This window comes from Argentina silus, assembly GCF_951799395.1.
Source record: "Argentina silus genome assembly, chromosome: 9".
In the NCBI taxonomy this organism is placed as follows: domain Eukaryota; kingdom Metazoa; phylum Chordata; class Actinopteri; order Argentiniformes; family Argentinidae; genus Argentina; species Argentina silus.
The window spans coordinates 365,108-436,792 of record NC_139663.1 but is presented as its reverse complement, the minus strand read 5'-3'; positions in this window follow the sequence as shown (position 1 = coordinate 436,792).

The window sequence follows — 71,685 nt, the reverse complement described above, 5'->3', positions numbered from 1 at the left end:
GCAGCAGGAGAGACAAATCTATGTTTTCGCGCCTTTTTTGCCATTCTCAGGTCGAAAAACACACAGAACCCAAAAATAAAGAAACGGCTGTCCAGCCAAAACTGAGGCTTCAAACTTGATGAAAACAGTCTCTCCCACAATAACTCAAGGGCCGCTTGTGTTTTTTAGGCCTTCGCAAGCTATCAGAAGTGTGTGCACGGCAGGAGAGACAAATCCATGTTTTTGCGCATTTTTTGCGATTTCAAGGTCGAGAAACACATAGGCCCCAAAATGAAAGAAACGGCTGCCGCGCCAAAACTATGGCTTCAAACTTGATGAAAACAGTCTCTCCCATATTAACTCACGGGCTGATTGTGTTTTTTAGGCCTTCGCAAGCTATCGGAAGTGTGTGCGCAGCAGGAGAGACAAATCTATGTTTTCGCGCCTTTTTTGCCATTTCCAGGTCGAAAAACACACAGAACCCAAAAATAAAGCAACGGCTGTCCAGCCAAAACTGAGGCTTCAAACTTGATGAAAACAGTCTCTCCCACAATAACTCAAGGGCCGCTTGTGTTTTTTAGGCCTTCGCAAGCTATCGGAAGTGTGTGCGCGGCAGGAGAGACAAATCCATGTTTTCGCGCATTTTTTGCGATTTCAAGGTCGAAAAACATATAGGCCCCAAAATGAAAGAAACGGCTGCCGCGCCAAAACTATGGCTTCAAACTTGATGAAAACAGTCTCTCCCATAATAACTCACAGGCTGCTTGTGTTTTTTAGGCCTTTGCAAGCTATCGGAAGTGTGTGCGCGGCAGGAGAGACAAATCCATGTTTTCGCGCCTTTTTTGCGATTTCAAGGTCGAAAAACACATAGGCCCCAAAATGAAAGAAACGGCTGGCGCGCCAAAACTATGGCTTCAAACTTGATGAAAACAGTCTCTCCCATATTAACTCACGGGCTGATTGTGTTTTTTAGGCCTTCGCAAGCTATCGGAAGTGTGTGCGCAGCAGGAGAGACAAATCTATGTTTTCGCGCCTGTTTTGCCATTTCCAGGTCGAAAAACACACAGACCCCAAAAATAAAGAAACGGCTGTCCAGCCAAAACTGAGGCTTCAAACTTGATGAAAACAGTCTCTCCCACAATAACTCAAGGGCCGCTTGTGTTTTTTAGGCCTTTGCAAGCTATCGGAAGTGTGTGCGCGGCAGTAGAGACAAATCCATGTTTTCGCGCCTTTTTTGCGATTTCAAGGTCGAAAAACACATAGGCCCCAAAATGAAAGAAACGGCTGGCGCGCCAAAACTATGGCTTCAAACTTGATGAAAACAGTCTCTCCCATAATAACTCACGGGCTGCTTGTGTTTTTTAGTCCTTTGCAAGCTATCGGAAGTGTGTGCGCGGCAGGAGAGACAAATCCATGTTTTCGCGCCTTTTTTGCGATTTCAAGGTCGAAAAACACATAGGCCCCAAAATGAAAGAAACGGCTGGCGCGCCAAAACTATGGCTTCAAACTTGATGAAAACAGTCTCTCCCATAATAACTCACGGGCTGCTTGTGTTTTTTAGGCCTTTGCAAGCTATCGGAAGTGTGTGCGCGGCAGGAGAGACAAATCCATGTTTTCGCGCCTTTTTTGCGATTTCAAGGTCGAAAAACACATAGGCCCCAAAATGAAAGAAACGGCTGGCGCGCCAAAACTATGGCTTCAAACTTGATGAAAACAGTCTCTCCCATAATAACTCACGGGCTGCTTGTGTTTTTTAGGCCTTTGCAAGCTATCGGAAGTGTGTGCGCGGCAGGAGAGACAAATCCATGTTTTCGCGCCTTTTTTGCGATTTCAAGGTCCAAAAACACATAGGCCCCAAAATGAAAGAAACGGCTGGCGCGCCAAAACTATGGCTTCAAACTTGATGAAAACAGTCTCTCCCATAATAACTCACGGGCTACTTGTGTTTTTTAGGCCTTTGCAAGCTATCGGAAGTGTGTGCGCGGCAGGAGAGACAAATCCATGTTTTCGCGCCTTTTTTGCGATTTCAAGGTCGAAAAACACATAGGCCCCAAAATGAAAGAAACGGCTGGCGCGCCAAAACTATGGCTTCAAACTTGATGAAAACAGTCTCTCCCATAATAACTCACGGGCTGCTTGTGTTTTTTAGGCCTTTGCAAGCTATCGGAAGTGTGTGCGCGGCAGGAGAGACAAATCCATGTTTTCGCGCCTTTTTTGCGATTTCAAGGTCGAAAAACACATAGGCCCCAAAATGAAAGAAACGGCTGGCGCGCCAAAACTATGGCTTCAAACTTGATGAAAACAGTCTCTCCCATAATAACTCACGGGCTGCTTGTGTTTTTTAGGCCTTTGCAAGCTATCGGAAGTGTGTGCGCGGCAGGAGAGACAAATCCATGTTTTCGCGCCTTTTTTGCGATTTCAAGGTCCAAAAACACATAGGCCCCAAAATGAAAGAAACGGCTGGCGCGCCAAAACTATGGCTTCAAACTTGATGAAAACAGTCTCTCCCATAATAACTCACGGGCTGCTTGTGTTTTTTAGGCCTTTGCAAGCTATCGGAAGTGTGTGCGCGGCAGGAGAGACAAATCCATGTTTTCGCGCCTTTTTTGCGATTTCAAGGTCGAAAAACACACAGACCCCAAAAATAAAGAAACGGCTGTCCAGCCAAAACTGAGGCTTCAAACTTGATGAAAACAGTCTCTCCCACAATAACTCAAGGGCCGCTTGTGTTTTTTAGGCCTTCGCAAGCTATCGGAAGTGTGTGCGCGGCAGGAGAGAAAAATCCATGTTTTTTCGCGCATTTTTTGCGATTTCAAGGTCGAAAAACACATAGGCCCCAAAATGAAAGAAACGGCTGGCGCGCCAAAACTATGGCTTCAAACTTGATGAAAACAGTCTCTCCCATAATAACTCACGGGCTGCTTGTGTTTTTTAGGCCTTTGCAAGCTATCGGAAGTGTGTGCGCGGCAGGAGAGACAAATCCATGTTTTCGCGCCTTTTTTGCGATTTCAAGGTCGAAAAACACATAGGCCCCAAAATGAAAGAAACGGCTGCCGCGCCAAAACTATGGCTTCAAACTTGATGAAAACAGTCTCTCCCATAATAACTCACAGGCTGCTTGTGTTTTTTAGGCCTTTGCAAGCTATCAGAAGTGTGTGCGCGGCAGGAGAGACAAATCCATGTTTTCGCGCCTTTTTTGCGATTTCAAGGTTGAAAAACACATAGGCCCCAAAATGAAAGAAACGGCTGGCGCGCCAAAACTATGGCTTCAAACTTGATGAAAACAGTCTCTCCCACAATAACTCAATGGCCGCTTGTGTTTTTTAGGCCTTCGCAAGCTATCGGAAGTGTGTGCGCGGCAGGAGAGACAAATCCATGTTTTCGCGCATTTTTTGCGATTTCAAGGTCGAAAAACACATAGGCCCCAAAATGAAAGAAACGGCTGCCGCGCCAAAACTATGGCTTCAAACTTGATGAAAACAGTCTCTCCCATATTAACTCACGGGCTGATTGTGTTTTTTAGGCCTTCGCAAGCTATCGGAAGTGTGTGCGCAGCAGGAGAGACAAATCTATGTTTTCGCGCCTGTTTTGCCATTTCCAGGTCGAAAAACACACAGACCCCAAAAATAAAGAAACGGCTGTCCAGCCAAAACTGAGGCTTCAAACTTGATGAAAACAGTCTCTCCCACAATAACTCAAGGGCCGCTTGTGTTTTTTAGGCCTTTGCAAGCTATCGGAAGTGTGTGCGCGGCAGTAGAGACAAATCCATGTTTTCGCGCCTTTTTTGCGATTTCAAGGTCGAAAAACACATAGGCCCCAAAATGAAAGAAACGGCTGGCGCGCCAAAACTATGGCTTCAAACTTTATGAAAACAGTCTCTCCCATAATAACTCACGGGCTGCTTGTGTTTTTTAGGCCTTTGCAAGCTATCGGAAGTGTGTGCGCGGCAGGAGAGACAAATCCATGTTTTCGCGCCTTTTTTGCGATTTCAAGGTCGAAAAACACATAGGCCCCAAAATGAAAGAAACGGCTGGCGCGCCAAAACTATGGCTTCAAACTTGATGAAAACAGTCTCTCCCATAATAACTCACGGGCTGCTTGTGTTTTTTAGGCCTTTGCAAGCTATCGGAAGTGTGTGCGCGGCAGGAGAGACAAATCCATGTTTTCGCGCCTTTTTTGCGATTTCAAGGTCGAAAAACACATAGGCCCCAAAATGAAAGAAACGGCTGGCGCGCCAAAACTATGGCTTCAAACTTGATGAAAACAGTCTCTCCCATAATAACTCACGGGCTGCTTGTGTTTTTTAGGCCTTTGCAAGCTATCGGAAGTGTGTGCGCGGCAGGAGAGACAAATCCATGTTTTCGCGCCTTTTTTGCGATTTCAAGGTCGAAAAACACATAGGCCCCAAAATGAAAGAAACGGCTGGCGCGCCAAAACTATGGCTTCAAACTTGATGAAAACAGTCTCTCCCATATTAACTCACGGGCTGCTTGTGTTTTTTAGGCCTTTGCAAGCTATCGGAAGTGTGTGCGCGGCAGGAGAGACAAATCCATGTTTTCGCGCCTTTTTTGCGATTTCAAGGTCGAAAAACACACAGACCCCAAAAATAAAGAAACGGCTGTCCAGCCAAAACTGAGGCTTCAAACTTGATGAAAACAGTCTCTCCCACAATAACTCAATGGCCGCTTGTGTTTTTTAGGCCTTCGCAAGCTATCGGAAGTGTGTGCGCGGCAGGAGAGACAAATCCATGTTTTTGCGCATTTTTTGCGATTTCAAGGTCGAAAAACACATAGGCCCCAAAATGAAAGAAACGGCTGCCGCGCCAAAACTATGGCTTCAAATTGATGAAAACAGTCTCTCCCATAATAACTCACGGACTGCTTGTGTTTTTTAGGCCTTTGCAAGCTATCGGAAGTGTGTGCGCGGCAGGAGAGACAAATCCATGTTTTCGCGCCTTTTTTGCGATTTCCAGGTCGAAAAACACACAGACCCCAAAAATAAAGAAACGGCTGTCCAGCCAAAACTGAGGCTTCAAACTTGATGAAAACAGTCTCTCCCACAATAACTCAAGGGCCGCTTGTGTTTTTTAGGCCTTCGCAAGCTATCGGAAGTGTGTGCGCGGCAGGAGAGACATATCCATGTTTTCGCGCATTTTTTGCGATTTCAAGGTCGAAAAACACATAGGCCCCAAAATGAAAGAAACGGCTGCCGCGCCAAAACTATGGCTTCAAACTTGATGAAAACAGTCTCTCCCATAATAACTCACAGGCTGCTTGTGTTTTTTAGGCCTTTGCAAGCTATCGGAAGTGTGTGCGCGGCAGGAGAGACAAATCCATGTTTTCGCGCCTTTTTTGCGATTTCAAGGTCGAAAAACACATAGGCCCCAAAATGAAAGAAACGGCTGGCGCGCCAAAACTATGGCTTCAAACTTGATGAAAACAGTCTCTCCCACAATAACTCAATGGCCGCTTGTGTTTTTTAGGCCTTCGCAAGCTATCGGAAGTGTGTGCGCGGCAGGAGAGACAAATCCATGTTTTCGCGCATTTTTTGCGATTTCAAGGTCGAAAAACACATAGGCCCCAAAATGAAAGAAACGGCTGCCGCGCCAAAACTATGGCTTCAAACTTGATGAAAACAGTCTCTCCCATATTAACTCACGGGCTGATTGTGTTTTTTAGGCCTTCGCAAGCTATCGGAAGTGTGTGCGCAGCAGGAGAGACAAATCTATGTTTTCGCGCCTGTTTTGCCATTTCCAGGTCGAAAAACACACAGACCCCAAAAATAAAGAAACGGCTGTCCAGCCAAAACTGAGGCTTCAAACTTGATGAAAACAGTCTCTCCCACAATAACTCAAGGGCCGCTTGTGTTTTTTAGGCCTTCGCAAGCTATCGGAAGTGTGTGCGCGGCAGTAGAGACAAATCCATGTTTTCGCGCCTTTTTTGCGATTTCAAGGTCGAAAAACACATAGGCCTCAAAATGAAAGAAACGGCTGGCGCGCCAAAACTATGGCTTCAAACTTGATGAAAACAGTCTCTCCCATAATAACTCACGGGCTGCTTGTGTTTTTTAGGCCTTTGCAAGCTATCGGAAGTGTGTGCGCGGCAGGAGAGACAAATCCATGTTTTCGCGCCTTTTTTGCGATTTCAAGGTCGAAAAACACATAGGCCCCAAAATGAAAGAAACGGCTGGCACGCCAAAACTATGGCTTCAAACTTGATGAAAACAGTCTCTCCCATAATAACTCACGGACTGCTTGTGTTTTTTAGGTCTTTGCAAGCTATCGGAAGTGTGTGCGCGGCAGGAGAGACAAATCCATGTTTTCGCGCCTTTTTTGCGATTTCCAGGTCGAAAAACACACAGACCCCAAAAATAAAGAAACGGCTGTGCAGCCAAAACTGAGGCTTCAAACTTGATGAAAACAGTCTCTCCCACAATAACTCAAGGGCCGCTTGTGTTTTTTAGGCCTTCGCAAGCTATCGGAAGTGTGTGCGCGGCAGGAGAGACAAATCCATGTTTTCGCGCATTTTTTGCGATTTCAAGGTCGAAAAACACATAGGCCCCAAAATGAAAGAAACGGCTGCCGCGCCAAAACTATGGCTTCAAACTTGAGGAAAACAGTCTCTCCCATATTAACTCACGGGCTGCTTGTGTTTTTTAGGCCTTTGCAAGCTATCGGAAGTGTGTGCGCGGCAGGAGAGACAAATCCATGTTTTCGCGCCTTTTTTGCGATTTCAAGGTCGAAAAACACACAGACCCCAAAAATAAAGAAACGGCTGTCCAGCCAAAACTGAGGCTTCAAACTTGATGAAAACAGTCTCTCCCACAATAACTCAATGGCCGCTTGTGTTTTTTAGGCCTTCGCAAGCTATCGGAAGTGTGTGCGCGGCAGGAGAGACAAATCCATGTTTTCGCGCATTTTTTGCGATTTCAAGGTCGAAAAACACATAGGCCCCAAAATGAAAGAAACGGCTGCCGCGCCAAAACTATGGCTTCAAACTTGATGAAAACAGTCTCTCCCATATTAACTCATGGGCTGATTGTGTTTTTTAGGCCTTCGCAAGCTATCGGAAGTGTGTGCGCAGCAGGAGAGACAAATCTATGTTTTCGCGCCTTTTTTGCGATTTCAAGGTCGAAAAACACATAGGCCCCAAAATGAAAGAAACGGCTGGCGCGCCAAAACTATGGCTTCAAACTTGATGAAAACAGTCTCTCCCATAATAACTCACGGGCTGCTTGTGTTTTTTAGGCCTTTGCAAGCTATTGGAAGTGTGTGCGCGGCAGGAGAGACAAATCCATGTTTTCGCGCCTTTTTTGCGATTTCAAGGTCGAAAAACACATAGGCCCCAAAATGAAAGAAACGGCTGGCACGCCAAAACTATGGCTTCAAACTTGATGAAAACAGTCTCTCCCATAATAACTCACGGACTGCTTGTGTTTTTTAGGCCTTTGCAAGCTATCGGAAGTGTGTGCGCGGCAGGAGAGACAAATCCATGTTTTCGCGCCTTTTTTGCGATTTCCAGGTCGAAAAACACACAGACCCCAAAAATAAAGAAACGGCTGTCCAGCCAAAACTGAGGCTTCAAACTTGATGAAAACAGTCTCTCCCACAATAACTCAAGGGCCGCTTGTGTTTTTTAGGCCTTCGCAAGCTATCGGAAGTGTGTGCGCGGCAGGAGAGACAAATCCATGTTTTCGCGCCTTTTTTGCGATTTCAAGGTCGAAAAACACATAGGCCCCAAAATGAAAGAAACGGCTGCCGCGCCAAAACTATGGCTTCAAACTTGATGAAAACAGTAACTCCCATAATAACTCATAGGCTGCTTGTGTTTTTTAGGCCTTTGCAAGCTATCGGAAGTGTGTGCGCGGCAGGAGAGACAAATCCATGTTTTCGCGCCTTTTTTGCGATTTCAAGGTCGAAAAACACATAGGCCCCAAAATGAAAGAAACGGCTGGCGCACCAAAACTATGGCTTCAAACTTGATGAAAACAGTCTCTCCCATATTAACTCACGGGCTGATTGTGTTTTTTAGGCCTTCGCAAGCTATCGGAAGTGTGTGCGCAGCAGGAGAGACAAATCCATGTTTTCGCGAATTTTTTGCGATTTCAAGGTCGAAAAACACATAGGCCCCAAAATGAAAGCAACGGCTGTCCAGCCAAAACTGAGGCTTCAAACTTGATGAAAACAGTCTCTCCCACAATAACTCAAGGGCTGCTTGTGTTTTTTAGGCCTTTGCAAGCTATCGGAAGTGTGTGCGCGGCAGGAGAGACAAATCCATTTTTTCGCGCCTTTTTTGCGATTTCAAGGTCGAAAAACACATAGGCCCCAAAATGAAAGAAACGGCTGGCGCGCCAAAACTATGGCTTCAAACTTGATGAAAACAGTCTTTCCCATAATAACTCACGGGCTGCTTGTGTTTTTTAGGCCTTTGCAAGCTATCGGAAGTGTGTGCGCGGCAGGAGAGACAAATCCATGTTTTCGCGCATTTTTTGCGATTTCAAGGTCGAAAAACACACAGACCCCAAAAATAAAGAAACGGCTGTCCAGCCAAAACTGAGGCTTCAAACTTGATGAAAACAGTCTCTCCCACAATAACTCAAGGGCCGCTTGTGTTTTTTAGGCCTTCGCAAGCTATCGGAAGTGTGTGCGCGGCAGGAGAGACAAATCCATGTTTTCGCGAATTTTTTGCGATTTCAAGGTCGAAAAACACATAGGCCCCAAAATGAAAGCAACGGCTGTCCAGCCAAAACTGAGGTTTCAAACTTGATGAAAACAGTCTCTCCCACAATAACTCAAGGGCCGCTTGTGTTTTTTAGGCCTTTGCAAGCTATCGGAAGTGTGTGCGCGGCAGGAGAGACAAATCCATGTTTTCGCGCCTTTTTTGCGATTTCAAGGTCGAAAAACACATAGGCCCCAAAATGAAAGAAACGGCTGGCGCGCCAAAACTATGGCTTCAAACTTGATGAAAACAGTCTTTCCCATAATAACTCACGGGCTGCTTGTGTTTTTTAGGCCTTTGCAAGCTATCGGAAGTGTGTGCGCGGCAGGAGAGACAAATCCATGTTTTCGCGCATTTTTTGCGATTTCAAGGTCGAAAAACACACAGACCCCAAAAATAAAGAAACGGCTGTCCAGCCAAAACTGAGGCTTCAAACTTGATGAAAACAGTCTCTCCCACAATAACTCAAGGGCCGCTTGTGTTTTTTAGGCCTTCGCAAGCTATCGGAAGTGTGTGCGCGGCAGGAGAGACAAATCCATGTTTTCGCGAATTTTTTGCGATTTCAAGGTCGAAAAACACATAGGCCCCAAAATGAAAGCAACGGCTGTCCAGCCAAAACTGAGGCTTCAAACTTGATGAAAACAGTCTCTCCCACAATAACTCACGGGCTGCTTGTGTTTTTTAGGCCTTTGCACGCTATCGGAAGTGTGTGCGCGGCAGGAGAGACAAATCCATGTTTTCGCGCCTTTTTTGCGATTTCAAGGTCGAAAAACACATAGGCCCCAAAATGAAAGAAACGGCTGCCGCGCCAAAACTATGGCTTCAAACTTGATGAAAACAGTCTCTCCCATATTAACTCACGGGCTGATTGTGTTTTTTAGGCCTTCGCAAGCTATCGGAAGTGTGTGCGCAGCAGGAGAGACAAATCTATGTTTTCGCGCCTTTTTTGCCATTTCCAGGTCGAAAAACACACAGAACCCAAAAATAAAGCAACGGCTGTCCAGCCAAAACTGAGGCTTCAAACTTGATGAAAACAGTCTCTCCCACAATAACTCAAGGGCCGCTTGTGTTTTTTAGGCCTTCGCAAGCTATCGGAAGTGTGTGCGCGGCAGGAGAGACAAATCCATGTTTTCGCGCCTTTTTTGCGATTTCAAGGTCGAAAAACACATAGGCCCCAAAATGAAAGAAACGGCTGGCGCGCCAAAACTATGGCTTCAAACTTGATGAAAACAGTCTTTCCCATAATAACTCACGGGCTGCTTGTGTTTTTTAGGCCTTTGCAAGCTATCGGAAGTGTGTGCGCGGCAGGAGAGACAAATCCATGTTTTCGCGCCTTTTTTGCGATTTCAAGGTCGAAAAACACATAGGCCCCAAAATGAAAGAAACGGCTGCCGCGCCAAAACTATGGCTTCAAACTTGATGAAAACAGTCTCTCCCATAATAACTCACGGGCTGCTTGTGTTTTTTAGGCCTTTGCAAGCTATCGGAAGTGTGTGCGCGGCAGGAGAGACAAATCCATGTTTTCGTGCATTTTTTGCGATTTCAATGTCGAAAAACACATAGGCCCCAAAATGAAAGAAACGGCTGCCGCGCCAAAACTATGGCTTCAAACTTGATGAAAACAGTCTCTCCCATAATAACTCACGGGCTGCTTGTGTTTTTTAGGCCTTTGCAAGCTATCGGAAGTGTGTGCGCAGCAGGAGAGACAAATCTATGTTTTCGCGCGTGTTTTGCCATTTTCAGGTCGAAAAACACACAGACCCCAAAAATAAAGAAACGGCTGTCCAGCCAAAACTGAGGCTTCAAACTTGATGAAAACAGTCTCTCCCACAATAACTCAATGGCCGCTTGTGTTTTTTAGGCCTTCGCAAGCTATCGGAAGTGTGTGCGCGGCAGGAGAGACAAATCCATGTTTTCGCGCATTTTTTGCGATTTCAAGGTCGAAAAACACATAGGCCCCAAAATGAAAGAAACGGCTGCCGCGCCAAAACTATGGCTTCAAACTTGATGAAAACAGTCTCTCCCATATTAACTCACGGGCTGATTGTGTTTTTTAGGCCTTCGCAAGCTATCGGAAGTGTGTGCGCAGCAGGAGAGACAAATCTATGTTTTCGCGCGTGTTTTGCCATTTCCAGGTCGAAAAACACACAGACCCCAAAAATAAAGAAACGGCTGTCCAGCCAAAACTGAGGCTTCAAACTTGATGAAAACAGTCTCTCCCACAATAACTCAAGGGCCGCTTGTGTTTTTTAGGCCTTCGCAAGCTATCAGAAGTGTGTGCGCGGCAGGAGAGACAAATCCATGTTTTCGCGCATTTTTTGCGATTTCAAGGTCGAAAAACACATAGGCCCCAAAATGAAAGAAACGGCTGGCGCGCCAAAACTATGGCTTCAAACTTGATGAAAACAGTCTCTCCCATATTAACTCACGGGCTGATTGTGTTTTTTAGGCCTTCGCAAGCTATCGGAAGTGTGTGCGCAGCAGGAGAGACAAATCTATGTTTTCGCGCCTTTTTTGCCATTTCCAGGTCGAAAAACACACAGAACCCAAAAATAAAGAAACGGCTGGCGCGCCAAAACTATGGCTTCAAACTTGATGAAAACAGTCTTTCCCATAATAACTCACGGGCTGCTTGTGTTTTTTAGGCCTTTGCACGCTATCGGAAGTGTGTGCGCGACAGGAGAGACAAATCCATGTTTTCGCGCCTTTTTTGCGATTTCAAGGTCGAAAAACACATAGGCCCCAAAATGAAAGAAACGGCTGCCGCGCCAAAACTATGGCTTCAAACTTGATGAAAACAGTCTCTCCCATATTAACTCACGGGCTGATTGTGTTTTTTAGGCCTTCGCAAGCTATCGGAAGTGTGTGCGCGGCAGGAGAGACAAATCCATGTTTTCGCGCCTTTTTTGCGATTTCAAGGTCGAAAAACACACAGACCCCAAAAATAAAGAAACGGCTGTCCAGCCAAAACTGAGGCTTCAAACTTGATGAAAACAGTCTCTCCCACAATAACTCAAGGGCCGCTTGTGTTTTTTAGGCCTTTGCAAGCTATCGGAAGTGTGTGCGCGGCAGGAGAGACAAATCCATGTTTTCGCGCCTTTTTTGCGATTTCAAGGTCGAAAAACACATAGGCCCCAAAATGAAAGAAACGGCTGGCGCGCCAAAACTATGGCTTCAAACTTGATGAAAACAGTCTTTCCCATAATAACTCACGGGCTGCTTGTGTTTTTTAGGCCTTTGCAAGCTATCGGAAGTGTGTGCGCGGCAGGAGAGACAAATCCATGTTTTCGCACATTTTTTGCGATTTCAAGGTCGAAAAACACACAGACCCCAAAAATAAAGAAACGGCTGTCCAGCCAAAACTGAGGCTTCAAACTTGATGAAAACAGTCTCTCCCACAATAACTCAAGGGCCGCTTGTGTTTTTTAGGCCTTCGCAAGCTATCAGAAGTGTGTGCGCGGCAGGAGAGACAAATCCATGTTTTTGCGCATTTTTTGCGATTTCAAGGTCGAAAAACACATAGGCCCCAAAATGAAAGAAACGGCTGCCGCGCCAAAACTATGGCTTCAAACTTGATGAAAACAGTCTCTCCCATATTAACTCACGGGCTGATTGTGTTTTTTAGGCCTTCGCAAGCTATCGGAAGTGTGTGCGCAGCAGGAGAGACAAATCTATGTTTTCGCGCCTTTTTTGCCATTTCCAGGTCGAAAAACACACAGAACCCAAAAATAAAGAAACGGCTGGCGCGCCAAAACTATGGCTTCAAACTTGATGAAAACAGTCTTTCCCATAATAACTCACGGGCTGCTTGTGTTTTTTAGGCCTTTGCACGCTATCGGAAGTGTGTGCGCGGCAGGAGAGACAAATCCATGTTTTCGCGCCTTTTTTGCGATTTCAAGGTCGAAAAACACATAGGCCCCAAAATGAAAGAAACGGCTGGCGCGCCAAAACTATGGCTTCAAACTTGATGAAAACAGTCTTTCCCATAATAACTCACGGGCTGCTTGTGTTTTTTAGGCCTTTGCAAGCTATCGGAAGTGTGTGCGCGGCAGGAGAGACAAATCCATGTTTTCGCGCATTTTTTGCGATTTCAAGGTCGAAAAACACACAGACCCCAAAAATAAAGCAACGGCTGTCCAGCCAAAACTGAGGCTTCAAACTTGATGAAAACAGTCTCTCCCACAATAACTCAAGGGCCGCTTGTGTTTTTTAGGCCTTTGCAAGCTATCGGAAGTGTGTGCGCGGCAGGAGAGACAAATCCATGTTTTCGCGCCTTTTTTGCGATTTCAAGGTCGAAAAACACATAGGCCCCAAAATGAAAGAAACGGCTGCCGCGCCAAAACTATGGCTTCAAACTTGATGAAAACAGTCTCTCCCATAATAACTCACGGGCTGCTTGTGTTTTTTAGGCCTTTGCAAGCTATCGGAAGTGTGTGCGCGGCAGGAGAGACAAATCCATGTTTTCGCGCATTTTTTGCGATTTCAAGGTCGAAAAACACATAGGCCCCAAAATGAAAGAAACGGCTGCCGCGCCAAAACTATGGCTTCAAACTTGATGAAAACAGTCTCTCCCATAATAACTCACGGGCTGCTTGTGTTTTTTAGGCCTTTGCAAGCTATCGGAAGTGTGTGCGCGGCAGGAGAGACAAATCCATGTTTTCGCGCATTTTTTGCGATTTCAAGGTCGAAAAACACATAGGCCCCAAAATGAAAGAAACGGCTGGCGCGCCAAAACTATGGCTTCAAACTTGATGAAAACAGTCTCTCCCATATTACCTCACGGGCTGATTGTGTTTTTTAGGCCTTCGCAAGCTATCGGAAGTGTGTGCGCAGCAGGAGAGACAAATCTATGTTTTCGCGCCTGTTTTGCCATTTCCAGGTCGAAAAACACACAGACCCCAAAAATAAAGAAACGGCTGTCCAGCCAAAACTGAGGCTTCAAACTTGATGAAAACAGTCTCTCCCACAATAACTCAAGGGCCGCTTGTGTTTTTTAGGCCTTCGCAAGCTATCGGAAGTGTGTGCGCGGCAGGAGAGACAAATCCATGTTTTTGCGCATTTTTTGCGATTTCAAGGTCGAAAAACACATAGGCCCCAAAATGAAAGAAACGGCTGGCGCGCCAAAACTATGGCTTCAAACTTGATGAAAACAGTCTTTCCCATAATAACTCACGGGCTGCTTGTGTTTTTTAGGCCTTTGCAAGCTATCGGAAGTGTGTGCGCGGCAGGAGAGACAAATCCATGTTTTCGCGCCTTTTTTGCGATTTCCAGGTCGAAAAACACATAGGCCCCAAAATGAAAGAAACGGCTGCCGCGCCAAAACTATGGCTTCAAACTTGATGAAAACAGTCTCTCCCACAATAACTCAATGGCCGCTTGTGTTTTTTAGGCCTTCGCAAGCTATCGGAAGTGTGTGCGCGGCAGGAGAGACAAATCCATGTTTTCGCGCATTTTTTGCGATTTCAAGGTCGAAAAACACATAGGCCCCAAAATGAAAGAAACGGCTGGCGCGCCAAAACTATGGCTTCAAACTTGATGAAAACAGTCTCTCCCATATTAACTCACGGGCTGATTGTGTTTTTTAGGCCTTCGCAAGCTATCGGAAGTGTGTGCGCAGCAGGAGAGACAAATCTATGTTTTCGTGCGTGTTTTGCCATTTCCAGGTCGAAAAACACACAGACCCCAAAAATAAAGAAACGGCTGTCCAGCCAAAACTGAGGCTTCAAACTTGATGAAAACAGTCTCTCCCACAATAACTCAAGGGCCGCTTGTGTTTTTTAGGCCTTCGCAAGCTATCAGAAGTGTGTGCGCGGCAGGAGAGACAAATCCATGTTTTCGCGCATTTTTTGCGATTTCAAGGTCGAAAAACACATAGGCCCCAAAATGAAAGAAACGGCTGGCGCGCCAAAACTATGGCTTCAAACTTGATGAAAACAGTCTCTCCCATATTAACTCACGGGCTGATTGTGTTTTTTAGGCCTTCGCAAGCTATCGGAAGTGTGTGCGCAGCAGGAGAGACAAATCTATGTTTTCGCGCCTTTTTTGCCATTTCCAGGTCGAAAAACACACAGAACCCAAAAATAAAGAAACGGCTGGCGCGCCAAAACTATGGCTTCAAACTTGATGAAAACAGTCTTTCCCATAATAACTCACGGGCTGCTTGTGTTTTTTAGGCCTTTGCACGCTATCGGAAGTGTGTGCGCGGCAGGAGAGACAAATCCATGTTTTCGCGCCTTTTTTGCGATTTCAAGGTCGAAAAACACATAGGCCCCAAAATGAAAGAAACGGCTGCCGCGCCAAAACTATGGCTTCAAACTTGATGAAAACAGTCTCTCCCATATTAACTCACGGGCTGATTGTGTTTTTTAGGCCTTCGCAAGCTATCGGAAGTGTGTGCGCAGCAGGAGAGACAAATCTATGTTTTCGCGCCTTTTTTGCCATTTCCAGGTCGAAAAACACACAGAACCCAAAAATAAAGCAACGGCTGTCCAGCCAAAACTGAGGCTTCAAACTTGATGAAAACAGTCTCTCCCACAATAACTCAAGGGCCGCTTGTGTTTTTTAGGCCTTTGCAAGCTATCGGAAGTGTGTGCGCGGCAGGAGAGACAAATCCATGTTTTCGCGCCTTTTTTGCGATTTCAAGGTCGAAAAACACATAGGCCCCAAAATGAAAGAAACGGCTGGCGCGCCAAAACTATGGCTTCAAACTTGATGAAAACAGTCTCTCCCATATTAACTCAAGGGCTGCTTGTGTTTTTTAGGCCTTTGCAAGCTATCGGAAGTGTGTGCGCGGCAGGAGAGATAAATCCATGTTTTCGCGCCTTTTTTGCGATTTCAAGGTCGAAAAACACACAGACCCCAAAAATAAAGAAACGGCTGTCCAGCCAAAACTGAGGCTTCAAACTTGATGAAAACAGTCTCTCCCACAATAACTCAATGGCCGCTTGTGTTTTTTAGGCCTTCGCAAGCTATCGGAAGTGTGTGCGCGGCAGGAGAGACAAATCCATGTTTTCGCGCCTTTTTTGCGATTTCAAGGTCGAAAAACACATAGGCCCCAAAATGAAAGAAACGGCTGGCGCGCCAAAACTATGGCTTCAAACTTGATGAAAACAGTCTTTCCCATAATAACTCACGGGCTGCTTGTGTTTTTTAGGCCTTTGCAAGCTATCGGAAGTGTGTGCGCGGCAGGAGAGACAAATCCATGTTTTCGCGCCTTTTTTGCGATTTCGAGGTCGAAAAACACATAGGCCCCAAAATGAAAGAAACGGCTGCCGCGCCAAAACTATGGCTTCAAACTTGATGAAAACAGTCTCTCCCATAATAACTCACGGGCTGCTTGTGTTTTTTAGGCCTTTGCAAGCTATCGGAAGTGTGTGCGCGGCAGGAGAGACAAATCCATGTTTTCGCGCATTTTTTGCGATTTCAATGTCGAAAAACACATAGGCCCCAAAATGAAAGAAACGGCTGCCGCGCCAAAACTATGGCTTCAAACTTGATGAAAACAGTCTCTCCCATAATAACTCACGGGCTGCTTGTGTTTTTTAGGCCTTTGCAAGCTATCGGAAGTGTGTGCGCAGCAGGAGAGACAAATCTATGTTTTCGCGCGTGTTTTGCCATTTTCAGGTCGAAAAACACACAGACCCCAAAAATAAAGAAACGGCTGTCCAGCCAAAACTGAGGCTTCAAACTTGATGAAAACAGTCTCTCCCACAATAACTCAATGGCCGCTTGTGTTTTTTAGGCCTTCGCAAGCTATCGGAAGTGTGTGCGCGGCAGGAGAGACAAATCCATGTTTTCGCGCATTTTTTGCGATTTCAAGGTCGAAAAACACATAGGCCCCAAAATGAAAGAAAGGGCTGCCGCGCCAAAACTATGGCTTCAAACTTGATGAAAACAGTCTCTCCCATATTAACTCACGGGCTGATTGTGTTTTTTAGGCCTTCGCAAGCTATCGGAAGTGTGTGCGCAGCAGGAGAGACAAATCTATGTTTTCGCGCGTGTTTTGCCATTTCCAGGTCGAAAAACACACAGACCCCAAAAATAAAGAAACGGCTGTCCAGCCAAAACTGAGGCTTCAAACTTGAAGAAAACAGTCTCTCCCACAATAACTCAAGGGCCGCTTGTGTTTTTTAGGCCTTCGCAAGCTATCAGAAGTGTGTGCGCGGCAGGAGAGACAAATCCATGTTTTCGCGCATTTTTTGCGATTTCAAGGTCGAAAAACACATAGGCCCCAAAATGAAAGAAACGGCTGGCGCGCCAAAACTATGGCTTCAAACTTGATGAAAACAGTCTCTCCCATATTAACTCACGGGCTGATTGTGTTTTTTAGGCCTTCGCAAGCTATCGGAAGTGTGTGCGCAGCAGGAGAGACAAATCTATGTTTTCGCGCCTTTTTTGCCATTTCCAGGTCGAAAAACACACAGAACCCAAAAATAAAGAAACGGCTGTCCAGCCAAAACTGAGGCTTCAAACTTGATGAAAACAGTCTCTCCCACAATAACTCAAGGGCCGCTTGTGTTTTTTAGGCCTTCGCAAGCTATCAGAAGTGTGTGCGCGGCAGGAGAGACAAATCCATGTTTTTGCGCATTTTTTGCGATTTCAAGGTCGAAAAACACATAGGCCCCAAAATGAAAGAAACGGCTGCCGCGCCAAAACTATGGCTTCAAACTTGATGAAAACAGTCTCTCCCATATTAACTCACGGGCTGATTGTGTTTTTTAGGCCTTCGCAAGCTATCGGAAGTGTGTGCGCAGCAGGAGAGACAAATCTATGTTTTCGCGCCTTTTTTGCCATTTCCAGGTCGAAAAACACACAGAACCCAAAAATAAAGAAACGGCTGGCGCGCCAAAACTATGGCTTCAAACTTGATGAAAACAGTCTTTCCCATAATAACTCACGGGCTGCTTGTGTTTTTTAGGCCTTTGCACGCTATCGGAAGTGTGTGCGCGGCAGGAGAGACAAATCCATGTTTTCGCGCCTTTTTTGCGATTTCAAGGTCGAAAAACACATAGGCCCCAAAATGAAAGAAACGGCTGCCGCGCCAAAACTATGGCTTCAAACTTGATGAAAACAGTCTCTCCCATATTAACTCACGGGCTGATTGTGTTTTTTAGGCCTTCGCAAGCTATCGGAAGTGTGTGCGCGGCAGGAGAGACAAATCCATGTTTTCGCGCCTTTTTTGCGATTTCAAGGTCGAAAAACACACAGACCCCAAAAATAAAGAAACGGCTGTCCAGCCAAAACTGAGGCTTCAAACTTGATGAAAACAGTCTCTCCCACAATAACTCAATGGCCGCTTGTGTTTTTTAGGCCTTCGCAAGCTATCGGAAGTGTGTGCGCGGCAGGAGAGACAAATCCATGTTTTCGCGCCTTTTTTGCGATTTCAAGGTCGAAAAACACATAGGCCCCAAAATGAAAGAAACGGCTGGCGCGCCAAAACTATGGCTTCAAACTTGATGAAAACAGTCTTTCCCATAATAACTCACGGGCTGCTTGTGTTTTTTAGGCCTTTGCAAGCTATCGGAAGTGTGTGCGCGGCAGGAGAGACAAATCCATGTTTTCGCGCATTTTTTGCGATTTCAAGGTCGAAAAACACATAGGCCCCAAAATGAAAGAAACGGCTGGCGCGCCAAAACTATGGCTTCAAACTTGATGAAAACAGTCTCTCCCATATTAACTCACGGGCTGATTGTGTTTTTTAGGCCTTCGCAAGCTATCGGAAGTGTGTGCGCAGCAGGAGAGACAAATCTATGTTTTCGCGCCTTTTTTGCCATTTCCAGGTCGAAAAACACACAGAACCCAAAAATAAAGAAACGGCTGTCCAGCCAAAACTGAGGCTTCAAACTTGATGAAAACAGTCTCTCCCACAATAACTCAAGGGCCGCTTGTGTTTTTTAGGCCTTCGCAAGCTATCAGAAGTGTGTGCGCGGCAGGAGAGACAAATCCATGTTTTTGCGCATTTTTTGCGATTTCAAGGTCGAAAAACACATAGGCCCCAAAATGAAAGAAACGGCTGCCGCGCCAAAACTATGGCTTCAAACTTGATGAAAACAGTCTCTCCCATATTAACTCACGGGCTGATTGTGTTTTTTAGGCCTTCGCAAGCTATCGGAAGTGTGTGCGCAGCAGGAGAGACAAATCTATGTTTTCGCGCCTTTTTTGCCATTTCCAGGTCGAAAAACACACAGAACCCAAAAATAAAGAAACGGCTGGCGCGCCAAAACTATGGCTTCAAACTTGATGAAAACAGTCTTTCCCATAATAACTCACGGGCTGCTTGTGTTTTTTAGGCCTTTGCACGCTATCGGAAGTGTGTGCGCGGCAGGAGAGACAAATCCATGTTTTCGCGCCTTTTTTGCGATTTCAAGGTCGAAAAACACATAGGCCCCAAAATGAAAGAAACGGCTGCCGCGCCAAAACTATGGCTTCAAACTTGATGAAAACAGTCTCTCCCATATTAACTCACGGGCTGATTGTGTTTTTTAGGCCTTCGCAAGCTATCGGAAGTGTGTGCGCGGCAGGAGAGACAAATCCATGTTTTCGCGCCTTTTTTACGATTTCAAGGTCGAAAAACACACAGACCCCAAAAATAAAGAAACGGCTGTCCAGCCAAAACTGAGGCTTCAAACTTGATGAAAACAGTCTCTCCCACAATAACTCAATGGCCGCTTGTGTTTTTTAGGCCTTCGCAAGCTATCGGAAGTGTGTGCGCGGCAGGAGAGACAAATCCATGTTTTCGCGCCTTTTTTGCGATTTCAAGGTCGAAAAACACATAGGCCCCAAAATGAAAGAAACGGCTGGCGCGCCAAAACTATGGCTTCAAACTTGATGAAAACAGTCTTTCCCATAATAACTCACGGGCTGCTTGTGTTTTTTAGGCCTTTGCAAGCTATCGGAAGTGTGTGCGCGGCAGGAGAGACAAATCCATGTTTTCGCGCATTTTTTGCGATTTCAATGTCGAAAAACACATAGGCCCCAAAATGAAAGAAACGGCTGCCGCGCCAAAACTATGGCTTCAAACTTGATGAAAACAGTCTCTCCCATAATAACTCACGGGCTGCTTGTGTTTTTTAGGCCTTTGCAAGCTATCGGAAGTGTGTGCGCAGCAGGAGAGACAAATCTATGTTTTCGCGCGTGTTTTGCCATTTTCAGGTCGAAAAACACACAGACCCCAAAAATAAAGAAACGGCTGTCCAGCCAAAACTGAGGCTTCAAACTTGATGAAAACAGTCTCTCCCACAATAACTCAATGGCCGCTTGTGTTTTTTAGGCCTTCGCAAGCTATCGGAAGTGTGTGCGCGGCAGGAGAGACAAATCCATGTTTTCGCGCATTTTTTGCGATTTCAAGGTCGAAAAACACATAGGCCCCAAAATGAAAGAAACGGCTGCCGCGCCAAAACTATGGCTTCAAACTTGATGAAAACAGTCTCTCCCATATTAACTCACGGGCTGATTGTGTTTTTTAGGCCTTCGCAAGCTATCGGAAGTGTGTGCGCAGCAGGAGAGACAAATCTATGTTTTCGCGCGTGTTTTGCCATTTCCAGGTCGAAAAACACACAGACCCCAAAAATAAAGAAACGGCTGTCCAGCCAAAACTGAGGCTTCAAACTTGATGAAAACAGTCTCTCCCACAATAACTCAAGGGCCGCTTGTGTTTTTTAGGCCTTCGCAAGCTATCAGAAGTGTGTGCGCGGCAGGAGAGACAAATCCATGTTTTCGCGCATTTTTTGCGATTTCAAGGTCGAAAAACACATAGGCCCCAAAATGAAAGAAACGGCTGGCGCGCCAAAACTATGGCTTCAAACTTGATGAAAACAGTCTCTCCCATATTAACTCACGGGCTGATTGTGTTTTTTAGGCCTTCGCAAGCTATCGGAAGTGTGTGCGCAGCAGAAGAGACAAATCTATGTTTTCGCGCCTTTTTTGCCATTTCCAGGTCGAAAAACACACAGAACCCAAAAATAAAGAAACGGCTGTCCAGCCAAAACTGAGGCTTCAAACTTGATGAAAACAGTCTCTCCCACAATAACTCAAGGGCCGCTTGTGTTTTTTAGGCCTTCGCAAGCTATCAGAAGTGTGTGCGCGGCAGGAGAGACAAATCCATGTTTTTGCGCATTTTTTGCGATTTCAAGGTCGAAAAACACATAGGCCCCAAAATGAAAGAAACGGCTGCCGCGCCAAAACTATGGCTTCAAACTTGATGAAAACAGTCTCTCCCATATTAACTCACGGGCTGATTGTGTTTTTTAGTCCTTCGCAAGCTATCGGAAGTGTGTGCGCAGCAGGAGAGACAAATCTATGTTTTCGCGCCTTTTTTGCCATTTCCAGGTCGAAAAACACACAGAACCCAAAAATAAAGAAACGGCTGGCGCGCCAAAACTATGGCTTCAAACTTGATGAAAACAGTCTTTCCCATAATAACTCACGGGCTGCTTGTGTTTTTTAGGCCTTTGCACGCTATCGGAAGTGTGTGCGCGGCAGGAGAGACAAATCCATGTTTTCGCGCCTTTTTTGCGATTTCAAGGTCGAAAAACACATAGGCCCCAAAATGAAAGAAACGGCTGCCGCGCCAAAACTATGGCTTCAAACTTGATGAAAACAGTCTCTCCCATATTAACTCACGGGCTGATTGTTTTTTTTAGGCCTTCGCAAGCTATCGGAAGTGTGTGCGCGGCAGGAGAGACAAATCCATGTTTTCGCGCCTTTTTTGCGATTTCAAGGTCGAAAAACACACAGACCCCAAAAATAAAGAAACGGCTGTCCAGCCAAAACTGAGGCTTCAAACTTGATGAAAACAGTCTCTCCCACAATAACTCAATGGCCGCTTGTGTTTTTTAGGCCTTCGCAAGCTATCGGAAGTGTGTGCGCGGCAGGAGAGACAAATCCATGTTTTCGCGCCTTTTTTGCGATTTCAAGGTCGAAAAACACATAGGCCCCAAAATGAAAGAAACGGCTGGCGCGCCAAAACTATGGCTTCAAACTTGATGAAAACAGTCTTTCCCATAATAACTCACGGGCTGCTTGTGTTTTTTAGGCCTTTGCAACCTATCGGAAGTGTGTGCGCGGCAGGAGAGACAAATCCATGTTTTCGCGCATTTTTTGCGATTTCAAGGTCGAAAAACACATAGGCCCCAAAATGAAAGAAACGGCTGGCGCGCCAAAACTATGGCTTCAAACTTGATGAAAACAGTCTCTCCCATATTAACTCACGGGCTGATTGTGTTTTTTAGGCCTTCGCAAGCTATCGGAAGTGTGTGCGCAGCAGGAGAGACAAATCTATGTTTTCGCGCCTTTTTTGCCATTTCCAGGTCGAAAAACACACAGAACCCAAAAATAAAGAAACGGCTGTCCAGCCAAAACTGAGGCTTCAAACTTGATGAAAACAGTCTCTCCCACAATAACTCAAGGGCCGCTTGTGTTTTTTAGGCCTTCGCAAGCTATCAGAAGTGTGTGCGCGGCAGGAGAGACAAATCCATGTTTTTGCGCATTTTTTGCGATTTCAAGGTCGAAAAACACATAGGCCCCAAAATGAAAGAAACGGCTGCCGCGCCAAAACTATGGCTTCAAACTTGATGAAAACAGTCTCTCCCATATTAACTCACGGGCTGATTGTGTTTTTTAGGCCTTCGCAAGCTATCGGAAGTGTGTGCGCAGCAGGAGAGACAAATCTATGTTTTCGCGCCTTTTTTGCCATTTCCAGGTCGAAAAACACACAGAACCCAAAAATAAAGAAACGGCTGGCGCGCCAAAACTATGGCTTCAAACTTGATGAAAACAGTCTTTCCCATAATAACTCACGGGCTGCTTGTGTTTTTTAGGCCTTTGCACGCTATCGGAAGTGTGTGCGCGGCAGGAGAGACAAATCCATGTTTTCGCGCCTTTTTTGCGATTTCAAGGTCGAAAAACACATAGGCCCCAAAATGAAAGAAACGGCTGCCGCGCCAAAACTATGGCTTCAAACTTGATGAAAACAGTCTCTCCCATATTAACTCACGGGCTGATTGTGTTTTTTAGGCCTTCGCAAGCTATCGGAAGTGTGTGCGCGGCAGGAGAGACAAATCCATGTTTTCGCGCCTTTTTTGCGATTTCAAGGTCGAAAAACACACAGACCCCAAAAATAAAGAAACGGCTGTCCAGCCAAAACTGAGGCTTCAAACTTGATGAAAACAGTCTCTCCCACAATAACTCAATGGCCGCTTGTGTTTTTTAGGCCTTCGCAAGCTATCGGAAGTGTGTGCGCGGCAGGAGAGACAAATCCATGTTTTCGCGCATTTTTTGCGATTTCAAGGTCGAAAAACACATAGGCCCCAAAATGAAAGAAACGGCTGCCGCGCCAAAACTATGGCTTCAAACTTGATGAAAACAGTCTCTCCCATATTAACTCACGGGCTGATTGTGTTTTTTAGGCCTTCGCAAGCTATCGGAAGTGTGTGCGCAGCAGGAGAGACAAATCTATGTTTTCGCGCGTGTTTTGCCATTTCCAGGTCGAAAAACACACAGACCCCAAAAATAAAGAAACGGCTGTCCAGCCAAAACTGAGGCTTCAGACTTGATGAAAACAGTCTCTCCCACAATAACTCAAGGGCCGCTTGTGTTTTTTAGGCCTTCGCAAGCTATCAGAAGTGTGTGCGCGGCAGGAGAGACAAATCCATGTTTTCGCGCATTTTTTGCGATTTCAAGGTCGAAAAACACATAGGCCCCAAAATGAAAGAAACGGCTGGCGCGCCAAAACTATGGCTTCAAACTTGATGAAAACAGTCTCTCCCATATTAACTCACGGGCTGATTGTGTTTTTTAGGCCTTCGCAAGCTATCGGAAGTGTGTGCGCAGCAGAAGAGACAAATCTATGTTTTCGCGCCTTTTTTGCCATTTCCAGGTCGAAAAACACACAGAACCCAAAAATAAAGAAACGGCTGTCCAGCCAAAACTGAGGCTTCAAACTTGATGAAAACAGTCTCTCCCACAATAACTCAAGGGCCGCTTGTGTTTTTTAGGCCTTCGCAAGCTATCAGAAGTGTGTGCGCGGCAGGAGAGACAAATCCATGTTTTTGCGCATTTTTTGCGATTTCAAGGTCGAAAAACACATAGGCCCCAAAATGAAAGAAACGGCTGCCGCGCCAAAACTATGGCTTCAAACTTGATGAAAACAGTCTCTCCCATATTAACTCACGGGCTGATTGTGTTTTTTAGTCCTTCGCAAGCTATCGGAAGTGTGTGCGCAGCAGGAGAGACAAATCTATGTTTTCGCGCCTTTTTTGCCATTTCCAGGTCGAAAAACACACAGAACCCAAAAATAAAGAAACGGCTGGCGCGCCAAAACTATGGCTTCAAACTTGATGAAAACAGTCTTTCCCATAATAACTCACGGGCTGCTTGTGTTTTTTAGGCCTTTGCACGCTATCGGAAGTGTGTGCGCGGCAGGAGAGACAAATCCATGTTTTCGCGCCTTTTTTGCGATTTCAAGGTCGAAAAACACATAGGCCCCAAAATGAAAGAAACGGCTGCCGCGCCAAAACTATGGCTTCAAACTTGATGAAAACAGTCTCTCCCATATTAACTCACGGGCTGATTGTTTTTTTTAGGCCTTCGCAAGCTATCGGAAGTGTGTGCGCGGCAGGAGAGACAAATCCATGTTTTCGCGCCTTTTTTGCGATTTCAAGGTCGAAAAACACACAGACCCCAAAAATAAAGAAACGGCTGTCCAGCCAAAACTGAGGCTTCAAACTTGATGAAAACAGTCTCTCCCACAATAACTCAATGGCCGCTTGTGTTTTTTAGGCCTTCGCAAGCTATCGGAAGTGTGTGCGCGGCAGGAGAGACAAATCCATGTTTTCGCGCCTTTTTTGCGATTTCAAGGTCGAAAAACACATAGGCCCCAAAATGAAAGAAACGGCTGGCGCGCCAAAACTATGGCTTCAAACTTGATGAAAACAGTCTTTCCCATAATAACTCACGGGCTGCTTGTGTTTTTTAGGCCTTTGCAAGCTATCGGAAGTGTGTGCGCGGCAGGAGAGACAAATCCATGTTTTCAAGCCTTTTTTGCGATTTCAAGGTCGAAAAACACATAGGCCCCAAAATGAAAGAAACGGCTGCCGCGCCAAAACTATGGCTTCAAACTTGATGAAAACAGTCTCTCCCATAATAACTCACGGGCTGCTTGTGTTTTTTAGGCCTTTGCAAGCTATCGGAAGTGTGTGCGCGGCAGGAGAGACAAATCCATGTTTTCGCGCATTTTTTGCGATTTCAATGTCGAAAAACACATAGGCCCCAAAATGAAAGAAACGGCTGCCGCGCCAAAACTATGGCTTCAAACTTGATGAAAATAGTCTCTCCCATAATAACTCACGGGCTGCTTGTGTTTTTTAGGCCTTTGCAAGCTATCGGAAGTGTGTGCGCAGCAGGAGAGACAAATCTATGTTTTCGCGCGTGTTTTGCCATTTTCAGGTCGAAAAACACACAGACCCCAAAAATAAAGAAACGGCTGTCCAGCCAAAACTGAGGCTTCAAACTTGATGAAAACAGTCTCTCCCACAATAACTCACGGGCTGCTTGTGTTTTTTAGGCCTTTGCAAGCTATCGGAAGTGTGTGCGCGGCAGGAGAGACAAATCCATGTTTTCGCGCCTTTTTTGCGATTTCAAGGTCGAAAAACACATAGGCCCCAAAATGAAAGAAACGGCTGTCCAGCCAAAACTGAGGCTTCAAACTTGATGAAAACAGTCTCTCCCACAATAACTCAAGGGCCGCTTGTGTTTTTTAGGCCTTCGCAAGCTATCAGAAGTGTGTGCGCGGCAGGAGAGACAAATCCATGTTTTCGCGCATTTTTTGCGATTTCAAGGTCGAAAAACACATAGGCCCCAAAATGAAAGAAACGGCTGGCGCGCCAAAACTATGGCTTCAAACTTGATGAAAACAGTCTCTCCCATATTAACTCACGGGCTGATTGTGTTTTTTAGGCCTTCGCAAGCTATCGGAAGTGTGTGCGCAGCAGGAGAGACAAATCTATGTTTTCGCGCCTTTTTTGCCATTTCCAGGTCGAAAAACACACAGAACCCAAAAATAAAGCAACGGCTGTCCAGCCAAAACTGAGGCTTCAAACTTGATGAAAACAGTCTCTCCCACAATAACTCAAGGGCCGCTTGTGTTTTTTAGGCCTTCGCAAGCTATCAGAAGTGTGTGCGCGGCAGGAGAGACAAATCCATGTTTTTGCGCATTTTTTGCGATTTCAAGGTCGAAAAACACATAGGCCCCAAAATGAAAGAAACGGCTGCCGCGCCAAAACTATGGCTTCAAACTTGATGAAAACAGTCTCTCCCATATTAACTCACGGGCTGATTGTGTTTTTTAGGCCTTCGCAAGCTATCGGAAGTGTGTGCGCAGCAGGAGAGACAAATCTATGTTTTCGCGCCTTTTTTGCCATTTCCAGGTCGAAAAACACACAGAACCCAAAAATAAAGAAACGGCTGGCGCGCCAAAACTATGGCTTCAAACTTGATGAAAACAGTCTTTCCCATAATAACTCACGGGCTGCTTGTGTTTTTTAGGCCTTTGCAAGCTATCGGAAGTGTGTGCGCGGCAGGAGAGACAAATCCATGTTTTCGCGCCTTTTTTGCGATTTCAAGGTCGAAAAACACATAGGCCCCAAAATGAAAGAAACGGCTGCCGCGCCAAAACTATGGCTTCAAACTTGATGAAAACAGTCTCTCCCATAATAACTCACGGGCTGCTTGTGTTTTTTAGGCCTTTGCAAGCTATCGGAAGTGTGTGCGCGGCAGGAGAGACAAATCAATGTTTTCGCGCCTTTTTTGCGATTACCAGGTCGAAAAACACACAGACCCCAAAAATAAAGAAACGGCTGTCCAGCCAAAACTGAGGCTTCAAACTTGATGAAAACAGTCTCTCCCACAATAACTCAATGGCCGCTTGTGTTTTTTAGGCCTTCGCAAGCTATCGGAAGTGTGTGCGCGGCAGGAGAGACAAATCCATGTTTTCGCGCCTTTTTTGCGATTTCAAGGTCGAAAAACACATAGGTCCCAAAATGAAAGAAACGGCTGGCGCGCCAAAACTATGGCTTCAAACTTGATGAAAACAGTCTTTCCCATAATAACTCACGGGCTGCTTGTGTTTTTTAGGCCTTTGCAAGCTATCGGAAGTGTGTGCGCGGCAGGAGAGACAAATCCATGTTTTCAAGCCTTTTTTGCGATTTCAAGGTCGAAAAACACATAGGCCCCAAAATGAAAGAAACGGCTGCCGCGCCAAAACTATGGCTTCAAACTTGATGAAAACAGTCTCTCCCATAATAACTCACGGGCTGCTTGTGTTTTTTAGGCCTTTGCAAGCTATCGGAAGTGTGTGCGCGGCAGGAGAGACAAATCCATGTTTTCGCGCATTTTTTGCGATTTCAATGTCGAAAAACACATAGGCCCCAAAATGAAAGAAACGGCTGCCGCGCCAAAACTATGGCTTCAAACTTGATGAAAACAGTCTCTCCCATAATAACTCACGGGCTGCTTGTGTTTTTTAGGCCTTTGCAAGCTATCGGAAGTGTGTGCGCAGCAGGAGAGACAAATCTATGTTTTCGCGCTTGTTTTGCCATTTTCAGGTCGAAAAACACACAGACCCCAAAAATAAAGAAACGGCTGTCCAGCCAAAACTGAGGCTTCAAACTTGATGAAAACAGTCTCTCCCACAATAACTCAAGGGCCGCTTGTGTTTTTTAGGCCTTCGCAAGCTATCAGAAGTGTGTGCGCGGCAGGAGAGACAAATCCATGTTTTCGCGCATTTTTTGCGATTTCAAGGTCGAAAAACACATAGGCCCCAAAATGAAAGAAACGGCTGCCGCGCCAAAACTATGGCTTCAAACTTGATGAAAACAGTCTCTCCCATAATAACTCACGGGCTGCTTGTGTTTTTTAGGCCTTTGCAAGCTATCGGAAGTGTGTGCGCGGCAGGAGAGACAAATCCATGTTTTCGCGCCTTTTTTGCGATTTCAAGGTCGAAAAACACATAGGCCCCAAAATGAAAGAAACGGCTGTCCAGCCAAAACTGAGGCTTCAAACTTGATGAAAACAGTCTCTCCCACAATAACTCAAGGGCCGCTTGTGTTTTTTAGGCCTTCGCAAGCTATCAGAAGTGTGTGCGCGGCAGGAGAGACAAATCCATGTTTTCGCGCATTTTTTGCGATTTCAAGGTCGAAAAACACATAGGCCCCAAAATGAAAGAAACGGCTGGCGCGCCAAAACTATGGCTTCAAACTTGATGAAAACAGTCTCTCCCATATTAACTCACGGGCTGATTGTGTTTTTTAGGCCTTCGCAAGCTATCGGAAGTGTGTGCGCAGCAGGAGCGACAAATCTATGTTTTCGCGCCTTTTTTGCCATTTCCAGGTCGAAAAACACACAGAACCCAAAAATAAAGCAACGGCTGTCCAGCCAAAACTGAGGCTTCAAACTTGATGAAAACAGTCTCTCCCACAATAACTCAAGGGCCGCTTGTGTTTTTTAGGCCTTCGCAAGCTATCAGAAGTGTGTGCGCGGCAGGAGAGACAAATCCATGTTTTTGCGCATTTTTTGCGATTTCAAGGTCGAAAAACACATAGGCCCCAAAATGAAAGAAACGGCTGCCGCGCCAAAACTATGGCTTCAAACTTGATGAAAACAGTCTCTCCCATATTAACTCACGGGCTGATTGTGTTTTTTAGGCCTTCGCAAGCTATCGGAAGTGTGTGCGCAGCAGGAGAGACAAATCTATGTTTTCGCGCCTTTTTTGCCATTTCCAGGTCGAAAAACACACAGAACCCAAAAATAAAGAAACGGCTGGCGCGCCAAAACTATGGCTTCAAACTTGATGAAAACAGTCTTTCCCATAATAACTCACGGGCTGCTTGTGTTTTTTAGGCCTTTGCACGCTATCGGAAGTGTGTGCGCGGCAGGAGAGACAAATCCATGTTTTCGCGCCTTTTTTGCGATTTCAAGGTCGAAAAACACATAGGCCCCAAAATGAAAGAAACGGCTGGCGCGCCAAAACTATGGCTTCAAACTTGATGAAAACAGTCTTTCCCATAATAACTCACGGGCTGCTTGTGTTTTTTAGGCCTTTGCAAGCTATCGGAAGTGTGTGCGCGGCAGGAGAGACAAATCCATGTTTTCGCGCCTTTTTTGCGATTTCAAGGTCGAAAAACACATAGGCCCCAAAATGAAAGAAACGGCTGCCGCGCCAAAACTATGGCTTCAAACTTGATGAAAACAGTCTCTCCCATAATAACTCACGGGCTGCTTGTGTTTTTTAGGCCTTTGCAAGCTATCGGAAGTGTGTGCGCGGCAGGAGAGACAAATCCATGTTTTCGCGCCTTTTTTGCGATTACCAGGTCGAAAAACACACAGACCCCAAAAATAAAGAAACGGCTGTCCAGCCAAAACTGAGGCTTCAAACTTGATGAAAACAGTCTCTCCCACAATAACTCAATGGCCGCTTGTGTTTTTTAGGCCTTCGCAAGCTATCGGAAGTGTGTGCGCGGCAGGAGAGACAAATCCATGTTTTCGCGCCTTTTTTGCGATTTCAAGGTCGAAAAACACATAGGCCCCAAAATGAAAGAAACGGCTGGCGCGCCAAAACTATGGCTTCAAACTTGATGAAAACAGTCTTTCCCATAATAACTCACGGGCTGCTTGTGTTTTTTAGGCCTTTGCAAGCTATCGGAAGTGTGTGCGCGGCAGGAGAGACAAATCCATGTTTTCGCGCCTTTTTTGCGATTTCAAGGTCGAAAAACACATAGGCCCCAAAATGAAAGAAACGGCTGCCGCGCCAAAACTATGGCTTCAAACTTGATGAAAACAGTCTCTCCCATAATAACTCACGGGCTGCTTGTGTTTTTTAGGCCTTTGCAAGCTATCGGAAGTGTGTGCGCGGCAGGAGAGACAAATCCATGTTTTCGCGCCTTTTTTGCGATTACCAGGTCGAAAAACACACAGACCCCAAAAATAAAGAAACGGCTGTCCAGCCAAAACTGAGGCTTCAAACTTGATGAAAACAGTCTCTCCCACAATAACTCAATGGCCGCTTGTGTTTTTTAGGCCTTCGCAAGCTATCGGAAGTGTGTGCGCGGCAGGAGAGACAAATCCATGTTTTCGCGCCTTTTTTGCGATTTCAAGGTCGAAAAACACATAGGCCCCAAAATGAAAGAAACGGCTGGCGCGCCAAAACTATGGCTTCAAACTTGATGAAAACAGTCTTTCCCATAATAACTCACGGGCTGCTTGTGTTTTTTAGGCCTTTGCAAGCTATCGGAAGTGTGTGCGCGGCAGGAGAGACAAATCCATGTTTTCAAGCCTTTTTTGCGATTTCAAGGTCGAAAAACACATAGGCCCCAAAATGAAAGAAACGGCTGCCGCGCCAAAACTATGGCTTCAAACTTGATGAAAACAGTCTCTCCCATAATAACTCACGGGCTGCTTGTGTTTTTTAGGCCTTTGCAAGCTATCGGAAGTGTGTGCGCAGCAGGAGAGACAAATCTATGTTTTCGCGCGTGTTTTGCCATTTTCAGGTCGAAAAACACACAGACCCCAAAAATAAAGAAACGGCTGTCCAGCCAAAACTGAGGCTTCAAACTTGATGAAAACAGTCTCTCCCACAATAACTCAAGGGCCGCTTGTGTTTTTTAGGCCTTCGCAAGCTATCAGAAGTGTGTGCGCGGCAGGAGAGACAAATCCATGTTTTCGCGCATTTTTTGCGATTTCAAGGTCGAAAAACACATAGGCCCCAAAATGAAAGAAACGGCTGCCGCGCCAAAACTATGGCTTCAAACTTGATGAAAACAGTCTCTCCCATAATAACTCACGGGCTGCTTGTGTTTTTTAGGCCTTTGCAAGCTATCGGAAGTGTGTGCGCGGCAGGAGAGACAAATCCATGTTTTCGCGCCTTTTTTGCGATTTCAAGGTCGAAAAACACATAGGCCCCAAAATGAAAGAAACGGCTGGCGCGCCAAAACTATGGCTTCAAACTTGATGAAAACAGTCTCTCCCATATTAACTCACGGGCTGATTGTGTTTTTTAGGCCTTCGCAAGCTATCGGAAGTGTGTGCGCAGCAGGAGAGACAAATCTATGTTTTCGCGCCTTTTTTGCCATTTCCAGGTCGAAAAACACACAGAACCCAAAAATAAAGAAACGGCTGTCCAGCCAAAACTGAGGCTTCAAACTTGATGAAAACAGTCTCTCCCACAATAACTCAAGGGCCGCTTGTGTTTTTTAGGCCTTCGCAAGCTATCAGAAGTGTGTGCGCGGCAGGAGAGACAAATCCATGTTTTTGCGCATTTTTTGCGATTTCAAGGTCGAAAAACACATAGGCCCCAAAATGAAAGAAATGGCTGCCGCGCCAAAACTATGGCTTCAAACTTGATGAAAACAGTCTCTCCCATAATAACTCACGGGCTGCTTGTGTTTTTTAGGCCTTTGCAAGCTATCGGAAGTGTGTGCGCAGCAGGAGAGACAAATCTATGTTTTCGCGCGTGTTTTGCCATTTTCAGGTCGAAAAACACACAGACCCCAAAAATAAAGAAACGGCTGTCCAGCCAAAACTATGGCTTCAAACTTGATGAAAACAGTCTCTCCCACAATAACTCAATGGCCGCTTGTGTTTTTTAGGCCTTCGCAAGCTATCGGAAGTGTGTGCGCGGCAGGAGAGACAAATCCATGTTTTCGCGCATTTTTTGCGATTTCAAGGTCGAAAAACACATAGGCCCCAAAATGAAAGAAACGGCTGCCGCGCCAAAACTATGGCTTCAAACTTGATGAAAACAGTCTCTCCCATATTAACTCACGGGCTGATTGTGTTTTTTAGGCCTTCGCAAGCTATCAGAAGTGTGTGCGCAGCAGGAGAGACAAATCTATGTTTTCGCGCCTTTTTTGCCATTTCCAGGTCGAAAAACACACAGAACCCAAAAATAAAGCAACGGCTGTCCAGCCAAAACTGAGGCTTCAAACTTGATGAAAACAGTCTCTCCCACAATAACTCAAGGGCCGCTTGTGTTTTTTAGGCCTTCGCAAGCTATCAGAAGTGTGTGCGCGGCAGGAGAGACAAATACATGTTTTTGCGCATTTTTTGCGATTTCAAGGTCGAAAAACACATAGGCCCCAAAATGAAAGAAACGGCTGCCGCGCCAAAACTATGGCTTCAAACTTGATGAAAACAGTCTCTCCCATATTAACTCACGGGCTGATTGTGTTTTTTAGGCCTTCGCAAGCTATCGGAAGTGTGTGCGCAGCAGGAGAGACAAATCTATGTTTTCGCGCCTTTTTTGCCATTTCCAGGTCGAAAAACACACAGAACCCAAAAATAAAGAAACGGCTGGCGCGCCAAAACTATGGCTTCAAACTTGATGAAAACAGTCTTTCCCATAATAACTCACGGGCTGCTTGTGTTTTTTAGGCCTTTGCACGCTATCGGAAGTGTGTGCGCGGCAGGAGAGACAAATCCATGTTTTCGCGCCTTTTTTGCGATTTCAAGGTCGAAAAACACATAGGCCCCAAAATGAAAGAAACGGCTGGCGCGCCAAAACTATGGCTTCAAACTTGATGAAAACAGTCTTTCCCATAATAACTCACGGGCTGCTTGTGTTTTTTAGGCCTTTGCAAGCTATCGGAAGTGTGTGCGCGGCAGGAGAGACAAATCCATGTTTTCGCGCCTTTTTTGCGATTTCAAGGTCGAAAAACACATAGGCCCCAAAATGAAAGAAACGGCTGCCGCGCCAAAACTATGGCTTCAAACTTGATGAAAACAGTCTCTCCCATAATAACTCACGGGCTGCTTGTGTTTTTTAGGCCTTTGCAAGCTATCGGAAGTGTGTGCGCGGCAGGAGAGACAAATCCATGTTTTCGCGCCTTTTTTGCGATTACCAGGTCTAAAAACACACAGACCCCAAAAATAAAGAAACGGCTGTCCAGCCAAAACTGAGGCTTCAAACTTGATGAAAACAGTCTCTCCCACAATAACTCAATGGCCGCTTGTGTTTTTTAGGCCTTCGCAAGCTATCGGAAGTGTGTGCGCGGCAGGAGAGACAAATCCATGTTTTCGCGCATTTTTTGCGATTTCAAGGTCGAAAAACACATAGGCCCCAAAATGAAAGAAACTTCTGCCGCGCCAAAACTATGGCTTCAAACTTGATGAAAACAGTCTCTCCCATATTAACTCACGGGCTGATTGTGTTTTTTAGGCCTTCGCAAGCTATCGGAAGTGTGTGCGCAGCAGGAGAGACAAATCTATGTTTTCGCGCGTGTTTTGCCATTTCCAGGTCTAAAAACACACAGACCCCAAAAATAAAGAAACGGCTGTCCAGCCAAAACTGAGGCTTCAAACTTGATGAAAACAGTCTCTCCCACAATAACTCAAGGGCCGCTTGTGTTTTTTAGGCCTTCGCAAGCTATCAGAAGTGTGTGCGCGGCAGGAGAGACAAATCCATGTTTTCGCGCATTTTTTGCGATTTCAAGGTCGAAAAACACATAGGCCCCAAAATGAAAGAAACGGCTGGCGCGCCAAAACTATGGCTTCAAACTTGATGAAAACAGTCTCTCCCATATTAACTCACGGGCTGATTGTGTTTTTTAGGCCTTCGCAAGCTATCGGAAGTGTGTGCGCAGCAGGAGAGACAAATCTATGTTTTCGCGCCTTTTTTGCCATTTCCAGGTCGAAAAACACACAGAACCCAAAAATAAAGAAACGGCTGTCCAGACAAAACTGAGGCTTCAAACTTGATGAAAACAGTCTCTCCCACAATAACTCAAGGGCCGCTTGTGTTTTTTAGGCCTTCGCAAGCTATCAGAAGTGTGTGCGCGGCAGGAGAGACAAATCCATGTTTTTGCGCATTTTTTGCGATTTCAAGGTCGAAAAACACATAGGCCCCAAAATGAAAGAAACGGCTGCCGCGCCAAAACTATGGCTTCAAACTTGATGAAAACAGTCTCTCCCATATTAACTCACAGGCTGATTGTGTTTTTTAGGCCTTCGCAAGCTATCGGAAGTGTGTGCGCAGCAGGAGAGACAAATCTATGTTTTCGCGCCTTTTTTGCCATTTCCAGGTCGAAAAACACACAGAACCCAAATATAAAGAAACGGCTGGCGCGCCAAAACTATGGCTTCAAATTTGATGAAAACAGTCTTTCCCATAATAACTCACGGGCTGCTTGTTTTTTTTAGGCCTTTGCACGCTATCGGAAGTGTGTGCGCGGCAGGAGAGACAAATCCATGTTTTCGCGCCTTTTTTGCGATTTCAAGGTCGAAAAACACATAGGCCCCAAAATGAAAGAAACGGCTGGCGCGCCAAAACTATGGCTTCAAACTTGATGAAAACAGTCTCTCCCATATTAACTCACGGGCTGCTTGTGTTTTTTAGGCCTTTGCACGCTATCGGAAGTGTGTGCGCGGCAGGAGAGACAAATCCATGTTTTCGCGCCTTTTTTGCGATTTCAAGGTCGAAAAACACACAGACCCCAAAAATAAAGAAACGGCTGTCCAGCCAAAACTGAGGCTTCAAACTTGATGAAAACAGTCTCTCCCACAATAACTCAATGGCCGCTTGTGTTTTTTAGGCCTTCGCAAGCTATCGGAAGTGTGTGCGCGGCAGGAGAGACAAATCCATGTTTTCGCGCCTTTTTTGCGATTTCAAGGTCGAAAAACACATAGGCCCCAAAATGAAAGAAACGGCTGGCGCGCCAAAACTATGGCTTCAAACTTGATGAAAACAGTCTTTCCCATAATAACTCACGGGCTGCTTGTGTTTTTTAGGCCTTTGCAAGCTATCGGAAGTGTGTGCGCGGCAGGAGAGACAAATCCATGTTTTCGCGCCTTTTTTGCGATTTCCAGGTCGAAAAACACACAGACCCCAAAAATAAAGAAACGGCTGTCCAGCCAAAACTGAGGCTTCAAACTTGATGAAAACAGTCTCTCCCACAATAACTCAATGGCCGCTTGTGTTTTTTAGGCCTTCGCAAGCTATCGGAAGTGTGTGCGCGGCAGGAGAGACAAATCCATGTTTTCGCGCATTTTTTGCGATTTCAAGGTCGAAAAACACATAGGCCCCAAAATGAAAGAAACGGCTGCCGCGCCAAAACTATGGCTTCAAACTTGATGAAAACAGTCTCTCCCATATTAACTCACGGGCTGCTTGTGTTTTTTAGGCCTTTGCAAGCTATCGGAAGTGTGTGCGCGGCAGGAGAGACAAATCCATGTTTTCGCGCCTTTTTTGCGATTTCAAGGTCGAAAAACACACAGACCCCAAAAATAAAGAAACGGCTGTCCAGCCAAAACTGAGGCTTCAAACTTGATGAAAACAGTCTCTCCCACAATAACTCAATGGCCGCTTGTGTTTTTTAGGCCTTCGCAAGCTATCGGAAGTGTGTGCGCGGCAGGAGAGACAAATCCATGTTTTCGCGCCTTTTTTGCGATTTCAAGGTCGAAAAACACATAGGCCCCAAAATGAAAGAAACGGCTGGCGCGCCAAAACTATGGCTTCAAACTTGATGAAAACAGTCTTTCCCATAATAACTCACGGGCTGCTTGTGTTTTTTAGGCCTTTGCAAGCTATCGGAAGTGTGTGCGCGGCAGGAGAGACAAATCCATGTTTTCGCGCCTTTTTTGCGATTTCAAGGTCGAAAAACACATAGGCCCCAAAATGAAAGAAACGGCTGCCGCGCCAAAACTATGGCTTCAAACTTGATGAAAACAGTCTCTCCCATAATAACTCACGGGCTGCTTGTGTTTTTTAGGCCTTTGCAAGCTATCGGAAGTGTGTGCGCGGCAGGAGAGACAAATCCATGTTTTCGCGCCTTTTTTGCGATTACCAGGTCGAAAAACACACAGACCCCAAAAATAAAGAAACGGCTGTCCAGCCAAAACTGAGGCTTCAAACTTGATGAAAACAGTCTCTCCCACAATAACTCAATGGCCGCTTGTGTTTTTTAGGCCTTCGCAAGCTATCGGAAGTGTGTGCGCGGCAGGAGAGACAAATCCATGTTTTCGCGCATTTTTTGCGATTTCAAGGTCGAAAAACACATAGGCCCCAAAATGAAAGAAACGGCTGCCGCGCCAAAACTATGGCTTCAAACTTGATGAAAACAGTCTCTCCCATATTAACTAACGGGCTGATTGTGTTTTTTAGGCCTTCGCAAGCTATCGGAAGTGTGTGCGCAGCAGGAGAGACAAATCTATGTTTTCGCGCGTGTTTTGCCATTTCCAGGTCTAAAAACACACAGACCCCAAAAATAAAGAAACGGCTGTCCAGCCAAAACTGAGGCTTCAAACTTGATGAAAACAGTCTCTCCCACAATAACTCAAGGGCCGCTTGTGTTTTTTAGGCCTTCGCAAGCTATCAGAAGTGTGTGCGCGGCAGGAGAGACAAATCCATGTTTTCGCGCCTTTTTTGCGATTTCAAGGTCGAAAAACACATAGGCCCCAAAATGAAAGAAACGGCTGGCGCGCCAAAACTATGGCTTCAAACTTGATGAAAACAGTCTCTCCCATATTAACTCACGGGCTGCTTGTGTTTTTTAGGCCTTTGCAAGCTATCGGAAGTGTGTGCGCGGCAGGAGAGACAAATCCATGTTTTCGCGCCTTTTTTGCGATTTCAAGGTCGAAAAACACACAGACCCCAAAAATAAAGAAACGGCTGTCCAGCCAAAACTGAGGCTTCAAACTTGATGAAAACAGTCTCTCCCACAATAACTCAATGGCCGCTTGTGTTTTTTAGGCCTTCGCAAGCTATCGGAAGTGTGTGCGCGGCAGGAGAGACAAATCCATGTTTTCGCGCCTTTTTTGCGATTTCAAGGTCGAAAAACACATAGGCCCCAAAATGAAAGATACGGCTGGCGCGCCAAAACTATGGCTTCAAACTTGATGAAAACAGTCTTTCCCATAATAACTCACGGGCTGCTTGTGTTTTTTAGGCCTTTGCAAGCTATCGGAAGTGTGTGCGCGGCAGGAGAGACAAATCCATGTTTTCGCGCCTTTTTTGCGATTTCAAGGTCGAAAAACACATAGGCCCCAAAATGAAAGAAACGGCTGCCGCGCCAAAACTATGGCTTCAAACTTGATGAAAACAGTCTCTCCCATAATAACTCACGGGCTGCTTGTGTTTTTTAGGCCTTTGCAAGCTATCGGAAGTGTGTGCGCGGCAGGAGAGACAAATCCATGTTTTCGCGCCTTTTTTGCGATTACCAGGTCGAAAAACACACAGACCCCAAAAATAAAGAAACGGCTGTCCAGCCAAAACTGAGGCTTCAAACTTGATGAAAACAGTCTCTCCCACAATAACTCAATGGCCGCTTGTGTTTTTTAGGCCTTCGCAAGCTATCGGAAGTGTGTGCGCGGCAGGAGAGACAAATCCATGTTTTCGCGCATTTTTTGCGATTTCAAGGTCGAAAAACACATAGGCCCCAAAATGAAAGAAACGGCTGCCGCGCCAAAACTATGGCTTCAAACTTGATGAAAACAGTCTCTCCCATATTAACTAACGGGCTGATTGTGTTTTTTAGGCCTTCGCAAGCTATCGGAAGTGTGTGCGCAGCAGGAGAGACAAATCTATGTTTTCGCGCGTGTTTTGCCATTTCCAGGTCTAAAAACACACAGACCCCAAAAATAAAGAAACGGCTGTCCAGCCAAAACTGAGGCTTCAAACTTGATGAAAACAGTCTCTCCCACAATAACTCAAGGGCCGCTTGTGTTTTTTAGGCCTTCGCAAGCTATCAGAAGTGTGTGCGCGGCAGGAGAGACAAATCCATGTTTTCGCGCCTTTTTTGCGATTTCAAGGTCGAAAAACACATAGGCCCCAAAATGAAAGAAACGGCTGGCGCGCCAAAACTATGGCTTCAAACTTGATGAAAACAGTCTCTCCCATATTAACTCACGGGCTGCTTGTGTTTTTTAGGCCTTTGCAAGCTATCGGAAGTGTGTGCGCGGCAGGAGAGACAAATCCATGTTTTCGCGCCTTTTTTGCGATTTCAAGGTCGAAAAACACACAGACCCCAAAAATAAAGAAACGGCTGTCCAGCCAAAACTGAGGCTTCAAACTTGATGAAAACAGTCTCTCCCACAATAACTCAATGGCCGCTTGTGTTTTTTAGGCCTTCGCAAGCTATCGGAAGTGTGTGCGCGGCAGGAGAGACAAATCCATGTTTTCGCGCCTTTTTTGCGATTTCAAGGTCGAAAAACACATAGGCCCCAAAATGAAAGATACGGCTGGCGCGCCAAAACTATGGCTTCAAACTTGATGAAAACAGTCTTTCCCATAATAACTCACGGGCTGCTTGTGTTTTTTAGGCCTTTGCAAGCTATCGGAAGTGTGTGCGCGGCAGGAGAGACAAATCCATGTTTTCGCGCATTTTTTGCGATTTCAATGTCGAAAAACACACAGACCCCAAAAATAAAGAAACGGCTGTCCAGCCAAAACTGAGGCTTCAAACTTGATGAAAACAGTCTCTCCCACAATAACTCAATGGCCGCTTGTGTTTTTTAGGCCTTTGCAAGCTATCGGAAGTGTGTGCGCAGCAGGAGAGACAAATCTATGTTTTCGCGCGTGTTTTGCCATTTTCAGGTCGAAAAACACACAGACCCCAAAAATAAAGAAACGGCTGTCCAGCCAAAACTGAGGCTTCAAACTTGATGAAAACAGTCTCTCCCACAATAACTCAAGGGCCGCTTGTGTTTTTTAGGCCTTCGCAAGCTATCAGAAGTGTGTGCGCGGCAGGAGAGACAAATCCATGTTTTCGCGCATTTTTTGCGATTTCAAGGTCGAAAAACACATAGGCCCCAAAATGAAAGAAACGGCTGCCGCGCCAAAACTATGGCTTCAAACTTGATGAAAACAGTCTTTCCCATAATAACTCACGGGCTGCTTGTGTTTTTTAGGCCTTTGCAAGCTATCGGAAGTGTGTGCGCGGCAGGAGAGACAAATCCATGTTTTCGCGCCTTTTTTGCGATTTCAAGGTCGAAAAACACATAGGCCCCAAAATGAAAGAAACGGCTGCCGCGCCAAAACTATGGCTTCAAACTTGATGAAAACAGTCTCTCCCATATTAACTCACGGGCTGATTGTGTTTTTTAGGCCTTCGCAAGCTATCGGAAGTGTGTGCGCAGCAGGAGAGACAAATCTATGTTTTCGCGCCTTTTTTGCCATTTCCAGGTCGAAAAACACACAGAACCCAAAAATAAAGCAACGGCTGTCCAGCCAAAACTGAGGCTTCAAACTTGATGAAAACAGTCTCTCCCACAATAACTCAAGGGCCGCTTGTGTTTTTTAGGCCTTTGCAAGCTATCGGAAGTGTGTGCGCGGCAGGAGAGACAAATCCATGTTTTCGCGCCTTTTTTGCGATTTCAAGGTCGAAAAACACACAGACCCCAAAAATAAAGAAACGGCTGTCCAGCCAAAACTGAGGCTTCAAACTTGATGAAAACAGTCTCTCCCACAATAACTCAATGGCCGCTTGTGTTTTTTAGGCCTTCGCAAGCTATCGGAAGTGTGTGCGCGGCAGGAGAGACAAATCCATGTTTTCGCGCCTTTTTTGCGATTTCAAGGTCGAAAAACACATAGGCCCCAAAATGAAAGATACGGCTGGCGCGCCAAAACTATGGCTTCAAACTTGATGAAAACAGTCTTTCCCATAATAACTCACGGGCTGCTTGTGTTTTTTAGGCCTTTGCAAGCTATCGGAAGTGTGTGCGCGGCAGGAGAGACAAATCCATGTTTTCGCGCCTTTTTTGCGATTTCAAGGTCGAAAAACACATAGGCCCCAAAATGAAAGATACGGCTGGCGCGCCAAAACTATGGCTTCAAACTTGATGAAAACAGTCTCTCCCACAATAACTCAAGGGCCGCTTGTGTTTTTTAGGCCTTCGCAAGCTATCAGAAGTGTGTGCGCGGCAGGAGAGACAAATCCATGTTTTTGCGCATTTTTTGCGATTTCAAGGTCGAAAAACACATAGGCCCCAAAATGAATGAAACGGCTGGCGCGCCAAAACTATGGCTTCAAACTTGATGAAAACAGTCTTTCCCATAATAACTCACGGGCTGCTTGTGTTTTTTAGGCCTTTGCACGCTATCGGAAGTGTGTGCGCGGCAGGAGAGACAAATCCATGTTTTCGCGCCTTTTTTGCGATTTCAAGGTCGAAAAACACATAGGCCCCAAAATGAAAGAAACGGCTGCCGCGCCAAAACTATGGCTTCAAACTTGATGAAAACAGTCTCTCCCATATTAACTCACGGGCTGATTGTGTTTTTTAGGCCTTCGCAAGCTATCGGAAGTGTGTGCGCAGCAGGAGAGACAAATCTATGTTTTCGCGCCTTTTTTGCCATTTCCAGGTCGAAAAACACACAGAACCCAAAAATAAAGAAACGGCTGTCCAGCCAAAACTGAGGCTTCAAACTTGATGAAAACAGTCTCTCCCACAATAACTCAATGGCCGCTTGTGTTTTTTAGGCCTTCGCAAGCTATCGGAAGTGTGTGCGCGGCAGGAGAGACAAATCCATGTTTTCGCGCATTTTTTGCGATTTCAAGGTCGAAAAACACATAGGCCCCAAAATGAAAGAAACGGCTGCCGCGCCAAAACTATGGCTTCAAACTTGATGAAAACAGTCTCTCCCATATTAACTCACGGGCTGATTGTGTTTTTTAGGCCTTCGCAAGCTATCGGAAGTGTGTGCGCAGCAGGAGAGACAAATCTATGTTTTCGCGCCTGTTTTGCCATTTCCAGGTCGAAAAACACACAGACCCCAAAAATAAAGAAACGGCTGTCCAGCCAAAACTGAGGCTTCAAACTTGATGAAAACAGTCTCTCCCACAATAACTCAAGGGCCGCTTGTGTTTTTTAGGCCTTTGCAAGCTATCGGAAGTGTGTGCGCGGCAGGAGAGACAAATCCATGTTTTCGCGCCTTTTTTGTGATTTCAAGCTCGAAAAACACATAGGCCCCAAAATGAAAGAAACGGCTGGCGCGCCAAAACTATGGCTTCAAACTTGATGAAAACAGTCTCTCCCATAATAACTCACGGGCTGCTTGTGTTTTTTAGGCCTTTGCAAGCTATCGGAAGTGTGTGCGCGGCAGGAGAGACAAATCTATGTTTTCGCGCCTGTTTTGCCATTTCCAGGTCGAAAAACACACAGACCCCAAAAATAAAGAAACGGCTGTCCAGCCAAAACTGAGGCTTCAAACTTGATGAAAACAGTCTCTCCCACAATAACTCAAGGGCCGCTTGTGTTTTTTAGGCCTTTGCAAGCTATCGGAAGTGTGTGCGCGGCAGGAGAGACAAATCCATGTTTTCGCGCCTTTTTTGCGATTTCAAGGTCGAAAAACACATAGGCCCCAAAATGAAAGAAACGGCTGCCGCGCCAAAACTATGGCTTCAAACTTGATGAAAACAGTCTCTCCCATATTAACTCACGGGCTGATTGTGTTTTTTAGGCCTTCGCAAGCTATCGGAAGTGTGTGCGCAGCAGGAGAGACAAATCTATGTTTTCGCGCCTGTTTTGCCATTTCCAGGTCGAAAAACACACAGACCCCAAAAATAAAGAAACGGCTGTCCAGCCAAAACTGAGGCTTCAAACTTGATGAAAACAGTCTCTCCCACAATAACTCAAGGGCCGCTTGTGTTTTTTAGGCCTTTGCAAGCTATCGGAAGTGTGTGCGCGGCAGGAGAGACAAATCCATGTTTTCGCGCCTTTTTTGCGATTTCAAGGTCGAAAAACACATAGGCCCCAAAATGAAAGAAACGGCTGGCGCGCCAAAACTATGGCTTCAAACTTGATGAAAACAGTCTTTCCCATAATAACTCACGGGCTGCTTGTGTTTTTTAGGCCTTTGCACGCTATCGGAAGTGTGTGCGCGGCAGGAGAGACAAATCCATGTTTTCGCGCCTTTTTTGCGATTTCAAGGTCGAAAAACACATAGGCCCCAAAATGAAAGAAACGGCTGCCGCGCCAAAACTATGGCTTCAAACTTGATGAAAACAGTCTCTCCCATATTAACTCACGGGCTGATTGTGTTTTTTAGGCCTTCGCAAGCTATCGGAAGTGTGTGCGCAGCAGGAGAGACAAATCTATGTTTTCGCGCCTTTTTTGCCATTTCCAGGTCGAAAAACACACAGAACCCAAAAATAAAGAAACGGCTGTCCAGCCAAAACTGAGGCTTCAAACTTGATGAAAACAGTCTTTCCCACAATAACTCAATGGCCGCTTGTGTTTTTTAGGCCTTCGCAAGCTATCGGAAGTGTGTGCGCGGCAGGAGAGACAAATCCATGTTTTCGCGCATTTTTTGCGATTTCAAGGTCGAAAAACACATAGGCCCCAAAATGAAAGAAACGGCTGCCGCGCCAAAACTATGGCTTCAAACTTGATGAAAACAGTCTCTCCCATATTAACTCACGGGCTGATTGTGTTTTTTAGGCCTTCGCAAGCTATCGGAAGTGTGTGCGCAGCAGGAGAGACAAATCTATGTTTTCGCGCCTTTTTTGCCATTTCCAGGTCGAAAAACACACAGAACCCAAAAATAAAGAAACGGCTGTCCAGACAAAACTGAGGCTTCAAACTTGATGAAAACAGTCTCTCCCACAATAACTCAAGGGCCGCTTGTGTTTTTTAGGCCTTTGCAAGCTATCGGAAGTGTGTGCGCGGCAGGAGAGACAAATCCATGTTTTCGCGCCTTTTTTGTGATTTCAAGGTCGAAAAACACATAGGCCCCAAAATGAAAGAAACGGCTGGCGCGCCAAAACTATGGCTTCAAACTTGATGAAAACAGTCTCTCCCATAATAACTCACGGGCTGCTTGTGTTTTTTAGGCCTTTGCAAGCTATCGGAAGTGTGTGCGCGGCAGGAGAGACAAATCTATGTTTTCGCGCCTGTTTTGCCATTTCCAGGTCGAAAAACACACAGACCCCAAAAATAAAGAAACGGCTGTCCAGCCAAAACTGAGGCTTCAAACTTGATGAAAACAGTCTCTCCCACAATAACTCAAGGGCCGCTTGTGTTTTTTAGGCCTTTGCAAGCTATCGGAAGTGTGTGCGCGGCAGGAGAGACAAATCCATGTTTTCGCGCCTTTTTTGCGATTTCAAGGTCGAAAAACACATAGGCCCCAAAATGAAAGAAATGGCTGCCGCGCCAAAACTATGGCTTCAAACTTGATGAAAACAGTCTCTCCCATATTAACTCACGGGCTGATTGTGTTTTTTAGGCCTTCGCAAGCTATCGGAAGTGTGTGCGCAGCAGGAGAGACAAATCTATGTTTTCGCGCCTGTTTTGCCATTTCCAGGTCGAAAAACACACAGACCCCAAAAATAAAGAAACGGCTGTCCAGCCAAAACTGAGGCTTCAAACTTGATGAAAACAGTCTCTCCCACAATAACTCAAGGGCCGCTTGTGTTTTTTAGGCCTTTGCAAGCTATCGGAAGTGTGTGCGCGGCAGGAGAGACAAATCCATGTTTTCGCGCCTTTTTTGCGATTTCAAGGTCGAAAAACACATAGGCCCCAAAATGAAAGAAACGGCTGGCGCGCCAAAACTATGGCTTCAAACTTGATGAAAACAGTCTCTCCCATAATAACTCACGGGCTGCTTGTGTTTTTTAGGCCTTTGCAAGCTATCGGAAGTGTGTGCGCGGCAGGAGAGACAAATCTATGTTTTCGCGCCTGTTTTGCCATTTCCAGGTCGAAAAACACACAGAACCCAAAAATAAAGAAACGGCTGTCCAGCCAAAACTGAGGCTTCAAACTTGATGAAAACAGTCTTTCCCACAATAACTCAATGGCCGCTTGTGTTTTTTAGGCCTTCGCAAGCTATCGGAAGTGTGTGCGCGGCAGGAGAGACAAATCCATGTTTTCGCGCATTTTTTGCGATTTCAAGGTCGAAAAACACATAGGCCCCAAAATGAAAGAAACGGCTGCCGCGCCAAAACTATGGCTTCAAACTTGATGAAAACAGTCTCTCCCATATTAACTCACGGGCTGATTGTGTTTTTTAGGCCTTCGCAAGCTATCGGAAGTGTGTGCGCAGCAGGAGAGACAAATCTATGTTTTCGCGCCTGTTTTGCCATTTCCAGGTCGAAAAACACACAGACCCCAAAAATAAAGAAACGGCTGTCCAGCCAAAACTGAGGCTTCAAACTTGATGAAAACAGTCTCTCCCACAATAACTCAAGGGCCGCTTGTGTTTTTTAGGCCTTTGCAAGCTATCGGAAGTGTGTGCGCGGCAGGAGAGACAAATCCATGTTTTCGCGCCTTTTTTGTGATTTCAAGGTCGAAAAACACATAGGCCCCAAAATGAAAGAAACGGCTGGCGCGCCAAAACTATGGCTTCAAACTTGATGAAAACAGTCTCTCCCATAATAACTCACGGGCTGCTTGTGTTTTTTAGGCCTTTGCAAGCTATCGGAAGTGTGTGCGCGGCAGGAGAGACAAATCTATGTTTTCGCGCCTGTTTTGCCATTTCCAGGTCGAAAAACACACAGACCCCAAAAATAAAGAAACGGCTGTCCAGCCAAAACTGAGGCTTCAAACTTGATGAAAACAGTCTCTCCCACAATAACTCAAGGGCCGCTTGTGTTTTTTAGGCCTTTGCAAGCTATCGGAAGTGTGTGCGCGGCAGGAGAGACAAATCCATGTTTTCGCGCCTTTTTGGTGATTTCAAGGTCGAAAAACACATAGGCCCCAAAATGAAAGAAACGGCTGGCGCGCCAAAACTATGGCTTCAAACTTGATGAAAACAGTCTCTCCCATAATAACTCACGGGCTGCTTGTGTTTTTTAGGCCTTTGCAAGCTATCGGAAGTGTGTGCGCGGCAGGAGAGACAAATCTATGTTTTCGCGCCTGTTTTGCCATTTCCAGGTCGAAAAACACACAGACCCCAAAAATAAAGAAACGGCTGTCCAGCCAAAACTGAGGCTTCAAACTTGATGAAAACAGTCTCTCCCACAATAACTCAAGGGCCGCTTGTGTTTTTTAGGCCTTTGCAAGCTATCGGAAGTGTGTGCGCGGCAGGAGAGACAAATCCATGTTTTCGCGCCTTTTTTGCGATTTCAAGGTCGAAAAACACATAGGCCCCAAAATGAAAGAAACGGCTGCCGCGCCAAAACTATGGCTTCAAACTTGATGAAAACAGTCTCTCCCATATTAACTCACGGGCTGATTGTGTTTTTTAGGCCTTCGCAAGCTATCGGAAGTGTGTGCGCAGCAGGAGAGACAAATCTATGTTTTCGCGCCTGTTTTGCCATTTCCAGGTCGAAAAACACACAGACCCCAAAAATAAAGAAACGGCTGTCCAGCCAAAACTGAGGCTTCAAACTTGATGAAAACAGTCTCTCCCACAATAACTCAAGGGCCGCTTGTGTTTTTTAGGCCTTTGCAAGCTATCGGAAGTGTGTGCGCGGCAGGAGAGACAAATCCATGTTTTCGCGCCTTTTTTGCGATTTCAAGGTCGAAAAACACATAGGCCCCAAAATGAAAGAAACGGCTGGCGCGCCAAAACTATGGCTTCAAACTTGATGAAAACAGTCTCTCCCATAATAACTCACGGGCTGCTTGTGTTTTTTAGGCCTTTGCAAGCTATCGGAAGTGTGTGCGCGGCAGGAGAGACAAATCTATGTTTTCGCGCCTGTTTTGCCATTTCCAGGTCGAAAAACACACAGACCCCAAAAATAAAGAAACGGCTGTCCAGCCAAAACTGAGGCTTCAAACTTGATGAAAACAGTCTCTCCCACAATAACTCAAGGGCCGCTTGTGTTTTTTAGGCCTTTGCAAGCTATCGGAAGTGTGTGCGCGGCAGGAGAGACAAATCCATGTTTTCGCGCCTTTTTTGCGATTTCAAGGTCGAAAAACACATAGGCCCCAAAATGAAAGAAACGGCTGGCACGCCAAAACTATGGCTTCAAACTTGATGAAAACAGTCTCTCCCATAATAACTCACGGGCTGCTTGTGTTTTTTAGGCCTTTGCAAGCTATCGGAAGTGTGTGCGCGGCAGGAGAGACAAATCCATGTTTTCGCGCATTTTTTGCGATTTCAAGGTCGAAAAACACATAGGCCCCAAAATGAAAGAAACGGCTGCCGCGCCAAAACTATGGCTTCAAACTTGATGAAAACAGTCTCTCCCATAATAACTCACGGGCTGCTTGTGTTTTTTAGGCCTTTGCAAGCTATCGGAAGTGTGTGCGCGGCAGGAGAGACAAATCCATGTTTTTGCGCATTTTTTGCGATTTCAAGGTCGAAAAACACATAGGCCCCAAAATGAAAGAAACGGCTGCCGCGCCAAAACTATGGCTTCAAACTTGATGAAAACAGTCTCTCCCATATTAACTCACGGGCTGATTGTGTTTTTTAGGCCTTCGCAAGCTATCGGAAGTGTGTGCGCAGCAGGAGAGACAAATCTATGTTTTCGCGCCTTTTTTGCCATTTCCAGGTCGAAAAACACACAGAACCCAAAAATAAAGCAACGGCTGTCCAGCCAAAACTGAGGCTTCAAACTTGATGAAAACAGTCTCTCCCACAATAACTCAATGGCCGCTTGTGTTTTTTAGGCCTTCGCAAGCTATCGGAAGTGTGTGCGCGGCAGGAGAGACAAATCCATGTTTTCGCGCATTTTTTGCGATTTCAAGGTCGAAAAACACATAGGCCCCAAAATGAAAGAAACGGCTGCCGCGCCAAAACTATGGCTTCAAACTTGATGAAAACAGTCTCTCCCATATTAACTCACGGGCTGATTGTGTTTTTTAGGCCTTCGCAAGCTATCGGAAGTGTGTGCGCAGCAGGAGAGACAAATCTATGTTTTCGCGCCTGTTTTGCCATTTCCAGGTCGAAAAACACACAGACCCCAAAAATAAAGAAACAGCTGTCCAGCCAAAACTGAGGCTTCAAACTTGATGAAAACAGTCTCTCCCACAATAACTCAAGGGCCGCTTGTGTTTTTTAGGCCTTTGCAAGCTATCGGAAGTGTGTGCGCGGCAGGAGAGACAAATCCATGTTTTCGCGCCTTTTTTGCGATTTCAAGGTCGAAAAACACATAGGCCCCAAAATGAAAGAAACGGCTGGCACGCCAAAACTATGGCTTCAAACTTGATGAAAACAGTCTCTCCCATATTAACTCACGGGCTGATTGTGTTTTTTAGGCCTTCGCAAGCTATCGGAAGTGTGTGCGCAGCAGGAGAGACAAATCTATGTTTTCGCGCCTTTTTTGCCATTTCCAGGTCGAAAAACACACAGAACCCAAAAATAAAGCAACGGCTGTCCAGCCAAAACTGAGGCTTCAAACTTGATGAAAACAGTCTCTCCCACAATAACTCAATGGCCGCTTGTGTTTTTTAGGCCTTCGCAAGCTATCGGAAGTGTGTGCGCGGCAGGAGAGACAAATCCATGTTTTCGCGCATTTTTTGCGATTTCAAGGTCGAAAAACACATAGGCCCCAAAATGAAAGAAACGGCTGCCGCGCCAAAACTATGGCTTCAAACTTGATGAAAACAGTCTCTCCCATAATAACTCACGGGCTGCTTGTGTTTTTAAGGCCTTTGCAAGCTATCGGAAGTGTGTGCGCGGCAGGAGAGACAAATCCATGTTTTCGCGCCTTTTTTGCGATTTCAAGGTCGAAAAACACATAGGCCCCAAAATGAAAGAAACGGCTGGCGCGCCAAAACTATGGCTTCAAACTTGATGAAAACAGTCTCTCCCATAATAACTCACGGGCTGCTTGTGTTTTTTAGGCCTTTGCAAGCTATCGGAAGTGTGTGCTCGGCAGGAGAGACAAATCCATGTTTTCGCGCCTTTTTTGCGATTTCAAGGTCGAAAAACACATAGGCCCCAAAATGAAAGAAACGGCTGGCACGCCAAAACTATGGCTTCAAACTTGATGAAAACAGTCTCTCCCATAATAACTCACGGACTGCTTGTGTTTTTTAGGCCTTTGCAAGCTATCGGAAGTGTGTGCGCGGCAGGTGAGACAAATCCATGTTTTCGCGCCTTTTTTGCGATTTCCAGGTCGAAAAACACACAGACCCCAAAAATAAAGAAACGGCTGTCCAGCCAAAACTGAGGCTTCAAACTTGATGAAAACAGTCTCTCCCACAATAACTCAAGGGCCGCTTGTGTTTTTTAGGCCTTCGCAAGCTATCGGAAGTGTGTGCGCGGCAGGAGAGACAAATCCATGTTTTCGCGCATTTTTTGCGATTTCAAGGTCGAAAAACACATAGGCCCCAAAATGAAAGAAACGGCTGCCGCGCCAAAACTATGGCTTCAAACTTGATGAAAACAGTCTCTCCCATAATAACTCATAGGCTGCTTGTGTTTTTTAGGCCTTTGCAAGCTATCGGAAGTGTGTGCGCGGCAGGAGAGACAAATCCATGTTTTCGTGCCTTTTTTGCGATTTCAAGGTCGAAAAACACATAGGCCCCAAAATGAAAGAAACGGCTGGCGCGCCAAAACTATGGCTTCAAACTTGATGAAAACAGTCTCTCCCATATTAACTCACGGGCTGATTGTGTTTTTTAGGCCTTCGCAAGCTATCGGAAGTGTGTGCGCAGCAGGAGAGACAAATCTATGTTTTCGCGCCTGTTTTGCCATTTCCAGGTCGAAAAACACACAGACCCCAAAAATAAAGAAACGGCTGTCCAGCCAAAACTGAGGCTTCAAACTTGATGAAAACAGTCTCTCCCACAATAACTCAAGGGCCGCTTGTGTTTTTTAGGCCTTTGCAAGCTATCGGAAGTGTGTGCGCGGCAGGAGAGACAAATCCATGTTTTCGCGCCTTTTTTGCGATTTCCAGGTCGAAAAACACACAGACCCCAAAAATAAAGAAACGGCTGTCCAGCCAAAACTGAGGCTTCAAACTTGATGAAAACAGTCTCTCCCACAATAACTCAATGGCCGCTTGTGTTTTTTAGGCCTTCGCAAGCTATCGGAAGTGTGTGCGCGGCAGGAGAGACAAATCCATGTTATCGCGCATTTTTTGCGATTTCAAGGTCGAAAAACACATAGGCCCCAAAATGAAAGAAACGGCTGCCGCGCCAAAACTATGGCTTCAAACTTGATGAAAACAGTCTCTCCCATAATAACTCATAGGCTGCTTGTGTTTTTTAGGCCTTTGCAAGCTATCGGAAGTGTGTGCGCGGCAGGAGAGACAAATCCATGTTTTCGCGCCTTTTTTGCGATTTCAAGGTCGAAAAACACATAGGCCCCAAAATGAAAGAAACGGCTGGCGCGCCAAAACTATGGCTTCAAACTTGATGAAAACAGTCTCTCCCATATTAACTCACGGGCTGATTGTGTTTTTTAGGCCTTCGCAAGCTATCGGAAGTGTGTGCGCAGCAGGAGAGACAAATCTATGTTTTCGCGCCTGTTTTGCCATTTCCAGGTCGAAAAACACACAGACCCCAAAAATAAAGAAACGGCTGTCCAGCCAAAACTGAGGCTTCAAACTTGATGAAAACAGTCTCTCCCACAATAACTCAAGGGCCGCTTGTGTTTTTTAGGCCTTTGCAAGCTATCGGAAGTGTGTGCGCGGCAGGAGAGACAAATCCATGTTTTCGCGCCTTTTTTGCGATTTCCAGGTCGAAAAACACACAGACCCCAAAAATAAAGAAACGGCTGTCCAGCCACAACTGAGGCTTCAAACTTGATGAAAACAGTCTCTCCCACAATAACTCAATGGCCGCTTGTGTTTTTTAGGCCTTCGCAAGCTATCGGAAGTGTGTGCGCGGCAGGAGAGACAAATCCATGTTATCGCGCATTTTTTGCGATTTCAAGGTCGAAAAACACATAGGCCCCAAAATGAAAGAAACGGCTGCCGCGCCAAAACTATGGCTTCAAACTTGATGAAAACAGTCTCTCCCATATTAACTCACGGGCTGATTGTGTTTTTTAGGCCTTCGCAAGCTATCGGAAGTGTGTGCGCAGCAGGAGAGACAAATCTATGTTTTCGCGCCTGTTTTGCCATTTCCAGGTCGAAAAACACACAGACCCCAAAAATAAAGAAACGGCTGTCCAGCCAAAACTGAGGTTTCAAACTTGATGAAAACAGTCTCTCCCACAATAACTCAAGGGCCGCTTGTGTTTTTTAGGCCTTCGCAAGCTATCGGAAGTGTGTGCGCGGCAGGAGAGACAAATCCATGTTTTCGCGAATTTTTTGCGATTTCAAGGTCGAAAAACACATAGGCCCCAAAATGAAAGCAACGGCTGTCCAGCCAAAACTGAGGCTTCAAACTTGATGAAAACAGTCTCTCCCACAATAACTCAAGGGCCGCTTGTGTTTTTTAGGCCTTCGCAAGCTATCGGAAGTGTGTGCGCGGCAGGAGAGACAAATCCATGTTTTCGCGCCTTTTTTGCGATTTCAAGGTCGAAAAACACATAGGCCCCAATATGAAAGAAACGGCTGGCGCGCCAAAACTATGGCTTCAAACTTGATGAAAACAGTCTCTCCCATAATAACTCACGGGCTGCTTGTGTTTTTTAGGCCTTTGCAAGCTATCGGAAGTGTGTGCGCGGCAGGAGAGACAAATCCATGTTTTCGCGCCTTTTTTGCGATTTCCAGGTCGAAAAACACACAGACCCCAAAAATAAAGAAACGGCTGTCCAGCCAAAACTGAGGCTTCAAACTTGATGAAAACAGTCTCTCCCACAATAACTCAATGGCCGCTTGTGTTTTTTAGGCCTTCGCAAGCTATCGGAAGTGTGTGCGCGGCAGGAGAGACAAATCTATGTTTTCGCGCATTTTTTGCGATTTCAAGGTCGAAAAACACATAGGCCCCAAAATGAAAGAAACGGCTGCCGCGCCAAAACTATGGCTTCAAACTTGATGAAAACAGTCTCTCCCATATTAACTCACGGGCTGATTGTGTTTTTTAGGCCTTCGCAAGCTATCGGAAGTGTGTGCGCAGCAGGAGAGACAAATCTATGTTTTCGCGCCTGTTTTGCCATTTCCAGGTCGAAAAACACACAGACCCCAAAAATAAAGAAACGGCTGTCCAGCCAAAACTGAGGCTTCAAACTTGATGAAAACAGTCTCTCCCACAATAACTCAAGGGCCGCTTGTGTTTTTTAGGCCTTCGCAAGCTATTGGAAGTGTGTGCGCGGCAGGAGAGACAAATCCATGTTTTCGCGAATTTTTTGCGATTTCAAGGTCGAAAAACACATAGGCCCCAAAATGAAAGCAACGGCTGTCCAGCCAAAACTGAGGCTTCAAACTTGATGAAAACAGTCTCTCCCACAATAACTCAAGGGCCGCTTGTGTTTTTTAGGCCTTTGCAAGCTATCGGAAGTGTGTGCGCGGCAGGAGAGACAAATCCATGTTTTCGCGCCTTTTTTGCGATTTCAAGGTCGAAAAACACATAGGCCCCAAAATGAAAGAAACGGCTGGCGCGCCAAAACTATGGCTTCAAACTTGATGAAAACAGTCTCTCCCATAATAACTCATAGGCTGCTTGTGTTTTTTAGGCCTTTGCAAGCTATCGGAAGTGTGTGCGCGGCAGGAGAGACAAATCCATGTTTTCGCGCCTTTTTTGCGATTTCAAGGTCGAAAAACACATAGGCCCCAAAATGAAAGAAACGGCTGGCGCGCCAAAACTATGGCTTCAAACTTGATGAAAACAGTCTCTCCCATATTAACTCACGGGCTGATTGTGTTTTTTAGGCCTTCGCAAGCTATCGGAAGTGTGTGCGCAGCAGGAGAGACAAATCTATGTTTTCGCGCCTGTTTTGCCATTTCCAGGTCGAAAAACACACAGACCCCAAAAATAAAGAAACGGCTGTCCAGCCAAAACTGAGGCTTCAAACTTGATGAAAACAGTCTCTCCCACAATAACTCAAGGGCCGCTTGTGTTTTTTAGGCCTTTGCAAGCTATCGGAAGTGTGTGCGCGGCAGGAGAGACAAATCCATGTTTTCGCGCCTTTTTTGCGATTTCCAGGTCGAAAAACACACAGACCCCAAAAATAAAGAAACGGCTGTCCAGCCAAAACTGAGGCTTCAAACTTGATGAAAACAGTCTCTCCCACAATAACTCAATGGCCGCTTGTGTTTTTTAGGCCTTCGCAAGCTATCGGAAGTGTGTGCGCGGCAGGAGAGACAAATCCATGTTATCGCGCATTTTTTGCGATTTCAAGGTCGAAAAACACATAGGCCCCAAAATGAAAGAAACGGCTGCCGCGCCAAAACTATGGCTTCAAACTTGATGAAAACAGTCTCTCCCATAATAACTCATAGGCTGCTTGTGTTTTTTAGGCCTTTGCAAGCTATCGGAAGTGTGTGCGCGGCAGGAGAGACAAATCCATGTTTTCGCGCCTTTTTTGGGATTTCAAGGTCGAAAAACACATAGGCCCCAAAATGAAAGAAACGGCTGGCGCGCCAAAACTATGGCTTCAAACTTGATGAAAACAGTCTCTCCCATATTAACTCACGGGCTGATTGTGTTTTTTAGGCCTTTGCAAGCTATCGGAAGTGTGTGCGCGGCAGGAGAGACAAATCCATGTTTTCGCGCCTTTTTTGCGATTTCCAGGTCGAAAAACACACAGACCCCAAAAATAAAGAAACGGCTGTCCAGCCAAAACTGAGGCTTCAAACTTGATGAAAACAGTCTCTCCCACAATAACTCAATGGCCGCTTGTGTTTTTTAGGCCTTCGCAAGCTATCGGAAGTGTGTGCGCGGCAGGAGAGACAAATCCATGTTTTCGCGCCTTTTTTGCGATTTCAAGGTCGAAAAACACATAGGCCCCAAAATGAAAGAAACGGCTGGCGCGCCAAAACTATGGCTTCAAACTTGATGAAAACAGTCTTTCCCATAATAACTCACGGGCTGCTTGTGTTTTTTAGGCCTTTGCAAGCTATCGGAAGTGTGTGCGCGGCAGGAGAGACAAATCCATGTTTTCGCGCCTTTTTTGCGATTTCAAGGTCGAAAAACACATAGGCCCCAATATGAAAGAAACGGCTGGCGCGCCAAAACTATGGCTTCAAACTTGATGAAAACAGTCTCTCCCATAATAACTCACGGGCTGCTTGTGTTTTTTAGGCCTTTGCAAGCTATCGGAAGTGTGTGCGCGGCAGGAGAGACAAATCCATGTTTTCGCGCCTTTTTTGCGATTTCCAGGTCGAAAAACACACAGACCCCAAAAATAAAGAAACGGCTGTCCAGCCAAAACTGAGGCTTCAAACTTGATGAAAACAGTCTCTCCCACAATAACTCAATGGCCGCTTGTGTTTTTTAGGCCTTCGCAAGCTATCGGAAGTGTGTGCGCGGCAGGAGAGACAAATCTATGTTTTCGCGCATTTTTTGCGATTTCAAGGTCGAAAAACACATAGGCCCCAAAATGAAAGAAACGGCTGCCGCGCCAAAACTATGGCTTCAAACTTGATGAAAACAGTCTCTCCCATATTAACTCACGGGCTGATTGTGTTTTTTAGGCCTTCGCAAGCTATCGGAAGTGTGTGCGCAGCAGGAGAGACAAATCTATGTTTTCGCGCCTGTTTTGCCATTTCCAGGTCGAAAAACACACAGACCCCAAAAATAAAGAAACGGCTGTCCAGCCAAAACTGAGGCTTCAAACTTGATGAAAACAGTCTCTCCCACAATAACTCAAGGGCCGCTTGTGTTTTTTAGGCCTTTGCAAGCTATCGGAAGTGTGTGCGCGGCAGGAGAGACAAATCCATGTTTTCGCGCCTTTTTTGCGATTTCAAGGTCGAAAAACACATAGGCCCCAAAATGAAAGAAACGGCTGGCGCGCCAAAACTATGGCTTCAAACTTGATGAAAACAGTCTCTCCCATAATAACTCACGGGCTGCTTGTGTTTTTTAGGCCTTTGCAAGCTATCGGAAGTGTGTGCGCGGCAGGAGAGACAAATCCATGTTTTCGCGCCTTTTTTGCGATTTCCAGGTCAAAAAACACACAGACCCCAAAAATAAAGAAACGGCTGTCCAGCCAAAACTGAGGCTTCAAACTTGATGAAAACAGTCTCTCCCACAATAACTCAATGGCCGCTTGTGTTTTTTAGGCCTTCGCAAGCTATCGGAAGTGTGTGCGCGGCAGGAGAGACAAATCCATGTTTTCGCGAATTTTTTGCGATTTCAAGGTCGAAAAACACATAGGCCCCAAAATGAAAGCAACGGCTGTCCAGCCAAAACTGAGGCTTCAAACTTGATGAAAACAGTCTCTCCCACAATAACTCAAGGGCCGCTTGTGTTTTTTAGGCCTTTGCAAGCTATCGGAAGTGTGTGCGCGGCAGGAGAGACAAATCCATGTTTTCGCGCCTTTTTTGCGATTTCAAGGTCGAAAAACACATAGGCCCCAAAATGAAAGAAACGGCTGGCGCGCCAAAACTATGGCTTCAAACTTGATGAAAACAGTCTTTCCCATAATAACTCACGGGCTGCTTGTGTTTTTTAGGCCTTTGCAAGCTATCGGAAGTGTGTGCGCGGCAGGAGAGACAAATCCATGTTTTCGCGCCTTTTTTGCGATTTCAAGGTCGAAAAACACATAGGCCCCAAAATGAAAGAAACGGCTGGCGCGCCAAAACTATGGCTTCAAACTTGATGAAAACAGTCTCTCCCATATTAACTCACGGGCTGATTGTGTTTTTTAGGCCTTCGCAAGCTATCGGAAGTGTGTGCGCAGCAGGAGAGACAAATCTATGTTTTCGCGCCTGTTTTGCCATTTCCAGGTCGAAAAACACACAGACCCCAAAAATAAAGAAACGGCTGTCCAGCCAAAACTGAGGCTTCAAACTTGATGAAAACAGTCTCTCCCACAATAACTCAAGGGCCGCTTGTGTTTTTTAGGCCTTCGCAAGCTATCGGAAGTGTGTGCGCGGCAGGAGAGACAAATCCATGTTTTCGCGCCTTTTTTGCGATTTCAAGGTCGAAAAACACATAGGCCCCAAAATGAAAGAAACGGCTGCCGCGCCAAAACTATGGCTTCAAACTTGATGAAAACAGTCTCTCCCATATTAACTCACGGGCTGATTGTGTTTTTTAGGCCTTTGCAAGCTATCGGAAGTGTGTGCGCAGCAGGAGAGACAAATCTATGTTTTCGCGCCTGTTTTGCCATTTCCAGGTCGAAAAACACACAGACCCCAAAAATAAAGAAACGGCTGTCCAGCCAAAACTGAGGCTTCAAACTTGATGAAAACAGTCTCTCCCACAATAACTCAAGGGCCGCTTGTGTTTTTTAGGCCTTTGCAAGCTATCGGAAGTGTGTGCGCGGCAGGAGAGACAAATCCATGTTTTCGCGCCTTTTTTGCGATTTCCAGGTCGAAAAACACACAGACCCCAAAAATAAAGAAACGGCTGTCCAGCCAAAACTGAGGCTTCAAACTTGATGAAAACAGTCTCTCCCACAATAACTCAATGGCCGCTTGTGTTTTTTAGGCCTTCGCAAGCTATCGGAAGTGTGTGCGCGGCAGGAGAGACAAATCCATGTTATCGCGCATTTTTTGCGATTTCAAGGTCGAAAAACACATAGGCCCCAAAATGAAAGAAACGGCTGCCGCGCCAAAACTATGGCTTCAAACTTGATGAAAACAGTCTCTCCCATAATAACTCATAGGCTGCTTGTGTTTTTTAGGCCTTTGCAAGCTATCGGAAGTGTGTGCGCGGCAGGAGAGACAAATCCATGTTTTCGCGCCTTTTTTGCGATTTCAAGGTCGAAAAACACATAGGCCCCAAAATGAAAGAAACGGCTGGCGCGCCAAAACTATGGCTTCAAACTTGATGAAAACAGTCTCTCCCATATTAACTCACGGGCTGATTGTGTTTTTTAGGCCTTCGCAAGCTATCGGAAGTGTGTGCGCAGCAGGAGAGACAAATCTATGTTTTCGCGCCTGTTTTGCCATTTCCAGGTCGAAAAACACACAGACCCCAAAAATAAAGAAACGGCTGTCCAGCCAAAACTGAGGCTTCAAACTTGATGAAAACAGTCTCTCCCACAATAACTCAAGGGCCGCTTGTGTTTTTTAGGCCTTTGCAAGCTATCGGAAGTGTGTGCGCGGCAGGAGAGACAAATCCATGTTTTCGCGCCTTTTTTGCGATTTCCAGGTCGAAAAACACACAGACCCCAAAAATAAAGAAACGGCTGTCCAGCCAAAACTGAGGCTTCAAACTTGATGAAAACAGTCTCTCCCACAATAACTCATGGGCCGCTTGTGTTTTTTAGGCCTTTGCAAGCTATCGGAAGTGTGTGCGCGGCAGGAGAGACAAATCCATGTTTTCGCGCCTTTTTTGCGATTTCAAGGTCGAAAAACACATAGGCCCCAAAATGAAAGAAACGGCTGCCGCGCCAAAACTATGGCTTCAAACTTGATGAAAACAGTCTCTCCCATAATAACTCACGGGCTGCTTGTGTTTTTTAGGCCTTTGCAAGCTATCGGAAGTGTGTGCGCGGCAGGAGAGACAAATCCATGTTTTCGCGCCTTTTTTGCGATTTCAAGGTCGAAAAACACATAGGCCCCAAAATGAAAGAAACGGCTGGCGCGCCAAAACTATGGCTTCAAACTTGATGAAAACAGTCTCTCCCATATTAACTCACGGGCTGATTGTGTTTTTTAGGCCTTCGCAAGCTATAGGAAGTGTGTGCGCAGCAGGAGAGACAAATCTATGTTTTCGCGCCTGTTTTGCCATTTCCAGGTCGAAAAACACACAGACCCCAAAAATAAAGAAACGGCTGTCCAGCCAAAACTGAGGCTTCAAACTTGATGAAAACAGTCTCTCCCATATTAACTCACGGGCTGATTGTGTTTTTTAGGCCTTCGCAAGCTATAGGAAGTGTGTGCGCAGCAGGAGAGACAAATCTATGTTTTCGCGCCTGTTTTGCCATTTCCAGGTCGAAAAACACACAGACCCCAAAAATAAAGAAACGGCTGTCCAGCCAAAACTGAGGCTTCAAACTTGATGAAAACAGTCTCTCCCACAATAACTCAAGGGCCGCTTGTGTTTTTTAGGCCTTTGCAAGCTATCGGAAGTGTGTGCGCGGCAGGAGAGACAAATCCATGTTTTCGCGCCTTTTTTGCGATTTCAAGGTCGAAAAACACATAGGCCCCAAAATGAAAGAAACGGCTGGCGCACCAAAACTATGGCTTCAAACTTGATGAAAACAGTCTCTCCCATATTAACTCACGGGCTGATTGTGTTTTTTAGGCCTTCGCAAGCTATAGGAAGTGTGTGCGCAGCAGGAGAGACAAATCTATGTTTTCGCGCCTGTTTTGCCATTTCCAGGTCGAAAAACACACAGACCCCAAAAATAAAGAAACGGCTGTCCAGCCAAAACTGAGGCTTCAAACTTGATGAAAACAGTCTCTCCCACAATAACTCAAGGGCCGCTTGTGTTTTTTAGGCCTTTGCAAGCTATCGGAAGTGTGTGCGCGGCAGGAGAGACAAATCCATGTTTTCGCGCCTTTTTTGCGATTTCAAGGTCGAAAAACACATAGGCCCCAAAATGAAAGAAACGGCTGGCGCACCAAAACTATGGCTTCAAACTTGATGAAAACAGTCTCTCCCATAATAACTCACGGGCTGCTTGTGTTTTTTAGGCCTTTGCAAGCTATCGGAAGTGTGTGCGCGGCAGGAGAGACAAATCTATGTTTTCGCGCCTGTTTTGCCATTTCCAGGTCGAAAAACACACAGACCCCAAAAATAAAGAAACGGCTGTCCAGCCAAAACTGAGGCTTCAAACTTGATGAAAACAGTCTCTCCCATATTAACTCACGGGCTGATTGTGTTTTTTAGGCCTTCGCAAGCTATAGGAAGTGTGTGCGCAGCAGGAGAGACAAATCTATGTTTTCGCGCCTGTTTTGCCATTTCCAGGTCGAAAAACACACAGACCCCAAAAATAAAGAAACGGCTGTCCAGCCAAAACTGAGGCTTCAAACTTGATGAAAACAGTCTCTCCCACAATAACTCAAGGGCCGCTTGTGTTTTTTAGGCCTTTGCAAGCTATCGGAAGTGTGTGCGCGGCAGGAGAGACAAATCCATGTTTTCGCGCCTTTTTTGCGATTTCAAGGTCGAAAAACACATAGGCCCCAAAATGAAAGAAACGGCTGGCGCACCAAAACTATGGCTTCAAACTTGATGAAAACAGTCTCTCCCATAATAACTCACGGGCTGCTTGTGTTTTTTAGGCCTTTGCAAGCTATCGGAAGTGTGTGCGCGGCAGGAGAGACAAATCTATGTTTTCGCGCCTGTTTTGCCATTTCCAGGTCGAAAAACACACAGACCCCAAAAATAAAGAAACGGCTGTCCAGCCAAAACTGAGGCTTCAAACTTGATGAAAACAGTCTCTCCCATATTAACTCACGGGCTGATTGTGTTTTTTAGGCCTTCGCAAGCTATAGGAAGTGTGTGCGCAGCAGGAGAGACAAATCTATGTTTTCGCGCCTGTTTTGCCATTTCCAGGTCGAAAAACACACAGACCCCAAAAATAAAGAAACGGCTGTCCAGCCAAAACTGAGGCTTCAAACTTGATGAAAACAGTCTCTCCCACAATAACTCAAGGGCCGCTTGTGTTTTTTAGGCCTTTGCAAGCTATCGGAAGTGTGTGCGCGGCAGGAGAGACAAATCCATGTTTTCGCGCCTTTTTTGCGATTTCAAGGTCGAAAAACACATAGGCCCCAAAATGAAAGAAACGGCTGGCGCGCCAAGACTATGGCTTCAAACTTGATGAAAACAGTCTCTCCCACAATAACTCAAGGGCCGCTTGTGTTTTTTAGGCCTTTGCAAGCTATCGGATGTGTGTGCGCGGCAGGAGAGACAAATCCATGTTTTCGCGAATTTTTTGCGATTTCAAGGTCGAAAAACACATAGGCCCCAAAATGAAAGCAACGGCTGTCCAGCCAAAACTGAGGCTTCAAACTTGATGAAAACAGTCTCTCCCACAATAACTCAAGGGCCGCTTGTGTTTTTTAGGCCTTTGCAAGCTATCGGAAGTGTGTGCGCGGCAGGAGAGACAAATCCATGTTTTCGCGCATTTTTTGCGATTTCAAGGTCGAAAAACACATAGGCCCCAAAATGAAAGAAACGGCTGCCGCGCCAAAACTATGGCTTCAAACTTGATGAAAACAGTCTCTCCCATATTAACTCACGGGCTGATTGTGTTTTTTAGGCCTTCGCAAGCTATCGGAAGTGTGTGCGCGGCAGGAGAGACAAATCCATGTTTTCGCGCCTTTTTTGCGATTTCAAGGTCGAAAAACACATAGGCCCCAAAATGAAAGAAACGGCTGCCGCGCCAAAACTATGGCTTCAAACTTGATGAAAACAGTCTCTCCCATAATAACTCACGGGCTGCTTGTGTTTTTTAGGCCTTTGCAAGCTATCGGAAGTGTGTGCGCGGCAGGAGAGACAAATCCATGTTTTCGCGCCTTTTTTGCGATTTCAAGGTCGAAAAACACATAGGCCCCAAAATGAAAGAAACGGCTGGCGCGCCAAAACTATGGCTTCAAACTTGATGAAAACAGTCTCTCCCATATTAACTCACGGGCTGATTGTGTTTTTTAGGCCTTCGCAAGCTATAGGAAGTGTGTGCGCGGCAGGAGAGACAAATCCATGTTTTCGCGCCTGTTTTGCCATTTCCAGGTCGAAAAACACACAGACCCCAAAAATAAAGAAACGGCTGTCCAGCCAAAACTGAGGCTTCAAACTTGATGAAAACAGTCTCTCCCACAATAACTCAAGGGCCGCTTGTGTTTTTTAGGCCTTTGCAAGCTATCGGAAGTGTGTGCGCGGCAGGAGAGACAAATCCATGTTTTCGCGCCTTTTTTGCGATTTCAAGGTCGAAAAACACATAGGCCCCAAAATGAAAGAAACGGCTGGCGCACCAAAACTATGGCTTCAAACTTGATGAAAACAGTCTCTCCCATAATAACTCACGGGCTGCTTGTGTTTTTTAGGCCTTTGCAAGCTATCGGAAGTGTGTGCGCGGCAGGAGAGACAAATCTATGTTTTCGCGCCTGTTTTGCCATTTCCAGGTCGAAAAACACACAGACCCCAAAAATAAAGAAACGGCTGTCCAGCCAAAACTGAGGCTTCAAACTTGATGAAAACAGTCTCTCCCACAATAACTCAAGGGCCGCTTGTGTTTTTTAGGCCTTTACAAGCTATCGGAAGTGTGTGCACGGCAGGAGAGACAAATCCATGTTTTCGCGCCTTTTTTGCGATTTCAAGGTCGAAAAACACATAGGCCCCAAAATGAAAGAAACGGCTGGCGCGCCAAAACTATGGCTTCAAACTTGATGAAAACAGTCTCTCCCACAATAACTCAAGGGCCGCTTGTGTTTTTTAGGCCTTTGCAAGCTATCGGAAGTGTGTGCGCGGCAGGAGAGACAAATCCATGTTTTCGCGCATTTTTTGCGATTTCAAGGTCGAAAAACACATAGGCCCCAAAATGAAAGAAACGGCTGCCGCGCCAAAACTATGGCTTCAAACTTGATGAAAACAGTCTCTGCCATATTAACTCACGGGCTGATTGTGTTTTTTAGGCCTTCGCAAGCTATCGGAAGTGTGTGCGCAGCAGGAGAGACAAATCCATGTTTTCGCGCCTTTTTTGCGATTTCAAGGTCGAAAAACACATAGGCCCCAAAATGAAAGAAACGGCTGGCGCGCCAAAACTATGGCTTCAAACTTGATGAAAACAGTCTCTCACATAATAACTCACGGGCTGCTTGTGTTTTTTAGGCCTTTGCAAGCTATCGGAAGTGTGTGCGCGGCAGGAGAGACAAATCCATGTTTTCGCGCCTTTTTTGCGATTTCAAGGTCGAAAAACACATAGGCCCCAAAATGAAAGAAACGGCTGGCACGCCAAAACTATGGCTTCAAACTTGATGAAAACAGTCTCTCCCATAATAACTCACGGACTGCTTGTGTTTTTTAGGCCTTTGCAAGCTATCGGAAGTGTGTGCGCGGCAGGAGAGACAAATCCATGTTTTCGCGCCTTTTTTGCGATTTCCAGGTCGAAAAACACACAGACCCCAAAAATAAAGAAACGGCTGTCCAGCCAAAACTGAGGCTTCAAACTTGATGAAAACAGTCTCTCCCACAATAACTCAAGGGCCGCTTGTGTTTTTTAGGCCTTCGCAAGCTATCGGAAGTGTGTGCGCGGCAGGAGAGACAAATCCATGTTTTCGCGCATTTTTTGCGATTTCAAGGTCGAAAAACACATAGGCCCCAAAATGAAAGAAACGGCTGCCGCGCCAAAACTATGGCTTCAAACTTGATGAAAACAGTCTCTGCCATATTAACTCACGGGCTGATTGTGTTTTTTAGGCCTTCGCAAGCTATCGGAAGTGTGTGCGCAGCAGGAGAGACAAATCTATGTTTTCGCGCCTTTTTTGCCATTTCCAGGTCGATAAACACACAGAACCCAAAAATAAAGAAACGGCTGGCGCGCCAAAACTATGGCTTCAAACTTGATGAAAACAGTCTTTCCCATAATAACTCACGGGCTGCTTGTGTTTTTTAGGCCTTTGCACGCTATCGGAAGTGTGTGCGCGGCAGGAGAGACAAATCCATGTTTTCGCGCCTTTTTTGCGATTTCAATGTCGAAAAACACATAGGCCCCAAAATGAAAGAAACGGCTGCCGCGCCAAAACTATGGCTTCAAACTTGATGAAAACAGTCTCTCCCATAATATCTCACGGGCTGCTTGTGTTTTTTAAGCCTTTGCAAGCTATCGGAAGTGTGTGCGCGGCAGGAGAGACAAATCCATGTTTTCGCGCATTTTTTGCGATTTCAAGGTCGAAAAACACATAGGCCCCAAAATGAAAGAAACGGCTGGCGCGCCAAAACTATGGCTTCAAACTTGATGAAAACAGTCTCTCCCATATTAACTCACGGGCTGATTGTGTTTTTTAGGCCTTCGCAAGCTATCGGAAGTGTGTGCGCAGCAGGAGAGACAAATCTATGTTTTCGCGCCTGTTTTGCCATTTCCAGGTCGAAAAACACACAGACCCCAAAAATAAAGAAACGGCTGTCCAGCCAAAACTGAGGTTTCAAACTTGATGAAAACAGTCTCTCCCACAATAACTCAAGGGCCGCTTGTGTTTTTTAGGCCTTTGCAAGCTATCGGAAGTGTGTGCGCGGCAGGAGAGACAAATCCATGTTTTCGCGCCTTTTTTGCGATTTCAAGGTCGAAAAACACATAGGCCCCAAAATGAAAGAAACGGCTGGCGCGCCAAAACTATGGCTTCAAACTTGATGAAAACAGTCTCTCCCATATTAACTCACGGGCTGCTTGTGTTTTTTAGGCCTTTGCAAGCTATCGGAAGTGTGTGCGCGGCAGGAGAGACAAATCCATGTTTTCGCGCCTTTTTTGCGATTTCAAGGTCGAAAAACACACAGACCCCAAAAATAAAGAAACGGCTGTCCAGCCAAAACTGAGGCTTCAAACTTGATGAAAACAGTCTCTCCCACAATAACTCAATGGCCGCTTGTGTTTTTTAGGCCTTCGCAAGCTATCGGAAGTGTGTGCGCGGCAGGAGAGACAAATCCATGTTTTCGCGCATTTTTTGCGATTTCAAGGTCGAAAAACACATAGGCCCCAAAATGAAAGAAACGGCTGCCGCGCCAAAACTATGGCTTCAAACTTGATGAAAACAGTCTCTCCCATAATAACTCACGGGCTGCTTGTGTTTTTTAGGCCTTTGCAAGCTATCGGAAGTGTGTGCGCGGCAGGAGAGACAAATCTATGTTTTCGCGCCTGTTTTGCCATTTCCAGGTCGAAAAACACACAGACCCCAAAAATAAAGAAACGGCTGTCCAGCCAAAACTGAGGCTTCAAACTTGATGAAAACAGTCTCTCCCACAATAACTCAAGGGCCGCTTGTGTTTTTTAGGCCTTTGCAAGCTATCGGAAGTGTGTGCACGGCAGGAGAGACAAATCCATGTTTTCGCGCCTTTTTTGCGATTTCAAGGTCGAAAAACACATAGGCCCCAAAATGAAAGAAACGGCTGGCGCGCCAAAACTATGGCTTCAAACTTGATGAAAACAGTCTCTCCCATAATAACTCACGGGCTGCTTGTGTTTTTTAGGCCTTTGCAAGCTATCGGAAGTGTGTGCGCGGCAGGAGAGACAAATCCATGTTTTCGCGCCTTTTTTGCGATTTCAATGTCGAAAAACACATAGGCCCCAAAATGAAAGAAACGGCTGCCGCGCCAAAACTATGGCTTCAAACTTGATGAAAACAGTCTCTCCCATAATAACTCACGGGCTGCTTGTGTTTTTTAGGCCTTTGCAAGCTATCGGAAGTGTGTGCGCGGCAGGAGAGACAAATCCATGTTTTCGCGCCTTTTTTGCGATTTCAAGGTCGAAAAACACATAGGCCCCAAAATGAAAGAAACGGCTGGCACGCCAAAACTATGGCTTCAAACTTGATGAAAACAGTCTCTCCCATAATAACTCACGGACTGCTTGTGTTTTTTAGGCCTTAGCAAGCTATCGGAAGTGTGTGCGCGGCAGGAGAGACAAATCCATGTTTTCGCGCCTTTTTTGCGATTTCCAGGTCGAAAAACACACAGACCCCAAAAATAAAGAAACGGCTGTCCAGCCAAAACTGAGGCTTCAAACTTGATGAAAACAGTCTCTCCCACAATAACTCACGGGCTGATTGTGTTTTTTAGGCCTTCGCAAGCTATCGGAAGTGTGTGCGCAGCAGGAGAGACAAATCTATGTTTTCGCGCCTTTTTTGCCATTTCCAGGTCGAAAAACACACAGAACCCAAAAATAAAGAAACGGCTGGCGCGCCAAAACTATGGCTTCAAACTTGATGAAAACAGTCTCTCCCATAATAACTCACGGGCTGCTTGTGTTTTTTAGGCCTTTGCAAGCTATCGGAAGTGTGTGCGCGGCAGGAGAGACAAATCCATGTTTTCGCGCATTTTTTGCGATTTCAAGGTCGAAAAACACATAGGCCCCAAAATGAAAGAAACGGCTGCCGCGCCAAAACTATGGCTTCAAACTTGATTAAAACAGTCTCTCCCATAATAACTCACGGGCTGCTTGTGTTTTTTAGGCCTTTGCAAGCTATCGTAAGTGTGTGCGCGGCAGGAGAGACAAATCCATGTTTTCGCGCCTTTTTTGCGATTTCAAGGTCGAAAAACACATAGGCCCCAAAATGAAAGAAACGGCTGGCGCGCCAAAACTATGGCTTCAAACTTGATGAAAACAGTCTCTCCCATATTAACTCACGGGCTGATTGTGTTTTTTAGGCCTTCGCAAGCTATCGGAAGTGTGTGCGCAGCAGGAGAGACAAATCTATGTTTTCGCGCCTGTTTTGCCATTTCCAGGTCGAAAAACACACAGACCCCAAAAATAAAGAAACGGCTGTCCAGCCAAAACTGAGGCTTCAAACTTGATGAAAACAGTCTCTCCCACAATAACTCAATGGCCGCTTGTGTTTTTTAGGCCTTCGCAAGCTATCGGAAGTGTGTGCGCGGCAGGAGAGACAAATCCATGTTTTCGCGCCTTTTTTGCGATTTCAAGGTCGAAAAACACATAGGCCCCAAAATGAAAGAAACGGCTGGCGCGCCAAAACTATGGCTTCAAACTTGATGAAAACAGTCTCTCCCATATTAACTCACGGGCTGCTTGTGTTTTTTAGGCCTTTGCAAGCTATCGGAAGTGTGTGCGCGGCAGGAGAGACAAATCCATGTTTTCGCGCCTTTTTTGCGATTTCAAGGTCGAAAAACACATAGGCCCCAAAATGAAAGAAACGGCTGGCGCGCCAAAACTATGGCTTCAAACTTGATGAAAACAGTCTCTCCCATAATAACTCACGAGCTGCTTGTGTTTTTTAGGCCTTTGCAAGCTATCGGAAGTGTGTGCGCGGCAGGAGAGACAAATCCATGTTTTCGCGCCTTTTTTGCGATTTCCAGGTCGAAAAACACACAGACCCCAAAAATAAAGAAACGGCTGTCCAGCCAAAACTGAGGCTTCAAACTTGATGAAAACAGTCTCTCCCACAATGACTCAATGGCCGCTTGTGTTTTTTAGGCCTTCGCAAGCTATCGGAAGTGTGTGCGCGGCAGGAGAGACAAATCCATGTTTTCGCGCATTTTTTGCGATTTCAAGGTCGAAAAACACATAGGCCCCAAAATGAAAGAAACGGCTGCCGCGCCAAAACTATGGCTTCAAACTTGATGAAAACAGTCTCTCCCATATTAACTCACGGGCTGATTGTGTTTTTTAGGCCTTCGCAAGCTATCGGAAGTGTGTGCGCAGCAGGAGAGACAAATCTATGTTTTCGCGCCTGTTTTGCCATTTCCAGGTCGAAAAACACACAGACCCCAAAAATAAAGAAACGGCTGTCCAGCCAAAACTGAGGCTTCAAACTTGATGAAAACAGTCTCTCCCACAATAACTCAATGGCCGCTTGTGTTTTTTAGGCCTTCGCAAGCTATCGGAAGTGTGTGCGCGGCAGGAGAGACAAATCCATGTTTTCGCGCATTTTTTGCGATTTCAAGGTCGAAAAACACATAGGCCCCAAAATGAAAGAAACGGCTGCCGCGCCAAAACTATGGCTTCAAACTTGATGAAAACAGTCTCTCCCATATTAACTCACGGGCTGATTGTGTTTTTTAGGCCTTCGCAAGCTATCGGAAGTGTGTGCGCAGCAGGAGAGACAAATCTATGTTTTCGCGCGTGTTTTGCCATTTCCAGGTCGAAAAACACACAGACCCCAAAAATAAAGAAACGGCTGTCCAGCCAAAACTGAGGCTTCAAACTTGATGAAAACAGTCTCTCCCACAATAACTCAAGGGCCGCTTGTGTTTTTTAGGCCTTCGCAAGCTATCAGAAGTGTGTGCGCGGCAGGAGAGACAAATCCATGTTTTCGCGCATTTTTTGCGATTTCAAGGTCGAAAAACACATAGGCCCCAAAATGAAAGAAACGGCTGCCGCGCCAAAACTATGGCTTCAAACTTGATGAAAACAGTCTCTCCCATAATAACTCACGGGCTGCTTGTGTTTTTTAGGCCTTTGCAAGCTATCGGAAGTGTGTGCGCGGCAGGAGAGACAAATCCATGTTTTCGCGCCTTTTTTGCGATTTCAAGGTCGAAAAACACATAGGCCCCAAAATGAAAGAAACGGCTGGCGCGCCAAAACTATGGCTTCAAACTTGATGAAAACAGTCTCTCCCATATTAACTCACGGGCTGATTGTGTTTTTTAGGCCTTCGCAAGCTATCGGAAGTGTGTGCGCAGCAGGAGAGACAAATCTATGTTTTCGCGCCTGTTTTGCCATTTCCAGGTCGAAAAACACACAGACCCCAAAAATAAAGAAACGGCTGTCCAGCCAAAACTGAGGCTTCAAACTTGATGAAAACAGTCTCTCCCACAATAACTCAAGGGCCGCTTGTGTTTTTTAGGCCTTTGCAAGCTATCGGAAGTGTGTGCGCGGCAGGAGAGACAAATCCATGTTTTCGCGCCTTTTTTGCGATTTCAAGGTCGAAAAACACATAGGCCCCAAAATGAAAGAAACGGCTGGCGCGCCAAAACTATGGCTTCAAACTTGATGAAAACAGTCTCTCCCATAATAACTCACGGGCTGCTTGTGTTTTTTAGGCCTTTGCAAGCTATCGGAAGTGTGTGCGCGGCAGGAGAGACAAATCTATGTTTTCGCGCCTGTTTTGCCATTTCCAGGTCGAAAAACACACAGACCCCAAAAATAAAGAAACGGCTGTCCAGCCAAAACTGAGGCTTCAAACTTGATGAAAACAGTCTCTCCCACAATAACTCAAGGGCCGCTTGTGTTTTTTAGGCCTTTGCAAGCTATCGGAAGTGTGTGCGCGGCAGGAGAGACAAATCCATGTTTTCGCGCCTTTTTTGCGATTTCAAGGTCGAAAAACACATAGGCCCCAAAATGAAAGAAACGGCTGGCACGCCAAAACTATGGCTTCAAACTTGATGAAAACAGTCTCTCCCATAATAACTCACGGGCTGCTTGTGTTTTTTAGGCCTTTGCAAGCTATCGGAAGTGTGTGCGCGGCAGGAGAGACAAATCCATGTTTTCGCGCATTTTTTGCGATTTCAAGGTCGAAAAACACATAGGCCCCAAAATGAAAGAAACGGCTGCCGCGCCAAAACTATGGCTTCAAACTTGATGAAAACAGTCTCTCCCATAATAACTCACGGGCTGCTTGTGTTTTTTAGGCCTTTGCAAGCTATCGGAAGTGTGTGCGCGGCAGGAGAGACAAATCCATGTTTTTGCGCATTTTTTGCGATTTCAAGGTCGAAAAACACATAGGCCCCAAAATGAAAGAAACGGCTGCCGCGCCAAAACTATGGCTTCAAACTTGATGAAAACAGTCTCTCCCATATTAACTCACGGGCTGATTGTGTTTTTTAGGCCTTCGCAAGCTATCGGAAGTGTGTGCGCAGCAGGAGAGACAAATCTATGTTTTCGCGCCTTTTTTGCCATTTCCAGGTCGAAAAACACACAGAACCCAAAAATAAAGCAACGGCTGTCCAGCCAAAACTGAGGCTTCAAACTTGATGAAAACAGTCTCTCCCACAATAACTCAATGGCCGCTTGTGTTTTTTAGGCCTTCGCAAGCTATCGGAAGTGTGTGCGCGGCAGGAGAGACAAATCCATGTTTTCGCGCATTTTTTGCGATTTCAAGGTCGAAAAACACATAGGCCCCAAAATGAAAGAAACGGCTGCCGCGCCAAAACTATGGCTTCAAACTTGATGAAAACAGTCTCTCCCATATTAACTCACGGGCTGATTGTGTTTTTTAGGCCTTCGCAAGCTATCGGAAGTGTGTGCGCAGCAGGAGAGACAAATCTATGTTTTCGCGCCTGTTTTGCCATTTCCAGGTCGAAAAACACACAGACCCCAAAAATAAAGAAACAGCTGTCCAGCCAAAACTGAGGCTTCAAACTTGATGAAAACAGTCTCTCCCACAATAACTCAAGGGCCGCTTGTGTTTTTTAGGCCTTTGCAAGCTATCGGAAGTGTGTGCGCGGCAGGAGAGACAAATCCATGTTTTCGCGCCTTTTTTGCGATTTCAAGGTCGAAAAACACATAGGCCCCAAAATGAAAGAAACGGCTGGCGCGCCAAAACTATGGCTTCAAACTTGATGAAAACAGTCTCTCCCATAATAACTCACGGGCTGCTTGTGTTTTTTAGGCCTTTGCAAGCTATCGGAAGTGTGTGCGCGGCAGGAGAGACAAATCCATGTTTTCGCGCCTTTTTGCGATTTCAAGGTCGAAAAACACATAGGCCCCAAAATGAAAGAAACGGCTGGCGCGCCAAAACTATGGCTTCAAACTTGATGAAAACAGTCTCTCCCATAATAACTCACGGGCTGCTTGTGTTTTTTAGGCCTTTGCAAGCTATCGGAAGTGTGTGCTCGGCAGGAGAGACAAATCCATGTTTTCGCGCCTTTTTTGCGATTTCAAGGTCGAAAAACACATAGGCCCCAAAATGAAAGAAACGGCTGGCGCGCCAAAACTATGGCTTCAAACTTGATGAAAACAGTCTCTCCCATAATAACTCACGGGCTGCTTGTGTTTTTTAGGCCTTTGCAAGCTATCGGAAGTGTGTGCGCGGCAGGAGAGACAAATCCATGTTTTCGCGCCTTTTTTGCGATTTCAAGGTCGAAAAACACATAGGCCCCAAAATGAAAGAAACGGCTGGCACGCCAAAACTATGGCTTCAAACTTGATGAAAACAGTCTCTCCCATAATAACTCACGGACTGCTTGTGTTTTTTAGGCCTTTGCAAGCTATCGGAAGTGTGTGCGCGGCAGGAGAGACAAATCCATGTTTTCGCGCCTTTTTTGCGATTTCCAGGTCGAAAAACACACAGACCCCAAAAATAAAGAAACGGCTGTCCAGCCAAAACTGAGGCTTCAAACTTGATGAAAACAGTCTCTCCCACAATAACTCAAGGGCCGCTTGTGTTTTTTAGGCCTTCGCAAGCTATCGGAAGTGTGTGCGCGGCAGGAGAGACAAATCCATGTTTTCGCGCATTTTTTGCGATTTCAAGGTCGAAAAACACATAGGCCCCAAAATGAAAGAAACGGCTGCCGCGCCAAAACTATGGCTTCAAACTTGATGAAAACAGTCTCTGCCATATTAACTCACGGGCTGATTGTGTTTTTTAGGCCTTCGCAAGCTATCGGAAGTGTGTGCGCAGCAGGAGAGACAAATCTATGTTTTCGCGCCTTTTTTGCCATTTCCAGGTCGAAAAACACACAGAACCCAAAAATAAAGAAACGGCTGGCGCGCCAAAACTATGGCTTCAAACTTGATGAAAACAGTCTTTCCCATAATAACTCACGGGCTGCTTGTGTTTTTTAGGCCTTTGCACGCTATCGGAAGTGTGTGCGCGGCAGGAGAGACAAATCCATGTTTTCGCGCCTTTTTTGCGATTTCAATGTCGAAAAACACATAGGCCCCAAAATGAAAGAAACGGCTGCCGCGCCAAAACTATGGCTTCAAACTTGATGAAAACAGTCTCTCCCATAATAACTCACGGACTGCTTGTGTTTTTTAGGCCTTTGCAAGCTATCGGAAGTGTGTGCGCGGCAGGAGAGACAAATCCATGTTTTCGCGCCTTTTTTGCGATTTCCAGGTCGAAAAACACACAGACCCCAAAAATAAAGAAACGGCTGTCCAGCCAAAACTGAGGCTTCAAACTTGATGAAAACAGTCTCTCCCACAATAACTCACGGGCTGATTGTGTTTTTTAGGCCTTCGCAAGCTATCGGAAGTGTGTGCGCAGCAGGAGAGACAAATCTATGTTTTCGCGCCTTTTTTGCCATTTCCAGGTCGAAAAACACACAGAACCCAAAAATAAAGAAACGGCTGGCGCGCCAAAACTATGGCTTCAAACTTGATGAAAACAGTCTTTCCCATAATAACTCACGGGCTGCTTGTGTTTTTTAGGCCTTTGCAAGCTATCGGAAGTGTGTGCTCGGCAGGAGAGACAAATCCATGTTTTCGCGCCTTTTTTGCGATTTCAAGGTCGAAAAACACATAGGCCCCAAAATGAAAGAAACGGCTGGCGCGCCAAAACTATGGCTTCAAACTTGATGAAAACAGTCTCTCCCATAATAACTCACGGGCTGCTTGTGTTTTTTAGGCCTTTGCAAGCTATCGGAAGTGTGTGCGCGGCAGGAGAGACAAATCCATGTTTTCGCGCCTTTTTTGCGATTTCAAGGTCGAAAAACACATAGGCCCCAAAATGAAAGAAACGGCTGGCACGCCAAAACTATGGCTTCAAACTTGATGAAAACAGTCTCTCCCATAATAACTCACGGACTGCTTGTGTTTTTTAGGCCTTTGCAAGCTATCGGAAGTGTGTGCGCGGCAGGAGAGACAAATCCATGTTTTCGCGCCTTTTTTGCGATTTCCAGGTCGAAAAACACACAGACCCCAAAAATAAAGAAACGGCTGTCCAGCCAAAACTGAGGCTTCAAACTTGATGAAAACAGTCTCTCCCACAATAACTCACGGGCTGATTGTGTTTTTTAGGCCTTCGCAAGCTATCGGAAGTGTGTGCGCAGCAGGAGAGACAAATCTATGTTTTCGCGCCTTTTTTGCCATTTCCAGGTCGAAAAACACACACAACCCAAAAATAAAGAAACGGCTGGCGCGCCAAAACTATGGCTTCAAACTTGATGAAAACAGTCTTTCCCATAATAACTCACGGGCTGCTTGTGTTTTTTAGGCCTTTGCACGCTATCGGAAGTGTGTGCGCGGCAGGAGAGACAAATCCATGTTTTCGCGCCTTTTTTGCGATTTCAATGTCGAAAAACACATAGGCCCCAAAATGAAAGAAACGGCTGTCGCGCCAAAACTATGGCTTCAAACTTGATGAAAACAGTCTCTCCCATAATAACTCACGGGCTGCTTGTGTTTTTTAGGCCTTTGCAAGCTATCGGAAGTGTGTGCGCGGCAGGAGAGACAAATCCATGTTTTCGCGCATTTTTTGCGATTTCAAGGTCGAAAAACACATAGGCCCCAAAATGAAAGAAACGGCTGCCGCGCCAAAACTATGGCTTCAAACTTGATGAAAACAGTCTCTCCCATAATAACTCACGGGCTGCTTGTGTTTTTTAGGCCTTTGCAAGCTATCGGAAGTGTGTGCGCGGCAGGAGAGACAAATCCATGTTTTCGCGCCTTTTTTGCGATTTCAAGGTCGAAAAACACATAGGCCCCAAAATGAAAGAAACGGCTGGCGCGCCAAAACTATGGCTTCAAACTTGATGAAAACAGTCTCTCCCATATTAACTCACGGGCTGATTGTGTTTTTTAGGCCTTCGCAAGCTATCGGAAGTGTGTGCGCAGCAGGAGAGACAAATCTATGTTTTCGCGCCTGTTTTGCCATTTCCAGGTCGAAAAACACACAGACCCCAAAAATAAAGAAACGGCTGTCCAGCCAAAACTGAGGCTTCAAACTTGATGAAAACAGTCTCTCCCACAATAACTCAAGGGCCGCTTGTGTTTTTTAGGCTTTCGCAAGCTATCTGAAGTGTGTGCGCGGCAGGAGAGACAAATCCATGTTTTTGCGCATTTTTTGCGATTTCAAGGTCGAAAAACACATAGGCCCCAAAATGAAAGAAACGGCTGCCGCGCCAAAACTATGGCTTCAAACTTGATGTAAACAGTCTCTCCCATATTAACTCACGGGCTGATTGTGTTTTTTAGGCCTTCGCAAGCTATCGGAAGTGTGTGCGCAGCAGGAGAGACAAATCTATGTTTTCGCGCCTTTTTTGCCATTTCCAGGTCGAAAAACACACAGAACCCAAAAATAAAGCAACGGCTGTCCAGCCAAAACTGAGGCTTCAAACTTGATGAAAACAGTCTCTCCCACAATAACTCAATGGCCGCTTGTGTTTTTTAGGCCTTCGCAAGCTATCGGAAGTGTGTGCGCGGCAGGAGAGACAAATCCATGTTTTCGCGCATTTTTTGCGATTTCAAGGTCGAAAAACACATAGGCCCCAAAATGAAAGAAACGGCTGCCGCGCCAAAACTATGGCTTCAAACTTGATGAAAACAGTCTCTCCCATATTAACT